Source organism: Rattus rattus, chromosome 17 (assembly GCF_011064425.1).
Source record: "Rattus rattus isolate New Zealand chromosome 17, Rrattus_CSIRO_v1, whole genome shotgun sequence".
In the NCBI taxonomy this organism is placed as follows: Eukaryota; Metazoa; Chordata; class Mammalia; order Rodentia; family Muridae; genus Rattus; species Rattus rattus.
In genome coordinates, this window is record NC_046170.1 from 5,510,330 (window position 1) to 5,571,277 (window position 60,948).

General features: G+C 37.9%; 1 protein-coding gene across 1 annotated transcript; it reads right to left on the minus strand.

The window, feature by feature from the left end:
- Positions 1-41,338: 41,338 nt before the first annotated feature.
- LOC116886592 (activated RNA polymerase II transcriptional coactivator p15-like) lies at positions 41,339-41,761 on the minus strand. The gene has a single exon (XM_032888115.1). It carries the CDS (start codon positions 41,714-41,716, stop codon positions 41,339-41,341), a length of 378 nt encoding a protein of 125 aa, XP_032744006.1. The 5' UTR covers positions 41,717-41,761.
- Between the last annotated feature and the right edge of the window lie 19,187 nt (positions 41,762-60,948).

The following is a 60,948-nucleotide window of genomic DNA, read 5'->3' on the forward strand; positions in this document are numbered from 1 at the left end:
TCGTGTTCTTCTGACTTATTCCTGTGGATATGAGTTGCCATCTGGTGTCATTTTCTTATTTAATACAGCTTTGCTGTCATTTTCCTTTGTGCTGTTATTGTCAAATATGTTACTTTCCTATTTATTATAAGCCTGGCAGAGCAATCGCATACTTACCATAGAATGAAATTGCCTTGTAAATTAGTTACAGAAGGAAAGAGGAAAAATATGAATTTATATTCTTTTGTAATTACATAATTATATTACTGGTAGACTTTTATATTTGTGAGGATTTGCAATACTGTCCAAGGTGCCCATTTTCATTCTCAGGAGCACATTTCAATGTTTCTTATAGATAAGTCTCTTACCATAATCTATGTTACGATTTTATGTGAATGTCTACTTTCTTTTCACTTTTGAAAGATTGTTTTGCTGGATATAAGGTTTATCGTGGACTGGGCATTTTGTTACATGCCTGATATACCCGCTATGAGGAAGTTGAGGCAGGAGGATCATGAGTTTTATTCCAACTTGGGCTCCATATTGAGACCCTTTTTCATCAGAAGCAAAAATAACAATAAAAATAATGGAAAAGTTGGAGTAGAAACAAGAGAAGAAAGGAAGAAGAGGAGAAAGAAGAGGAGGAGAAGAAAATTTTTGTGCAAATATGTTGACTCTCCTCTTCCAATCTCCCTGTAGTTTCCACTGTCTTGATGAGAAGTCAGCTGAGTTTTGCTGAGATCAGGCTGAGTCTTGCACAAAATTATTCCATGCCTTATACAACAGTACATTTCAAGCTGTGTCTCGCCTGAGAGGACTCCATTTTATGAGCAGCATTTGACTCAGCTGTGTGACCCTGCCTCTGAGGCATTATCTCAATTTAGTTAATTGGGGTAAAAAGGAACAGCCCAAATAGCAAGCAGCACCACTGTCATGACTGAATTGAAAGGAGCCATGTGTGTGTTTACATCCATCTTCTGACTGTGGATTCCATGTGACCAGCTGCTTCAAGCTTCTATCTCCTTTCCTTCTGTGCCACAATACATTGAACTGTGAACTAATAACCCTTTTCTCCTCGCATTAATTTTTTCTGGGTATTTTAGCAAAGCAACAGTAAAAGAAAGCAGGACAGTATATTTCATTTAAAATATCATTTTACATTATATATTATAGCTATTCCATTTTATCTTGGTCTTTATGGCTACGGCTTGTTTTCTTTGCCGTGTGTCTTGGATGCACCATGACCATGAGTCTATTTCTATGGGCAGGCTCACCCTCCCATGCTCTTCTCATAAGGCTCAGCCTAGGGCATTTTCCCAGTCACTAAGAGGATGAAAAGTTTTATCAGTATTCTCTATGACTCTCCTTGATTTCTCTTTTAAGCTCTCTGTGTGCTTGAGTCATCAAAAGCTGTTAGACTCTACTAATTGCCAATTGATTGCTTTACTGTTTTCCACAGAATACCCAAGAACATAAATTGCTTCTCAGTCCACGAGGTCAGGCTAATTTGCAGAAATCTCATTTGAGCCCATGTTTGATAGCTGTCCTAAGGAAGGATTCTCTTGCTGCCACTTCCCCTAGCTCTCCTGTAAAGTTCTAGGTGATTTAGATTTGCATGTTGCTTTCTTGTAGCCCCCAACCCTTTCTTCTTTATATTGTGTACTTACCACAACTATCTCAATGGCCCTCTTAGACTTGACTTATTCCACATTTTGTTCCAAATAAAGTCAGTTATTTTGCAGACTTGCACTTACAGCCTACAACCTCTTAAACAAAGCTCTGTGCTACTGGTTAGGAATTGGGGTAAGGGATAGCAACTCACTTCTTGAGGAGTGACACCACAGGCTTTATTAGTATAAAAAGGAAAGGGAAGGTAATCTCTGGAATTTTCGGCTTGCCTGTCCTGACATATGAGCTTTACCTTATAAGCAAGCTGGATTCAAGGCACTTGATGACACTTTATTTTCAGCATGTCCCAACTAAGGTCACACCTAAGGCCACGCTTCCTTCTATGAGGACAGACATGGTTGAATGAGCAAATATGATATAATTGATTTACAAGAGTGAAATTCATCTAAGGAGAGACACTTGTGTCCTTATCATTGACTATGAGACTATAGGAAGACCAGGTGTGCTTAATCGTGCATACTACATACTTTCCATTTAAACCTAAACCACCCTGATATGAAATTGGAGGTCAGTGGGCATCCTTATGTGGTCTTCTACTCAAATTTGGCCACTATAAATATATCTTTTTCTCTAACCTTTAATAGTATTTGTCTATGCAATTGGGATTGTGAAGAGGTGCAGACAAATCTAAGTGGTTAGGGCTAGCAATGTTCAGGTTTTGACACAAAGAATGCCGATGAAAACTAGAGACAGCCTGACTCTTTCTGGGAGAGGCTAAAACAGTCAACTGAGAAGTTCATGGAAGATGGAATCCTGTGTCCCTAATTGCACCTACCAGAGTACAGTCCTTGGTATCATGGGCTGGAATCAGATCTTGAATCAAATGTCACAGATGTTTCATTAAAGAATTCAGTAAATTTTCCTTTCTTAAAACACTGTGGTGCTGGCTTCAAATCCCGGGTACTAAGCATTCTATGTGCTTATGGTTTCATTCAGTTATATACTATGTTTTACTGTGTCTTCTTTCTCTTTTCCTTTTAATTGAAAAAATATAATATATTAGATAATGTTTTTTCCATTACCCAATTTCTCCCAGTTCTTCTCCACTTTCCTGCCTGCCCAAGCATATATTTTCCCCTCTATCTTTTTTATTAATAAATGAAAACAAAAACAAAGAAACCCCACTATACTATTCTCCAAAAAAATTCCCTAAAAAAGGAAATCAAAATAAACCAAAAGTATAGATGAAAAATGCACCCCACAAAAGCAAAATGAGACAAAAGTCTACAAAAATATTGAGTTCCTTTATTTTGTGTTGGTCAACTACCCCTGGACTTGGGCTCTGCCCTGAAATGTGGTTAATATACCCAGTTGGAATCCATTGGAGAACACTGATTTTTCTTTTGCAGTTGGAAGGCAATTGCTTCCTAGTTAGGGGTGAAAGCATGCATCCAGTTCGCCTTCTTAGTCTGGGACCACGTTTGGCTTGAATTAACAGTTTCTGTGAGTTTATATGTGCTTATATGTGTTTATATCAGTTTTCTTTGTCTGAACATGTTATTTCCCTGTAGTCATTCCGTACCTCTGGTACTGAAGTTATTCATTCTTCTGTATAAATCCCTGATCCCTGAGAGTAGGATTTAAGTCATGCCACTTAGGACTGAATACTTCAAAGTCTCTCACTCCCTGTATATTATTCAGTTGTGGGCCTCTGTGTTAATTACCATCTACTACAAGAAGCTTCTCTGATGATGGCTGATTGACAGACTGATAGATGGTTAGAACAGCCTCTGTGTTAATTACCATCTACTACAAGAAGCTTCTCTGATGATGGCTGATTGACAGACTGATAGATGGTTAGAACAGAATGTCGCTAAAAGTCATTGTATTGCTATTTTTCCTTAGACAGATAATAGTAGTAGGTTCTCCCCCAATATCCCTAATCTATCTAGTTTCGCTTCTTGGCCACTTTATCAGTGTCAGGTATGGGACTCATCTCATGAAGTGAGCCTTATATTGAATCATCAAGTGGTTGGTTACTCCTGTAATGTTTGTACCACTGTTGTACAAGTATGTCTTGTAGGCTGTTCACTGGTGTAGGGTTTGTAGCTGTAAGATATTGGTGATTGCTGTTCTCTTCTTGTAGTGTGCAGAATGCCCTCCAGTACCACAAATACTATTCAGTAGAGTGAAGTTTCTAGTTCATGTCATACCAAATTTTCTAAAAGAAATGTTTCTTTACTGACTGTATTGTGTTGGGAAAAAATTCCAAAAATTTACATTTAGTTAAGAACTTTCACCAGTTACAGCTGTTTCCCTATTGAAAATAACTGTGTTGCTTCTTATGCTCCTATTCTAGGGGCATTTTTAAAATCCTTTTTCGGAAAGGGATGTACCCAGTCTGAAAGCAAGTCAGTAATCACTTCTATTTTAAATCAAAGGGCCCTTCATTTATAAAAAGTGAATTCATAAAAAGTCCAATGTTCGGAACAACCTTCTCCAGCTCTTCCTTGCTGATGTCTGTGATTCTGTCCAACATTATTATGGTAGGCAGTCACTGAGCAATGAATTTAGTAACTGGGATGTGCTTGTTGCCTATTTTGAAATTTTCATGCTTTTCTACCTGTACAATTAAAATTGAATAATATAACTTAACCCTAGACTTCGAGGTTTCTAGACTTCTGAGTTCTAATCAAGTGCTTTGTTATTACGACAATAGTACTGACACAGGCCACTCCCAGCCTTCTGGAACTAGTGCCAATGCTAAGAAATAGCTACCATTTCTTTCCTATTAACACATGAGTAATTGGAAACTCAAGGTCACATAGCAAGTAAATAGGAGAGTGGGGAGCTGAGTCCCAGACCCATGGATTTCAATGCCCTTGTGCTTAATCGCCTCATTGTTTCACACTGCTCTAATTGTTAACCAGTGTTAGAAACATTTATTTAATGCAGCATTTTTCAAACTGTACTCCAGGATCCCTGAGGGTCCTCATTACTCTTTCCCAGAGGACTGGGGAAACTATTTTATGTAAAGGATTTCCATAATTTGAGGCCATTATTTGCCTCTTTTCCAATCTGATACCCGCACTGAGGAAATTATGCAGGGTTGTTCTAGAGGCTACAGCACTCTGTTGGGAGTGCTGGACATGCTCATACAGATGCTTCTTGGCATACAACAGGGTGTGTGTTACTGTGTTACTGGACTAAAAGAACATACTAGCTTAGAGCACAAAGTACCACAGAGCCTCAGATGCTTATCCTGAGACTGTCTGCCTACTACAGCTTAGAATTGTGGCTACAAGAGCTTACAGCTTCAGAGCAAACAGATAAATGCCCTGGATGCTATGAACCAGCTAGCCTGCTGTATTTAGCATAAGAGAAACACCAAAAGAGACTCTCTCTCTCTCTCTCTCTCTCTCTCTCTCTCTCTCTCTCTCTCTCTCTCTCTCTTCCTCTCTCTCTCCTTCTCTTTGTCTGTCTTTCATTCTGTCTTTACACATATACACACACACTCACAATAAATAAAAATCAAAATAAATAAGACATTCGATGGGGTTATAGTCTCTTGGGGCCATAGAATAAACAATACATTATTAATTTCCTGCTCCAGCAAGGAGAGCAGTGAGACACAGCCCTGTCAGAAGAACATGAAAATATCTAGTTGGAAATGTGAATTACCATGTACTAAAGGCTTTTATGAAGTGGTAACCTTTGAAATTAACTTGGAAATTAGATCGAAATGCCTGAGACTGACTAGAAGACTGTGACTGAGAAATGGAATCTTGATGTAGTGTTCAGGCCTAATGGAGATGAAGAAATAAATACATGCAAGGATGAGGACAGTACAACAGCCTGCCTGCGTCCAACGTGCAATGGACCAGCTCCTTTCACAGTGAACCAGCTCTTTTCAGCAAATACACTAGCAGAGATGTCGTCTAATCACTGCCTCATATTCTAAACCAAGAAGCACACCCATTCACAAGTATTTTGTACTTAATAGCACATTTAGAGTCGTTCCCTCTGTAGTGTTTCAGATAAGCTAAATACCAGAAAAGACAAATTAAGTATGTCTCTGTAATTAGAGGAAAGCAGCTAAGGAATCTCTCTCTCTCTCTCTCTCTCTCTCTCTCTCTCTCTCTCTCTCTCTCTCTGTTTCTCTCTTCCCTTTTATCCCCCCCACTCTTTCTAGGGAGGAGACAAATCTGTTGGCAGTTGAGAAAAGCCACACAGAAGGATTTTTGATGCCAAGCTGGCAGGAATCCCGGAGTCATGCACATGTCCTTCCAAAAGGGGATTGATTCCCAGCTATGCAACAACACTGTATTAAAGGATACTATCCCCATTAATGCAGACATTTGCATTTAATTCACCATTTTGCTTCATCCCAGGATAGCAATTTTTACTTACTGAAAAAATTTAGGCACTATTCCCCCAAGAAATTAAAAAAGTAGAATCATTCCATTGCCTTTTGAGACTTAAAGTGATATGATTTTATAATTACCACAGACTAGAGTGGAAGCAGCTCACTGATGATGGATGAAAAGCAGCCTAGGTATTTATAATGCATGCATACATGTACAGGAATGCTTTCTATTCTGAAAGAGAAACAAACAATCTAAAGTGAGAATACAAGGAAGTGCATGGACTTGTTATGTTTGCATTGTAACCTAAGGCTAAGAGTAAGGACCAATTATCTCAACAGTAGCATCTCATCACTAAGGGAAATGAAAAAACATTACAGAGGGATTGGACAATTTTTGTTAATATTTGCCAAGGAAAATGCTGGACCAGACAATATGTCTCTGAACTCACATTGAATGTATTTCAACCAAAAACTACTTGTTTACCAGAAAGTTGACCTTAACAGAGTGTCCAACACTAGTATTCATTCAGCTTAGGTCACCTAGTACTAAGTACTAAAGTACTAAGAAATTGAGCCATGTCTTCCATTCAATGACATCCTATGACACAAAGTGCAATATTAAGAGAAATATGTATTGTGTGCACATATATACAATCTATTTTCAGAATAGTCTCTTGCTACTGTAGATGATGATAGAGTGGATTGATTGATTGTTATTTACTCAGAATCTCAGTGTTTAGAATCTCTAAGACACAGATTGAGTTCACAATCTTTTACGTTTCAATTGCACATTATTCGTGGAATTCTCTAATGCCTGATCTTCTGACTGGTAATTTAAGGATTATTTCAATGCTTCAAAAACATTGGTAACACTTCATAATGCAAGAAAAGAGAAGTATGGATTATGTGTTTTGTTTGTTGTGAGGAAGCTCTGAAGGGAAATACTCAATTGAGTCTGAATTCACTTTTTGTTCTTTTATTTTTGAAGTTATAATATGATTCTATCATACCCCAATCCCATGGAGAGAGAGCAGGACTTTTAGAAGTGTGGTCAGTCCTGAGAGCACTGGTGAAACCACCACTTCTGCTCATATTCCTAGCCCAAGAGGAACCCACCTGGAGCCTTTAGGACACAGGAACTAAAGAGCAGTATGACACAGCATCCTTCAGGTTTCTGCCTGCACTCAGAGCTGACCTGGCCCCACAACTCTCTATACCCAGATCCTGTGAGGAGAGAGCTGGACTCTCAGAAGTGCAGACAATCCTGAGAGCACAGGTTAGACCACCAGTTCTGTTCACATTCCTGGTCTGAGAGGAACCTGCATGGAGCCCTGTAAACACAGGAACTTAGGAGCAGTGTGGGACAGGATACTTCTGTTTTCTGCCTGTACCGAGAGTTGACCCTGTGACACTGCTACCTGTACCCAAGTCCTACTGGGAGAAACCTGGTCTCTAGGAGTGCTGACACACAGGCTTACAGGAGAGTCAAGCCACTGTCAGAGATAGTAAGACCAGCCAACACCAGAGATGGCCAGAAGGTGAGAGGCAAGCACAGAAACCTAAGCAATAGAAACCAAGACTACTTGGCAGTATCAGAAGCCAGTTCTCCCTCCAAAGCAAATACTGGGTATCCCAAAACACTGGAAAAGCAAGATTTGGATTCAAAACCACATCTCATGATGATGGTAGAGGACTTTTTTTTTTTTTTCCCGGATCTGGGGACCGAACTCAGGGCCTTGTGCTTGCTAGGCAAGCGCTCTACCACTGAGCTAAATCCCCAACCCCGGTGATAGAGGACTTTAAGAAAGACAAAAATAGCTTCCTTAAAGAAATACAGGACAATACAGGTAAACAAGTAGAAGCACTTAAATAGGAAACACAAAAATCCCTTAAAGAATTACAGGAAAACATAACCAAACAGGTGAGGAAATTAAACAAAATAATCCAGGATTGAAAAACAGAAATAGAAACAATAAAGAAATCACACAGGGAGACAGCTCTGGAGAAAGAAAACCTAGGAAAGAGATCAGGAGTTATAGATGCAAGCATGACTAACAATACAAGAGAAAGAAGAGAGAATCTCAGGGGTAGAAGATATCATAGGAAACATTGACGGAACTGTCAAAGAAACTGTAAAACACAAAAAGCTCTCCAAGCATCCAGGAAATCCAGGAACAATGAGAAGATCAAGCCTAAGGAAAATAGATATAGAAGAAAGCAAGAATTCCCAACATGAAGGGCCAGTAAATATTTTCAACAAAATTATAGAGGAAAACTTCCCTAATGTAAAGGAAATGATGCCCATAAACATACAAGAAGCCTACAGAACTCCAAATAGATTGGACAAGAAAAGAAATTCCTCCAGTTGCATAATAGTCAAAACACCAAATGCACAAAACACAGTAAAAATATTAAAAGCAGTAAGGGAAAAGGTCAAGTAAGGTATAAGGGAAGACCTATCAGAATTACACCAGACTTCTCTCCAGAGACTACGTGAGCCAAAAGATCCAGGGCAGATGTCATACAGACACTAAGAAAAAGACAAATGCAGGCCTAAGCTACTATATCCAGCAAAACTCTCAATTAACATGGATAGAGAAACCAAGGTAGTCCATGACAAAACCAAATTTACACAAAATATTCCTAGAAATCCGGCCCTACAAAGGATAATAGATGGAAAACTCCAACACAAGAAGAGAAACTACACTCTAGAAAAAGCAAGAAAGTAATCTTCTTTTAACAAAACTAAAAGAAGAGAGACATACAAACATAATTCCACCTCAAACAACATCATCATCAACAACAGAAAGCATCAATCATATTTCCTTAGTATCTCTTAACATCAATGGACTCAATTCCCCAATAAAAAGACATAGTCTAACAGACTTGATACGTAAATAGGACCTAGCATTTTGTTGCATACAGGAAACACACCTCAGAGACAAAGACAGACACTACCTCAGGGTAAAAGGCTGGAAAACAATTTTCCAAGCAAATAGTCCCAAGAAACAAACTGGAGTAGCCATTCTAATATCCAATAATATTGATTTTCAACCAAAAAGTTATCAAAAAAGATAAGGAAGGACACTTCATATTCATCAATGGAAAATACACTAAGATGAACTCTCAATCCTAAATATCTAGGCTCCAAATGCAAGGGCATCCACACTCATAAAAGAAAACTTACTAAAGCTCAAAACACACATTGCAACTATCATAATAATAGTGGGAGACTTCAACACTCCTCTCTCAGCAATCAACAGATAGTGAAAACAGAAACAAAACAGAGATACAAAGAAACTAACAGCAGTTATGAACCAAATGGATTTAACAAATATCTGTAAAACATTTCATCCTAAAACAAAATAATATACCTTCTTCTTAGCACCTCAGGGTATCTTCTCCAAAATTGACCACAGAATTGGTCACAAAACAGGCCTCAACAGATACAAGAAGATTGAAATAATCCCGTGCATCCTATCAGACCACCACAGTCTAAGGTTTAAGGCTGGTCTTCAATAACAAGAAAAATGACAGGAAGTGCACATACATATCAAAGCTGAACAATGCTCTACTCAATGAAAATTTGGTCAAGGAAAAAACAAAGAAAGATAGTAATGACTTTATAGGATTTAATGAAAATGAGGGTACAACATACCCAAACTAATGGGACACAATGAAACCAGTGCTAAGAGGAAAACTCATAGCTCTGGGTACCTAAAAAGAAACTGGAGAGAACAAACATCAGTAGCTTGAGAGCACACCAAAAAACTCTAGAACAAAAAGAAACGATACACCCAAGAGGAATAGATGGCAGGAAATAATCAAACTCAGTGCTGAAATCAACCAAGTAGAGACAAAAAGAACTATACAGAGAATCAAAAAACCAGGAGCTGGTTCATTGCGAAAATCAACAAGATATATAAACCCTTAGCCTGACTAACCAGAGGACACAGAGAGATTATCCAAATTAAAAGAATCAGAAATGAAACGAGAGACATAAGAACAGAATCCAAGGGAATTCAAAAAATCATCAGATCTTTCTACAAAAGCCTATACTCAACAAAACTGGAAAACTGGATGAAATGGACAGTTTTCTAAACAGATAAGAGTTTGCAACCCCATAAGAACAACAATACCAACCAACCAGAGCTCCCAGGGACTAAACCACTATCCAAAGAGTACACATGGACAGACCCATGGCCCCAGCTGCATATGTAGCAGAAGATGGCCTTGTTGGGCACTAATGAGAGGAGAAATCCTTGTTCCTGCTATGGCTGGACCCCTCAGGGTAGGGGAATATCAGGGCGGGGAGTCAGGAAAGGGTGGGTGGTTGGGTGAGTGAACACCCTCATTGAAGGAGGAGTGGGAATGGGATAGGGGATTTATGGACAGGACACCAGGAAAGGGGATAACATTTCAAGTGTAAATTTTAAAAAATCCATTAAAAATTATGATTCTATCATTTCTCCCTTCCATTTCCTCCTTGCTCACTTTTAAATTTGTGGTTGTTTTTTATCATTACTTTTTATTACATGCATATGTGTGTATTTATATGCTTATATATTCCTAAATACAGAAATATGATCTACTCACTTTGTGTATTATACTTTGCATGTCTGTTTTCAGGGCTGATCATTTTGTATTGGATAACATTTCAGTGAGATCTTCATGGGGAAGTCTATTCTTCCTAATCTCAGTATCCCTTAGGTGCCTGTAGTTCTTTGTGCAGGGATGAGGCTTTGTGGTCTTTTTCTCAGAGGACTTTTAAGAACATCCATTGGTGTTGATCTTGTTTAGCACATGTCAAGGCAGCCAAGTTGCTGAGACTAAAAGTGTAGTATCTAACATTCCTAGGACACAAAGTCTCACAGCAAACTCCCTGACCATCCGGCTTTTTCAGTCTTTCCACCTTAGTCTGCAATGATTCAGAGCTCAGTGCTCAAGTGTTTGATAAGTATATACATTGGGACTGGGCTCCACAACTATGAATTTTGATTGTCTGTGGTTTTCTGAAATGGTCTCTGTTTGCTTCAGAGAGACATTTCCTTGAGGAATGGTAAGGACAACCCTTATGTGGTTAGAAAGACAACTATTTAGAGTGTTGTTAATGGCTTCTCTAGCTTTGGATAGATTGTTAGGTTTCCACACAGGAAATGATTTCACCCTTTGTTGGGAATATCCGAAGGTTGATTAGAGAGTTGTTGGTTATCACCAAAGCCAAACTTGCATGCCACTACTGAACTCTTAGATTGATTGTTCCACACTGGTCATTGGTGTGGTCCATAGGCCTCATAGCTGGGTAGGATTATTGGTGACTTCCCTTCTTTGACTGATTTCATGGCACCTTTCCAGCTCAGGGACAGAATCCATTTTGAGTTTTAACAGTGAATATATTTTAGGCTGTTATGTGTGCCATTCTGCTTCATACTTGGCAAAATATCTGAAAACTTACCAGTTTCCCTGGTTTAGACTAGGAAGAGGTTCAGACAATGAAAACTGTCATCTAATCCTATATCAATGGTATCACAAAAGATGGTCTATCCTTGAGCCATCAAGACTGGGTAGGTAAGCTTAGACAATATCATCTAGTGAAGTTCTTCTTGGGGTACTACTTTGTAGAGACCCCAGGCAAGGAAGGTCTTAATACATTGAAAGAGAATGACTATCATGCATTTACCCACTCCCTTTTCTTAGGAAGTCCTCTTCTTATAGTATCAAAGTCCTTGCTTTATGGAATTATTTACTCAATTTCATTCCCCAAACCTTGAATCCAAATATTAACCAGGCTCTACATAGCCTCTTAATTCTTCATAGTAAGGATCAAATATCAACAGATTTGATGGTCTTTTGAAGTGTCTAAAAATTAGTTAGCTAATTAGAAATGAGAAAGGTAGTACTTCAATGTGTCCCAAATCACAGAAGGTAGTAAATCATGGATCTGACTTCGGGGCCTGGGGTGATTAATCTCCGGTTTCAACCTGATGGTACTTAGATTTAGCATAACAACATACTTCTAGCATACTTCTGTGCCTATGAGGGTGTTTCCAGAAAGTCTTAAGGAACAGAAACGAACTTCTGTAAATTCTGTGGACTGAGGTCTGAAAATAAAGGAAAAGTTCAAACTGGGCTGGACACTAGTAGTCATCTCCCTGCTTCCTACTCGACGGTCCAATATGAACAATCATCTCATGCTTCTGCTGTCCCACGTTGCCCGTATATGATGGCGTATGCTCAAACTGTATGCCCAAACAAACCTTCGTTCTTTCTTCTCTGTTCCCCTCCCTCCCTCCTTCCTTTATTTCTTCCTTTATTCTTTAAATTGTTTTGCTATATATTTTGTCACAAGAAAAGGAAAAGTAACTAATACGGAACCTCAGCTTACTCTTTACTCTGTGGTGCCAAAGTGAAGAAGCGAGAAATTCTTGTATACATGAATGTGTAATGCCTGGTGTGGTTGATACCTAACACATGTAAGTCATGTGTTACCGTATCTGGGTAGAATGAAGATGTTGGTATTTTCATCCCCACTGTAAGCAGAGCTTTTCTTCAGATAAGAGTTTGTATGCATTAATGACCAAATAATCCATTACTTGCAAATATGACTCACATGTAAAACACACGTCCAACCAGTCAGTGCCAACATGTTTATTTTCCAGTCTCCTCTCTTTCATATTCAGCTTGAGTGATTAAAGCATTAGTGATGACCCCTTTCTATTACCTTTTTATAATGTGCCTGACCTGTATGTAGCACACTGTATAAAGTACCTGCTTATACCATACTGCCATATAATTATCTTATTATTAGATGTATCTTCTAATAATAAGAGAGATAGAGAGCCTTCTAAGAGACCTAGGAACCCTAATTGTCTCTGACTCCATTGAAGAAAAGTTAAGCCCACTCTAATCAGAACACAACATCTCCTGACATTTCCCTGACACACCAGAAAATCACTGCAGGTAAAAGATTTGGATTGCAGAGTTGCTTATCTGGAGATAACATTGTAATTTTTTACATAAAAATACCCTAACCATGATTACTGATGCTATTTGCCCCAAGTGTTCCTCTTGCTCTCTAGTTGTGGGTGGACATGCAAATCTAACCAGGGTTAGATCTGAATTTGCATGATAGAAAATCTTAGATAGGTCCTAGAGTGGTCAGCATGGTTATATAGCGCTTTGTTATAAGTGGGATTGTCACCAAACATTATGTTTATGCTTGCAGAGTTCTGGCATTTTGGTTTGATCCCTTTAATACAAAGTGGGTGTGTCTGGATTTTCTGTTCCACTAATGGAAGTAGCTTAACTAGTAAAGAAGACTTCTCAGAGAGTAGCTGGTCCCTACACCATGCAGAAGTTCATCCTCAGCACTGTCCCATGAAGAAAGCTTTATTTCTCCATCCCTTTCCACTTATTTGGTGAGGATACAGAATAGAGACACACATATAGTGCTTTGCTACTTAATGTCTAAGCACACATTAGAGCCCAGGACTTTATGACTCCCAGTGAGAGCTTACTCATTTGCAAAATCTATTTACACTTCAATAGTATCTGCTTACCTCCTAATGAAGGACCCTGAGACCCAGAGAACTGTAACTCATGGAAGAAGGGAAGGCAGGAATCACAGAACTCCTTTTCTTGACCACAGAAAAACATTGATTCCCATTTTATCTACAGTAACAGTGAAGGATTAGGCTGTTACCTACAGTAGCCTCTTTTAAATTCTGTATGTTGAGATTGTAATCCCAGAACGGACATTTTGAGTATTGTGTTGCTGGGGAATCTAGAACTCTGAAGAGAGGCTGGGACTGCTCAATGCATGAGTCAGATACTCTTAGATCTTTGTAAATGCTATATATCATTAGTCCCCTCTAGCTTTCCCTTAACATCTACCTTGCTTTTCCAGGGGAAAAGACATCTGCTCTTTAAGAGCTAATCCAATGTCACATTTAAGCATTTTTTGTTTAGTAGTTTGAACACAGTTCTTCAAGGCTTTGTTCACCTGTCTGTGCCTCTCACTGGAAAGCAATACTTGAGGGCAAGAGGAGTATTAGACAGCAGGGACTTCCGGCATCTATAATGACTGCAGACGGATGGCTGACTTTGCTATGCTTTGAGCACTCTAAACTCTTTCATTGGGGAGAGAGATAAGAAGGTCACTAGTGAAGCACAGGGTCCCAAGAGTCAGAGAAGCAGTTAGACAGGGTCAGGGTAGGGATGCATAGATGTTATCACTCACAAAGTTTATTTGAAGGACAATCAGACAGCAAGTAAAAGGTGTGATGCTATGTGCTAATAGATATTTGACTATAAACGTTTTCCCTGAATATGAGAGCAGCTTAATGATGAGTCAGCCCAAGGATAGGATACTGGGGAGCATCAAGTCTTTTATGATTTCTGAGAGGCAAAGTATGTCTCAGAGACTCCTCTTTCATGCACAAAATACCTTCTGTGCTGTTCGCTAGGTGACCCTTAAAGTGTCACAGCCAGAGGTGCAAGTTCTAAGGAGGAAAAAAAATGCTTGTCTGAAATTTTCTTTGATTTGCTTAAAGCACGTTATAGGGGTGGTCCAGAATAAGAATGAGGCAGGGGAAAGATGCTAACTAAAATAAGAAATGACTGTAATGCCTTCACCGTTGAACACCATGAGGTATTTAACTAAGTGGCTTAAATGGAAAATATTTTTAGAAATTGAGAAATATGACAGGCATGATCGAGCCGAATTGGGGGAAAAAGTGATTCAGGAAAAAATATCAGAAGTGTCATAAGAAATATTATCAACTCTTTGAATCCTAGCATGGTATCCATTCATATTTAGGGAGTTTTTTTTTTCTTCAAATGTCAGTATATTACATTTAAAGATCCTGTCTAATTTTCTCTCTGTTCTTATATCTAGGTCTCTTTAGGAATTACTGATTTCAAACCACACTCTTTCCCCAACAGGGAAACACTGAATAATTAGGGCTTTAAGAAATCAAGACTCTGAAGTTTTCCATTGTGAGGCACCTGGTGTGCACGTGCCCTGAATGTGTGAGCTGGAGAGAGAAGCTTATATAGGGAGAGCTTTGTGACAGAGGAAAGGACAAATCCTCTTCCTCCAAGCTGTCTTCCTCCCTGTAGAGCAGGGAGATGATTACACAGAGACATCAGTTAGTGCTGGCTGTCTGACTATGTGCAAGGGAACTCTCCGGCAGGGCGTTTTCTTCCTTGTGGATGAGGAAACTAGAGGAAAACAATAAAGTTATAGTTATGCAAACAGGCAGACTGAAAGCAGATGCCTCTGAACATGACAAACTCTGGCAATACAGAGTTTTGCTGAAAATATGCAATTAGGGAGACTCTGATGTGTCCTGGTGGGAGCAGGCATTTGTAAACCATTGTCCTACTTACAGTTAGTGTGAGCGAAGAAGTTACTTCTCTGGACCTTTTCTTTGTTATTAAAAGGAGATAATAATACTTTTACAGAGATGTTTTAAGGATTGGCTATAATCTGTCATGGACTGGTCATAAACACAGGGTGGATAATTGGTAGTGCTGTCAGTGTTAGGGAAGATAATGATGCTTACAGTGAATGAGCAGGAGAGGAATAAGGAAAAGCTGCTATTTTTCCCACTTTCTTTAGAAATCTGTTGTCAACAAAGCTCACTTTCACCCAGAGAGTCCTCAGTGCAGGACTCTGGATGGGCACAAATGATTGTAATCAAGTAAAACTCATCTCGGGGTGAGGGGGAGGTCCACAGAGGTGTGGATAATGTCCTGCAAAGATACCCACCCCCCTCTGCATCCGTATGACTTCTAGTCTAATTTATTAATTTGGCATCTGGAGAAAGGGCTTATCGGTTCTACACATTCACTTGTAACAATGTGAATTCACAATTATTTTCCATCAAATTTCATGAGATAAACATGAGCTAAGAGGTTTGACGGTGGTTGAAGCATTGGGGGAACATAAGAGCATAGCATGATGAATTGCCTGGCGTGTGCTACGCACTCCAGTGGTGAGAGAGGCATAGCAAAGAACTAAGGAGTTATGAAGAGCCCGGAGATGTCTAATTGCACCTATGTGGCATCTTTTGGAGGGAGGCCACACAGGCCCAGTTGGTAGGAAATGAGTGAACATCACTGGGGGTTGGGTATCCGGTTAGCATCAGGTGTTAGGAGTTTGAATAGGGAACAACAATGGTAACACCAGGTACTGAATATGGGCTACTGTCCCCTGGAAGTCTATAAAAGAAAATCAGGAACCACTGAAACATTTCGTTTTAGGAAAACCTGCTGTCTAAAAGTCCAGTTTTGATCTATACTAAAGATCCAAGAATTTCATCGTGCGAGTTATTTGCTTTTACACAGTGTGTTCATTTCCATGCTGATAACACCTTAGATAGATGGACTCAGGCAAGGACTGGCCAACATGGGAATGGACAGAGTGAACTTTCTCAGATGTTTGTCTAAATACAGAACTTCATTACATTTTCTTAGGTAGTAAAATCTCATCAAGCATGCAAGCTATGTTAGAAAAAACCACCACTACAACAATTTTTTCCTTTTCTTAGTTGAATGACTTCCCACTAGGTGTTATGAGCAAATAAGCCAGGTACATCCTTCAAGTGTTTTATACCATTTGTAGGGTTTTATAGTCCTTCAATCCAGCTAAACAAAGAATGTCATTAGATAATCCACCACCACTAAGTTTGGTATCATTGTGGCAATTTGGTATCTAGAAAACCATATTCAGAGACAGGGAACTATGAATAATCTAAATGCCCCTGCTTATTATTCAATAGCACCATCTTTTCTTTTTACCATTTTAAAGCACAGAGTTCTTTTTTTAATTAATTATTTTATTTACACTCCAGCCGTTGCCTCCTCCCAGTCACTTCCATCATTCCTCACCCCATTTCCCCTCCCTATTGCCTCGGAGAGGGTGCTCCCCTTTTCCCCCCAAAAGCCATTGTGGTCCTCAGGAGTAGAGCTAATTTCCACATCTGCATTGCCGCTCAGGAATAAGGAGTTGTTGTTGTGATTTGGATGAGGTGGAAACTTCTAGAATCACGGGAAGCATTTTCTTTTTAAAGGTTGTTTGGATCCACTCTGATGTGTAACTAGAATGCTTTGGGAGTGTATTGCACCCCCAAGCAGGGTTTACCCTGCAAATCACCTGACCTTTTAACTACTTTGGCTATGTGCAGGGACAGAGAACTATGACAAATGCAAATGTCCCTGGTTATTATTCAAAAGCATCATTTTTATCTACAATTTTAAAGCACATAGTTTTTAAAATTAGTTATTTTATTTACTTACATTCCAGCCATTGCCCCTTCCCAGTTCCCACCCCACCCTCACCCCTTCCCCCAGCCACAGTGGTGATTGAACACCAACCCTAGGAAAATGAGGCGGTTCAGAAATGAACTCATTAACCCTCTTGTGCACCTAATAAGAGCCATGAGAACTACAGACTTCAATCTCGAGTTCCCTGTAGAGTAATTCTTGTCAGGCAAACCTGTCATCAGATAACATTAAATGCCTCTGTGAAAAACAATTTTCTTTCCAAGTCGTCTTTCAGGTAGCTGAAAGTAAGAATTAGACCACTTATTTGTCTGATTTCCCTAACCAGAGATAATAAGCCTAGGAGGAAAATAAAATTTGGTAATTATACATATCAAACGTCTAGCATGTTCTCTGGAAAGGTAAATTATATGGTGTTACGCAAACATACAATAGTCAGAATTTCTCGATTACTATGTAATGAATGTGCTAAGTGTAGAGAAGAAAAAATGAAATTGTAATCATAATATGACATTCTCCTGTTTTTAATTGAACTCTTTGAAATAAGCTTATAATCCTCACCTGTCTCCACCCTTATATGTATCATATGACAACTATTACACAATCATATCTACTTCATAGGAAATCTAGGAATCACTGCATTAGATATTATGGCAATGCCATGAATGAACCATTATCAATATTTTAATGATAACAACACTTGACACACGATCACCAGGAACTCATATGTAATTAATATCAGTAACATAAAATAGTGTTTTTATTGTTAAAAGAATTTATTCAATGGCACAATGCAATCCTTGTGTTAATCTGATTTAAAGATGTTTGACTGAAGGCCAGGTGGTAAGTCGGGAATATGTTCCACAAACAGAAATATTGCAGGGTGAAATTAAATCTTAAGCTTATGAATGGTGATACATACAGAAGTAATCTGACTGTCTTAAGCCTTTCAGCAAGTATAAATCAGAGCACATTACATGTTTAGGCTTTGAAATGCAGCTTGGCTTCCAGTTAGGCTATGTGGTTGATTATCCCTTTCCAAAGTGTTCAAAGACATCATCAATCAGATTTGTGAGCCTCAGAATGAGTATTAGAGTCAGCCCATGAGTGGATTACAGTCCAGCCTTGAGAAGAAGAAATGTGCATTTTGATTTATTTTGTCAGGTTCGGGTTTTGAAGACATTGTAGCCTACAGACCTCTCTCTCGTATTTGCACAATGACATCATCACGCAGAAGGAGGCTGATATCCTCATTTTTGGAAAATGTGTACAGCGATAGAGAAAAAGCAAATATGAAGTCTGCAGATCAATATGATCCTGGCTTCTTCTGAGTGTTGACTACATTTGGCAGAAGAAGAAGCTAGTGTTAGCCAAGGAAAATATATTGGCAAGAACACCCAGAGAATTTCAGGATGGATGTCCTTTATAGATTTTTAATGTTTCACCATCATGATCTTGCAAGTAGTCATTTCTTGTGGCTCTGGCTCATTTCAGATTATAATATTTAACTTTAAAATAAAAAATAATGAATGCAGTCTGTTTTTCTTTCCCTTCTTTTTATATCACTCTCAATGTCTTAACACAAACATGTCTTGGGATGATATTATTACCGATCATTTTATGACCTATTGCTTTTAGAGTCAGATCTAAAGCCTGGAAAAATATTTATTTCAGAAGTTTATCAGACATTTGGAAATTCTCAGTATTGACCTTAAAATTAATAGATTGTTGATATTTATTAGATATTATCAAATAATTCTCTCTAAAGAGTAAAAAGATTATTATTGTGAAATACATCTTAAAAGTGTATACAATTTATACTCACTATCATCTCCAGACAGCATTTAAAATATTTTCTTAAGTAGAGAGTTTTCTGGCACTTTATTCAAAAACTTTATGAGATAGCTGTTATTGCTGTTCTAGAAACTGGAAAACTGGAGTAAAGGAACCACAAAAGAACTCATCCAAGCTGGCAAATGCCAGCTATGAGTGTCAACCTCCAAGCCGTACACTTAAATCCTCCAATGTGCAGAAGCCAATTGTCTGTGGGTCTGTTAGAGATATCAGTTTATAGAATGACACTTGGGGTTTCATCAACCACATCCTGGTCTTACCTGAAGCTCTTGGAACCAGCCATACAGTGGCTGCCCTGGGAAGATGGATAAGCATTCGATAGATGAATAAAGGGAAAGAAAGATTTGTACTTATTCTTATGAATTGTTCTACTGGAGTCCTCAATTTGTTGTACATACATATGGTATTCAAATTAGAAATGTTTAAAATTCTTCAAAATTATGTAAAAAAATTTAAAGAATATATTTTCACTTCCCTCTAAGGGCAATTTGTTCTCACTTTTACATCCACATTATATTATATATTAATATATATTATATATTATATCATATTAATGCTAATGCACTAGAGCTGTTAGTATAAACAAAGACAATTGATGTTATAGGCTAGGTTTAGCAGTATCTCATTCATAAGAATATTAAATTATTTTAGGCAAAGTAGCTATGTCAAACCAAATAGAAATAAAGAGAAAGTGGTAATTAGACTATGTTAAAATATAACCTCCAAGGATATTAAATATGTAAGTGCTCATCCATGAAAAATTAGACAGCAAGAGGTTATACCCATGTATTGGCTTATTTTGTAAGATATCAAATTACCTTTCATGAATAATAATGGTACCTCTATAATTTACTGCTATGATATTAAAAATACTTCTTGACTAAAAATTAACTACTTATAGATGCTTCTCCATGACCAAACCTTAAGTAGGGAATAATTAAATGAACATTTTCTGTTGACTTTACCAATCAAATTTTGATTTTCATATTCTAGACTCTACTCATGAAACACTCTAATAAATGCTAATCAAATAAATACTGAAACTTAAATTTTAACTAAATTCAACTTTTCACTTAATGATAATCAGGTTGAGTCACATCATAGATTAAAGTGGGGGTCTTTCATGAGACAGGTGTTTTTGCTAGATGCTAAGGCTATTTGGCAGAATAAGGAAATAGGAATAATTTCATATGCTAGAATATGCAAAATCATACAACTTAATGCCTTTAGGAAACATAAAGCGTAGAGTATAATCCTTGTCTCATTGACATAAAGAGCCCAAGAGAGAAATGAGCTTACTGTAGGACCTAGTGAGTGTCAGAGAGGGAATTAAGAGGAAGGATGGATTATTTATTATAGAGTTTCTGGCAGCGTGACTACAGGTTTCATCTGTTTCCAGATTTTAAACAATCTTTTTCCCCATCTTGCTTTTTTTCAGAAGCTTGTCTACTTTGACATTTCACACTCTTGTAACACTATTTACAGAAAATCCTTGGTAGCTAGAGGAAACTTTGAATACATTTCCAAGTAAAGACTATATGCCAAGCATTGTTTGACCCGGGGGATCAGCCACTGACATGACTGGCACTGTGCCTTCCTTTCCCAATATTTGAGCCTGTTGCAGAAGTAGCATACATCATCAAACCATTCATAGGAAGCAAGGTGTCGGTGCCAGTGTTTACAGAGTGATCTAAGAACTGAGAAGCAAACTGAACTAAAATCACTAGGGTACACTCACAAATATTAAAGAAAATGCTACAGATTTAAAATAATGACTAAAATTGTCATAGGCACTTGTTACAGATAAGAAGTGGCCAGGATAACCAGGGCAATGATAGAGGAGGAAACAGAGGAGCAAGCGGCATTGAACAGCATATAGTATTAAAACTGCTAATTGCTTGGACCCAGAAAAAGAAGCTTTGTCCACAAAAATATAGAGTATCAGATCCTCTTCCTCTGGTGAGCGCTGCGAAGAACCAACTTCAGAATTCCCAGCATTGTTCAAAATTTATCTCTGCATTAATAATTGACAAGGAGGCACAACCTGTCATTTCAAACATCATACATATACAGAATACATAAACGTTTCTCAAAAAGACAGCTCCTTTTGTTGAGGTGGAAGATGTCTCTAAGACTGCAGGCAGCACACTCATAAATTACTCAAGTTTGGTGTCCCAGAATCAAATGCATAGTCTCAGGTCTGCATACCCCAGCAGTTGGGCATTATATTGTGAACCAGAGCATGACTTAACTTTGACTTGACATTATTGGGTTCATTCAGCAAAAATAGTTTGAAAATATTTGGGGGACTGGGGATGGGGGCATCCTCTTGGAGACAGGGGAGGAGGAATGGGATGAGGAATTATCTGAGGATAGAACAGGAAAGGGATAACGACTGGACTATAAAAAAAAGATTAAAAATAACAAAACAAGCCTGTATCTGTGTTGAGTACATATGTCTGTATCACCTAAATGATGCGTTGCCATTTCCTAAATGATAGATGATAAATACTGTACAAGATTGTAAATATTATATTATATTTATACAGTACTTACAATGTGCTCTGCATTGTGCATAATCCAGAGACGATTGACAGTAAAAGGTAGGATAGATTTAATGCAAGTGCTCTGAACTTTCTTACAGGAACTTGAACACATGAGATTTCTGGTACCCACACGAGTCCATAGATAGCAAGGGACAACTGTATCTGTCTTTGTTTTCATCCATACTTTCTGGCCCATAGTTCATAAATCAGTTGTAACTCTAAAGTGACTAGAACATGGGCCCAGCTCTTAACATATGTGACTGTTTTGGGAACAATTCTGGAACCACAAAAACAAGAGAAGTGTCTTGTTGATAAATGTCTGTTTGGGCCAACCACACCCAAATTTGCCTTAATAAGGTGATTTTTGCAAACGTTGAGATTATCATTTCCAGGTTGTCATGAGATGAATGAAGGTTGAGTTGATTCAACAATGTAACCAGTCTTAGCTGTATCATGAAGTCTACAGAACTCAGTTTGGAGAGATTTACAGACACAAAATGTGTTCATGTTTCCTGAGGTACTGCAGACACAAGAACAGTATAAAGAGCTAAAGGAAGAAGCTCCTAGGGATGGAAGCTCCTGTATTTCAAAACTTTCCAGATTACCTCCAATGGTTCTCTTAGGCTAGATATTCATTTATATCTTTTATAACCATCCACTAGGTAAATGTTCAAGCATAAGTGAACCATTTCCCTATCAAATTCTATAAATTCACTTGGTAACTTCATCACACCCTGGTTATAGAGTACCTCAGTTTAAACTCTTTAGTTCATTAATAAATAAAAGTAATTTTCCTTACAGAAGGTTTTCAGCTTTGTGAGGTCCCATTTATCAATCTTTCATCTTAGATCCTGAGCCATTGGAGTTCTGTTTAGGAACACCCCCCCCCCCTACACACACACACCAATGAGTTCCAGACTGTTTCCCACGTTCTCTTCTATTAGATTCAATCTATCTGGTTTTATGTTGAGTTCCTTGATCCACTTGAACTTGAGCTTTGTGCAAAGTGACAAACACAGATCGATTTCCATTTTCTATTTAGCAACTGCCAGTTAGACCAGCACCATTTGTTGAAGATGCTTTCTTTTTTCCATTGTATATTTTTGGCTTCTTTTTCAAAGATCAAGTGTCTGTACATCTGTGGTTTTATTTCTGGGTCTTCAATTCTATTGCACTGATCAACCTGTCTGTTTCTTTACCAATACTGTGCTATTTTTTTCACTGTTGTTCTGTAGTATTGCTTGAGGTCAGGGATGGTGACTCCCCCAGAAGTTCTTTTATTGCTAAGAACTGTTTTCATATTCTGGGTTTCTTGTTTTTCCATAGGAAATTAAGAATTGCTCTTTCCATGTCTTTGAAGAACTGAGTTGGAATTTTGATGGGGATTGAATTGAATCTGTAGACTGCCTTTGGTAGGATGGCCATTTTTACTGTGTTAATTCTACAAATCTATGAGCATGGGAGGTCTCTCCATTTTCTGCAATCTTCTTTGATTTTTTTCTTGAGAGACTTGATTTCCTGTCATACAGATCTTTCACTTGTTTGGTTAGCTACTCTAAGATATTTTACATTATTTGTGACTATTGTGAAGGGTGTTGTTTCCCTAATTTCTTCCTCAGCCCATTTGTCATTTGTATAAAGGAACACTATTGATCTGTTTGTGTTAATTTTATATCAAGCCAGTTTGCTGAAGTTGTTTATTAACTGTAGAAGTTCTCTCGTAGAATTTTTAGTGTTGCTTATATATGTATTATCGTATCATCTGCAAGTAGTGATACCTAGACTTCTTCTTTGCCAATTTGCATTCCCTTGATGTCCTTTTGATGTCTTATTGCTCCAGCTAGCACTTCAAGTACCGTACTGAATAGATATGATGACAGTGGGCATCCTTGTCCCTGATTTTAGTGGAGTTTCTTAAAGCATCTCTTCATTTAATTTAATATCCAATGTCGGTTTGCTGTATATTGCTTTTATTATGTCTAGGTACGGACCTTGAATTCTTGATCTCTCTAGTACTTTCAACATGAAGAGCTGTTATATTTTGTCAAATGCATTTTCAGCATCTAATGAGATGATCATGTGCCTTTTTTCTTTTCTTTTTTTTTTTTTTGGTTCTTTTTTTCAGAGCTGGGGACCGAACCCAGGGCTTTACCTTTCCTAGGTAAGCGCTCTACCACTGAGCTAAATCCCCAACCCCGCCTTTTTTCTTTAAGTTTGTTTATATAGTGGATTACTTTAATGGATTTTCTTATATTGATCCAACCTTGCATCTATGGAATGGAGCTTACCTGATCATGGTGAATGATGTTTTTGATGTGTTCTTGGATTCGCTTTGGGAGAATCTTTAATAACCCTACATCCAATAGAAGGCTAATATCCAAAATATATAAAGAACTAAAGAAGCTAACCTCTAAAAAAAATCAAACAACCAAATCAAAAAAGAGGATATAGAAGTAAACAGAAAATTCACAACAGAGGAATTTCAAATGGCTGAGAAGTATTTAAAGAAATGTTCAAAGTCCATAGTCATCAAGGAGATGTAAATCAAAATGACCCTGAGATTCCATTTTATACCAATCCGAATGGCTAATATGAAAAAGTCAGGTGACAGCACGTGTTGTCAAGAATGTGGAGAAAGAGGAACTCTCCTCCATTGCTGATGGGATTGCTAACTGGCAAACCACCCTGAAAATCAATCTGGAGGGTCCTCAGAAGATGGGAAATAGATCTACCTGAGACCCAGCTATAACAGTCTTGGGCATATACTCAAAATGTGCTCCACCATGCCAGAGGGGCACATGCTCCACTATGTTCATAGCAACCTTATTTGTGATAGCCAGAAGCTAGAGGTAGGAGGTGGGGGTACCCTCTCAAATGTACCAGAGACCTTCAAGGTGAGAGATACTTAGGACTCAGAGGGAGAGACCTTAGATAAAATGTCCAACAGTGTGGAGAGGGAACTTGTAGAGTCCACCTCCAGTAGAAAGACAGGGCATGAAGTGGAGGGATGAGATTGCCATCCCACAGTCGAAAACCAAGAATTGTTCCTATCTAAAAGAACTGCAGGGACAAAAATGGGGAAGAGACTGAGGGAAAAGAGGTCCAGTGACCTGCTCAAATTGGGATCCAGCTCAAGGGGATCTCCAAGGCCTGACACTATTACTGATTGTATGATATGCTTACAGACAGGAGCCTGACACCGCTCCCCTTCAAGAGACCAAACCATCAGCTGAAAGAGTCAGATGTAAATACTTACCCCCCAACTGATGCAACGAAGCTGCGAACCCCTGTGGTTGAATTAGTGAAAAATTGGAAGAAGCTGAGGAGGAGGGCAACCCCATAGGAAGAACAGTCATCTCAACTAATCTAGACCCCTGAGATCTATCAGACACTGAGTCACTAACCAGGCAGCATATGCTAATTAGTCTGAGGCCCCTGACACATATACAGCAGAGGACTTTCTGGTGTGGCCTCAGTGAGAGAAGAGGAACCTAACCCTAGAAAGACTTGAGGGCCCAGAAAGTTTAGAGGTATGGTGGGGTAGATGGGGTGGGGACATCCTTGGGAGGGGTTGAAGAGGGATTGCGGAAGGGAGGATGTATGGGATTTGGGGCATTCAGAGGGTAAATGGAGGGGGATAATGACTGTACTGTAAAAACAGATTTAATAAATTGTAGTAATAATGGTAATAATAATAATTGAAATGCAATAAAAAAGAAACGAAAGTCATAACTTGACGACTATCTGGTATTGAGAATTACGTGGGACTCAGCCTTGCTCATCTGATGTTACCCTCAGAATGATACTGCCACCACTGACTGAAATTACTAAAGAAAATTACTACAAAGCTCTTTCTCCACATCATGGAGTTCCAGAAACTGTCTGTGATGGAGGGCTGATGTAGTGGTATAGAACAGAAGAAAAACAATCTTTTCTCCTGGACTCTGAAAGTCATACTCCAAAGGTCCGTATCTACTGACAGATGTCCTAAGACTTTCTGAGCAACAGTGTTGCAAACACAGGAGCAAATGAGTGTCCCCCATTGTTCTTCTTTCACATTAGCATGCTCCTTCCTTTCTTTCTTCCTAGCAGTTTTCATACTCACAGCATTGTCCTGCTCATCACATTTCCATGTTCAATGTTTTTGGATTCATAGACCTCAAGAAGCTTTCCTGTACAGAATTTTTTATTTGCTATCTCACTCTGATCGTACCCTCCGTGAATTATATCTGTCCTTTGGGGGATTTCTTGTGTTGTGATAGTGTTCATTTCGGAGTGAGTAATGACTATACCTCTAACTATAAGGTTTCAAGGAAAAATAGCAAGGCTCTTTCACTCCATATGTATATTTGTAAGAGTAGGACACGCTTTCTGGAAGAAATAAATGCAGGGTTGCCTACAAGCTTGTATTGATCTATGGTAGTAATTTGAGCTACTAGAATTGACACATAAGATTAAAATTTGACTCAATATCTCTGGAAAAAATGAGAACAATGCATTCCAAGTTACTTTCTTTTCCTTAGAAAATCCACTACCTACATCTTTCTTTGGGGAACTCAATTTTTATCCTTTATGTTCACTAGCACAATATAAATTTGTATATAAATTTATAACTTTCTCAATTGGATCCAGCAAAGAAACCTTGAGAAAACTATCATTGTAAGAAATGAAAAATTAGCCGGATATTAAATGCAGAATCAAGCACAACCTGAATTACATCTTATCGCACCCCATTTTTTCTATCTTGCTAATGTTTCTCCTAAATTTCTCAAATAATGAAAAGATATTACAACCTAAAATAATTCATACAATGATGTTTTAGTTCTTTGTTATTCCTTTGACTTAAATTGGAACCAGTTTAGAAGAAAACTACATTTGTGTTTGTAATAATCTTTGAAAGGTTTAGAAATAAAACCCTGCCTAATTTGTCATTTTTCTATGACTAAAAACTATTAAATAAAATTTTCAAACACTTCCAGTGTTGTCTTAAATGAATAGCCAACTTCATTCTCAAGATTTCCCTGCTATAATACCATACTCAGATAGTCCAGCTTTTGGTCTGAAATTGGGTGCTATATTTAAAATGAGAAATTTCATTTTGTGTTTACACATCACATATACTATACTCCCTGAATCTCTTTTTAATTTGTTTGATCCTGGCAAGAAGATTGACTCTCTAATGCTCCCTGCATCTCCCACAAAGATAAGATATAGACTTGAAAATCATTCTGCAGGAGGGATAGCACAACTTGCCCACCCTCCTTTTCTGGACTAATTAAGGACAAATGTAAATACATTTTCTGATTCAGCCTAAAGATAAAGTTGTGTGACATCTGTTAATTGGTTAATTTTAGCATTTGGGATGGGATAGGAGAATTATGGTATTTTGATACCAATATGACACTATACTAGTGGCAGGTTTTTTTTCCCACACATGTAGGACTTTATCTCTTTTTGTACACACTGATATCATCTTTCAAGTATTCTATAGTTGCTAGGCACTGAGTTTTTGCACACGAAATAAAATTAAATAAATAATTCAAATAAGGAAAATTCACCTAAAGCTTAGGGGAAAGTCCACTGAAGACAAGAGATTAAAATGGAAGGCCCTATTTATAAGCTAACTCAGTAACCATAGGCTACAAAAACTACAGACTGCCCTGACACATTGTATGGGTTCATCTCTACTGAATACTTCTGTGTAGTCACACATAGTAACAGCTCAGGAAATATCCTCGTTAATAGGATAGGGTTCTTGCTTTTATCCTATTCATCCATATTCTCTTAGCCCCTCTCATAAAGAGCTTTGTATTAACACACTTGTGTGTTTTATATTACAGCTATCATCTTTCTTCTTCTCTTTGAAAGCATGCATTAATTTTGTAAAATAATGAGTTTCATTATGATATTTACATTTTACATTTACTAATGTATAATGTCACTCTAACCATTACACTCTCTCGCCACCAATTTATACTGACCCTATACATAGGATCTGTGAACTTTGAAATCTAGATTCTCCCTGTAGGTGATAATATGGGATGTGTTTCTTCTTTAAAATAAAGTGGACTTTTTAAAAACTCAATGAGATGACCTCCAATTTTAATTAATACTTCTGTAAAACGAGTTTTGTTCTTTGCAGTTGAATGTGCAGTGCATTTATAATTTATATATTCTTAATCAATCATCAATTGATGGGTCCTTAGGCTTTTGCTAAAGCATGGCTATTGTAAATAATGCCACAGTGTGTGTGTGGAAGTGCTCCCTGCCTTTCCTCTGACTTTTCCTCTATGTGGATTCAGGAATTTTGTATCGGTTTTATTGCAATGCTCTCAATCATCTCTCAACTTTTTTAATACTCTAATCACCAGCATCCCTATCTTTAAAACCATCTTTCATAGATCCCATTGATATAGGGCTCACTAAGCCAAAACGTGCTAGGCTGTGTATATTTGTCAAGCTAAATCTCACATTGGTTCATTCTTTGTTCTGATAGTATCAGTCATTTACTTCAAATTCTTCATGATTCAAATGCTTAGGTGCAGGATATCTCATCTCTTTCAATATTAGTATAAAATATAATTATCATAACTACCCTGCGAATTTGTTGTAAGAATGAAATAAATGAATTCTCTCATTTGCCCCTTATTTTATAATCCATCAGTCTCTCCTTTGCCTTTCCTAGCACTTGTGGGTGACCCAAGCGCAGAACTATACTGAAAACAAGAGATTCATTTGTGTCAAAGATGTACTTGTCCCCTCTGTTGTGTTGTCTTCTTGTAGAACAACTACTGTTGTCAAGAACTTAGCTGGATATTTTAATAATTCTATCTTTTAAATGTTTCTTACAAAGTGGAGTGGTAATATCTTAAACTATAAATGCCTTCCCATTGTGGAAAGAATGAAGGAAAGGAACAAAAAGACATTTTAAATAATGAAATATTAAATTTAGGCTAGTATGTTAAATACTGCTAAGAAATTAATTTTCTGAAAATATAGCTACAGATGCCAAGCCATCTAGTCAAAACATTCTTTGGAATTATCAACAGTCAATTCTTAAAGTTTATATGAAAAAGAAAAGGAACTCAGAGGATTAAAGCAAGCTTGAAGAAGATATTAAAATTAAAAATGTCAACAATTTGATTTGAACACTTATAATAAGCATTCAAATCAAGATAATGTATTATTGGCAAACAATAAACATGTAGAACTATAGAGTTGAATAGAGAAGCAAGGAAATGGCATATACAAATATAGTTAATTGAATTTTGACTATAAACATAGTCTTTGTATACAGAAAAGCATATTTCCTGACTTTATTTAAATAAATTGTACAACTGGCAAATTGATTTTATAGTTGAAATAATTGGAATTATTGTTCCTTCTGGAATCACCAAATCAAGGACTGAAGGGCAGAAAGAACGTGAATTAAAGTTCCATCTTATAACTGAATGCATATTCAAATTCAATGAAAATATAATGAGAATTGTTTTATAGCAAATAAGAGTTTAAACTGAAAAATTTCACTTTAAAGACCAACCAAAGTAATCTGAAAAGGGAATTTGAAAACATGAAAATATTTTTAAACACATAAGGAGAATAAAGAATGGTTTTAGGGGCAGGAGGCTGAGAGTGCACCTACTTAGGACATATTACTGATTCTTCTGTCCGATTTTTTTTTCAAGTTAGAAACTTCATACAGAGGAGTGAGATGCGGAGATACCAAAGAAGGTCCACAGAATATCAACAAAAAGATTAAAGGGATAGAAAATAGTCCCAGTGAAGAAAGATAAAAGATACGTGGGTTATTTTGTGTAATTTTCAGAACAGAAGTTGAGAGATTGCTTAACAGCCATCTTGGCCATTTATAAAGGAAATGTATTGTGGACATGGAGACCCCTGAAGCTAGTGGGGTTTTGAGTTCATCTAATTCACCGCCCCCCTCTTCTTTTACAGGGTTAGCACCAGTGCCCAGGGAAATAGAAAATAATATACTAAATAGTTTTTGGCTTGTTAAATGATTAAACTTGAATACAGGATTCAGAATGAGTAGAAGTCTTTAAATACAACTAATAGTGTATATAGTTGCAATTTAAGACTCTCTGAAAGTTGAAGAAAATTTAACTTATTAATGCAAAGAATATGAAACCTATTAGAAAAACTTGTCCTGTTGGTGCTTTTCTCATATACCTCTGTTTCTAAAATCCACATCCCATTCTGGCTGACTTACAAATCTACAACTTCCAGTTCTGAACAAAGCTCCTGACTGGGATAAGGAGACTGTCTTAGTTAAGGTTTCTATTGTTGTAAAGAGACACGACGGCCACAGAAACTCTATTAAAGAAAAACATTTATTTGGGACTGGCTCACGGTTTCAAAGATTTAGTCATAATTGTAATGGTGGAAAGCTTGGTGTTGTGCAGGCAGACATGGTTCTGGTGAAGGAGCTAAGAGTTCTACATCTGGATCTGAAAGCACCAGGAAGTGAATGCCATGCTCTGGGATGTCAAGTAAGTGACCCCTGCCTCTAATAAGGCCACATCTATGCCGTCAAAAGCCACAGGTTCTAATTGTGCCACTTTCTATGGACCCAGAGGGTTGTTTTTATTCAAACTGCCACATAGACTAATCAGATTCCACTTATCCTTATCTGGGGTTTATTTGACCTACTGATCCTTGGGTTCCCTTGGCTGTACCAGCGGTTGTTATCTATGTGTGGTTCTCTTGGAAGGAAAATAAACATCTTGTCTCACAATCATAAACATAATGACCTTTTCTATAGTGTAGAATATCAGCATGAAGTCAAGGCTTCTAAAGTAACTGTTCAGTCATGAAGAAAACCTCTCTGATGGCTTATTTGAAAAACCGAAGTAAGTTGGTTGAGCACTGAGAAAGTGCAACATTGACCACATTACACTTAAACTCACTAGGCATTAAAGGTATACATCCACAATTCCCTATAGTGTTGACTATCCTTTATGTCTTTTCTGGTTGTTTACAACTATAAAGACATTTAAAGTAGTTTATCCAAAAGAAATATTTGTTTTGAAAACAAAAATCCATGAGAATTATTTATTTTAAGCAACTTAATTACTACAATAGATAACTAATATTTATAGTAAAATGCTAGGCACTTTGCATGCATTACTGTGTTTGATGCTAAGAACTTACTGAGGTAAGCAGTATTATTTTTCTTTTACAGTAAGAATAGCAGAGATCTATGTCTTTCAATGGTTTCTACACAAGTCCAATCAGGTACAATGTGGCAGTGTTGGAATTTGCCTGGTTGCGTCTGATCAAGTCACAGCTTGAACATCTCTGTGCATATGCATTGATGTAGGTGAGTATGGTATGTGTGGCACCTTCCTGGCTAATTGACAGTCCTTCAGTTGTTCTTTAAGGGACAGAAGAGAGGGAAGAATCAAGCCCAATCAATCTCAGAACCTTTAAGCTCCTTGGGTCCCAGTAAAAACCTCTCATGGAGATAAAATAAGTTTCCAGGCTTACAATGTCTAGGGGGAGTTGGTGAAGATGCCTATCTACATGCTTACATGGCGTCCTCCTCAGCCTGCCCCAAGATTTCTTTAATCCTTGTGTACTGTCAGCTCTTAACAGTAAATGTAGATTACTTATGAGAAGCCTGCGAGTTTTGCATTAAGCACACGAGAGAGAGAGAGAGAGAGAGAGAGAGAGAGAGAGAGAGAGAGAGAGAGAGAGGAGGGGGGGCGAGAGAGAGAGAAACCTGGTCTTCCCATCAGGCCTTGCTAACAGATGGAAACCATGGGAACCCCATTAGAATATACAAAAAAGTGACACTCCAGGAATATCATTATTAGCTAAATAATTCACAGCCAACAGAATGTAAGGAAATCACCTTATATTTTATAATTTCAACCACCTGAAATTTTCATTTATTGGTTTTAGCCAAATTTGGTTTCAGGATTTCATAGGCATAACTAACAAATTCTATCCCAAATAACCATTATCTAGGACTTGATGTAAAAGAGATTCTTTTAAAGAGGAGTACCCTGGCATATTTCTTAATTGCAACACTCAGGAGGCTGAAGCAGGAGGACTGCTGAGAGCTCCAGGGCAGCTGGGGTTTCAGAGTAAGACCTTGTCTCAAACAAAACACTATAAAAGGAAGAGAAAAAAAAAGAAAAATATATAATTCAAATTAATTAAGGGTGTATTTCAATGAGGACCTTATATTTTTTCTTTTCTTTAATTATAGCAAAATCATTGGTGATATTTTTATTGTCCATATTCATTTTGCAACTTAATTTTAGTGGAAAAACTATGAATTTCATAGAAGATGTGATTTTGATTTTGTTTTACACTAAATAATATTCAGTGGGCTTCTTGCTTGGGATCCTAAGCAACTGACTTTGGCAGGGGATTTCTATGGAAACAAGAGGTGAAAACCCAATGCTTTACAGTGTTCTGTGTTGCTCTGTGATGATGTTTGGAAAATAAAAAATATGTTGTGATTGCAATGCAGAATGTACATCTTGGAGTCATGTGTTAAAGCCCAGGTCCCCTATCTCATAATGCTATTTCTGGAGGTTTTGGAAACTTTAATTAATTAAAGGAATAAATTACTAGAGGCTGGTCCTTGGAAATATCTAGTCATTAGCTCACTCCTCGCTCTTAACCCTCCTCCCAACTGGCTGCCCTTATAGAAACTGTTCTGGTCAATCACATCCTCTGTTCCATGAGGTATTGCTATTAAGTGTATCTTTATGATGTTAAAATGATGGTTGATTATGGAGGTGGAACTGCATCATAAGCCAGCAGTTTTATATTTATGGCACATAGTGATACATATATATTATATATATATACATATATATATATAACATATATATGTGTGTGTGTGTGTGTGTGTGTGTGTGTGTAGTTTTCATACACATTACCTCAAATATTTATCATTTCTTTGTGATGAAACCAGGATGATCTAGAATCTTCTTGTTGGACATTATCACAATATTACACAGAAGAACACCAGAACGTATTCTTCTTTGAACTAAAACCCTGTACCTCTTGAGCAATATTTTCTGACCCAAATGCCACCTTTGCACCCCAATCTCTGGTAAGAACCATTCTATTCTGATTCCATAAATTGGACATTTTTAAAATCCATGTGAAAGTGTCACCATCAGGAAACATTAACAATAATGATAATAATGCCTTCCTCTGAAGCTCGTGAGGCATTTGTGTACATGTAATCTTTACGTTTGCGTATGTGTATGTGTATCTTCAATTTGCAGTCATCTACATAAAAAGTACATGTTAAATAGTATTGTTAACACTGGGCAATAGCGATTGCTATTGCTCTTCTGCTGTTGTTACTAGCAGTGGTCATTGTGACTCTCTGGGAGGATAAACACAGAAGTAGTACACAGAAAGCTAGAATAGGAGCATTTGGGCTGCATTGTATGAGAGAGGCTGCTGCCTGCAGAAGAATGGCCAGATACAATTCTAATTTTACTGGTCTAAAAGACCCCGGCCAGGACAACTATGAAATGCTGAGGTACTAAAAGGGTAATGAATTATTTTAAACACACCACACATAGCCATAGCTTGAGAGCAGCTGCAGAACACTCTAGAAGGACCTCCTAAAAGAAGATAGAGCATTTGCAGCATATTCATTTTGTCACAAAACTGAATTCTTCAAAACGTATATGTTCCTCTGTAAGTATGTTTATTGTGGTGTCCGGGAGCCATGGGATTGAGGGAGCCAATGCAGAATACTAGAGGGGTTGAGGTATGTCCAAACCCCAGAAATGTAGCCCTGAGATTATCAGGAGTAGGATCACTCTCCTCCTGCCTGAGGTCTTCATGTCCTGGTGAATATATCCCTGTGTCCCACTGAGAAGGCCATATAGCTCACTATCCAGGTTAAAATTTCTCTCTTCATAGAAGGCCATGTCCACTGGCATCTGCAATTCCTCTTTATAAAAGGGAAGCATCTCCAGTACCCTATCCCTGACCAATGACTTACACTCACCTTCCAAAAATTTAAGTAGCCTTTGTTTCTCCCATTAAGTGAGGTATCTCATGGAAGCTGTATCCTAAGAGTTTATTCTCATTGCAATCATAGCATCCTGAGGTCTCTTCTACTCCAGATAATTCTAGCCTTGATTTCCCTATTAGGATATGATAATAGGCCTATCACACAGAGACGGGGAGGGATGCACAGTCTGACTGGCAGTAATCAAAACATGAAAATATTTGTACACACAAAAATATGAATGGATTAATACAACAAGCATTATTTATGGTTCTTGCTACCACCTGGCCTGTCACAGCTGTCTGTAGAGCTAAGAGAGCAAATGGAGAGTGTCTTTAGTCAAACAAGAAAGTTGACTCTTAGCTATGTACTTGATAGAGTTAGATGCTTTTAAAACTTTAAAGTGATTGAAGTTTTCTCTAAAATCTCATTGGCTTTAAAAATGATTGCTTGTGTAAATTATTTTCTATGAATGAGGGTGGGAAGGGTAAATAGGGATGACTAACACAGGCTTCTTTTCTTACAGATTTCTATCTCAAAGTAAAATTTAAGTTCTTTAGGTCTTCAGGGTTAATGAGTATTTATTTCTCTTTTTCTAATATAAAAATATGATCATTTTAGCACAATTAAAGCTGATGACAATCTCATCTACATAATTACAATGTATAGCTTTAGGAAAATATATTCAAAATAATATGTGTATATGTGTCCATGTGGACGGTATGAATTTTCGTTTCCAGGTGGGAAGTATTAAAAGAAATTGAGATTTTTTTGAAAGAGAGATTTTTTCATTTCCCAATATCTTTCAATTGTCAGTCACATGTCTGTTTATATATAAGATGAGTGACGTTTAGTCTTATGACTCTTCATGTCCTTGTCTGCTGATTGTGTAATTTTTTACCTATTTGACAGGGTTTTGGAATTCATGAGACTGGTTTGAACTAATGAGACATAAGAACAGAATCAGAATATAATGTTTATAACTCCCCTGGACAATTGGTAAAGAGAGGGAAATGGCAGGAATAGTTGACGATGCTTTGTGTGTTAACTCATGTGCATATACAGACATGTTCAGATGTATATACATGTAGGCAGTGAGGAGCATGCATATGTGTGGTTGAATTTGGTCACAGAATCAGTGAATGCTAGTTTTGAATCTCTGAGTCCATTAGTTCATCATTTTTAGCCCACAGCCTTTGATCTCCTGTGGAAAACAAATGCTGAGCTCAGGGCCTGCACCACCACAAGGCCTCAGGGACCAGGACCTATAACTAGCAAGGTTGCTGTTATTGTTGAACCAAGAACCTGAGGAAACTGTATCTCTGCCCTTCTTTCTTCCAATTTCAGTTCTCTAGGACACTGGTTTCCAGGACAACTTCAGAGTGAGGCTAAAGATAAGCAAGCAATTGAGCATCTGCAATGCATGAATCCAAAATTTTAAGAAACGTAGTGTAGAAGAGAAGTTATCGAGCCTTGTGTCAAGTGTAAAATGTAAGCATGAAAACAAGCAGCAGCACTTGATCTGAACTGAAAAGGCCAAAGAGCGATTAAAAGACTTAACCTAGATATTTCAGGTACATAATCTGATCTCTGTGTGGGCTGTGCCAAAACATGTCAGGCAGTTCCCAACTATATGAGGCTTAAATATTTGTGTCTCTCTGAGAAAGTCCTAATCCTTAATTTTTATACATCAGCTAACAAAGTTTTAAATTATCTACAAACATTCATTTTAATGCCATAAACATGGTCAGAAACACAAAGGTTAGCACTAAATGGTAGAGGTTTCATCTAAACCTACAGTTTTCTGATTCAAACATTTTCCTATTTTCATTGTGTTTGAATGTTCAGGACTCTCAAGCTTGTACTCATATATACAGGAGTAGATATGACTATGTATTTAAAGATGTGTGCATACATGGGTGTGTGTGTATGTATGTGTGTGCATGTGTGTGTGTGTGTGTGTGTGTGTGTGTGTGCTTGAATCTCTTCTTTCCTACCTTTTCTGCTGTGTGATCTTGAATTACTAATTTAGCCCCATGGTCTACATCTGTAATACTATGATAAGGGCTCCATATCACAGGCTTTCACAAGGATTAAATTCAATCATGAGTGTCAAGTCCTTTCCACATAATATGTGTCAACAAATGATCCCTTCTAAGCCTTGGTAATGCTAAGTTCCAATATCATATCATGAGTAATTAAACTTTAACCTGAAGTTTCTATCACTGACATTCTGGAAGCATTGGGGTACAAAGGATAAATATATAGCAAAATTATTTATTATATAAGCTTCATTATTTTTATTTGCCCCCTAATAGGGGTTCAAGTTGTGGGCCACTTGAAGATTAGTTTGGTATCCTGACATTGATTACTCAAATGTTATATTTTTATCATTTTGACAAAAATGATTTTTCAGATGTATCTGGTAACTTACCTTTAAAACTTTGACAAATATTTCTTTGAGACAAATCTATTCTATTCACACAAGCCCACAGGAAGAGCTAATCATTTGCTGTCATTTTCCTTAATGAAAAGAAATGAAAATGCAACCCATCAAAGTTACCAGGAAAACGTGATTTTATGCATGAAAGGTTTTCAATTCCTTATGTCCTGAAGGTGATTTTGTAGTGACAACTGTTCTAGAAATATTTGCTTACTTTTCTGCTATGTTTAACTTTTCTAATCAAAATTATTACCTCTTATCACATTAGTATGCATGAAGAACCTGTTGATAAACCATTATAGCTTTCATTCATTTATTTATATAAAATCATCATGTCATTAGACACACATATTTCACATATGGATGTCATTCTGTTGGCACAGCTTTATGCAACAAAATTTTAATATAAAATATTCAACTACTGCATTTTGAATAGCATATTATGCCATACTTCAAGCAATGTTTCATTCATTTCTTTTTACACATATTAACTTCCTTAGTCTATCAGAACACTGAAATAAAATACAATGAACTGGGTAGCTTGCACATAGCAGAAAATAACTTAGCATATTTTTCAAAGCAAGAATTTAAGCTCAAAACTCAGGACAACTCACTATAGGTAGACTTCTTGTTTCCTGATTCAGAGGCAGCAACTTGCTATTGCATCTTCATGTGCTTCCTTTGCAAGGTCACTAACAGCACTCCTACGGCCCCTCCTCCACGAATGACTTATTGTCCAAATCCCCACTCTCTAATGCTATTCCAGTAGGTTTTGGGCGTGTGAAATTAAGAAGAATATAATACTTTGCAGCATTTGCTATGTGTAGCCCTAGAATTTGTACAGATAATAACAGGCAACAATTATTACTTTCATTAAATTTTCAAAGATATATTTTCATTGTGCCTACTGACATAATTAATAAAGGCCAGAACATAATCTACAACCCAAGGGTTTGGGGTATATTATGTTTAATTACATTTCTAAATATGCAGTATAAAACATTCCATCATTCCTCTAATTTTATACACACATGCATATACACACACATGAACATGTAGACACGCATACAAGCACACACATATCCAAACACACACACAAACACACGTATATATGTATACACACACAGGCACATGCACACACACACACACACACACACACACACACACACACACACACACACACCACCTATAACAGTGTCACCAATGAAAAACAAATTAAAAGGAGAAATGTTTATCTATCACACCAAAAAAGTCCTGAGATAAGAACAGACAGATGTCAGGTACCAAAGTTAAATCAGGAACAGATAAACCATTTAAACAACCCCATAACCCCTAAGGAAATAGAAGCAGTCATTAAAGGTCTCCCAACCAAAAAAAAGCCAAGGACCAGATGGGCTGAATTCCATCCGAACTTCATAGAAGACCTAATACCAATACTCTCCAAACTATTCCACAAAATAGAAACAGGAGGAACACTACCCAATTCCTTTTATGAAGCCATAATTACACTTATACCTAAACCACACGAAGACCCAGGAAAGAAAGAGAACTTCAGACCAATTACCCTTACGAATATTGATATCAAAATACTCAAAAAGATTCTTGCTAACTAAATCCAAGAACACATCAAAACTATCGTCCATCATGATTAAGTAGGCTTCATCCCAGGGATGCAGGGATGGTTCAATATACAGAAATCCATCAACGTAATCCACTATATAAACAAACTCAAAGGAAAAAGAAAAAACACATGGTCATCTCATTGGATGCTGAGAAAATTTTGACAAAATTCAACTCCCCTTCATAATAAAAGTCTTGGAAATATCAGGAATTCGAGGCCCATACCTAAACATAGTAAAATCAATATACAGCAAAGCAGTAGGCAACATCAAACTAAATGGAGCGAAACTTGAAGCAATCCCACTAAAATCGGGGACTAGGCAAGGCCACTCACTCTGCTCCTACCTATTCAATATAGCACTTGAAGTCCTAGGCAGAGCAATTAGACAACAAGAAGAGGTAAAAGGCATACAAATTGGAAAGGAAGAAGTCAAAATATCACTATTCACAAATGATATGATAGTATACTTAAATGACCCCAAAAATTCCAACAGAGAACAACTAAGCCTGATAAACAACTTCAGCAAAGTGTCTGGGTATAAAATTAACTCAAAAAAAAATCAGTAGCCTTCCTCTACTCAAAGGATAAACAGGCTGAGAAAGAAATTGGGGAAATGACACCCTTCACAATAGTTACAAATAATATAAAATACCTTGGTATGACTCTAACCAAGCAAGTGAAAGATCTATATGACAAGAACTTCAAGTCTCCAAAGAAAGAAATTAAAGATCTCTGAAGATGGAGAGTTCTCCCATGCTTATGGATTAGCAGGATTAATATTATAAAAAAAATAAGCCATCTTGCCAAAAGCAGCCTACAGATTAAAGGTAATCCCCATCAAAATCCCAAGTCAATTCTTCACACAGTTAGAAAGAGCAATTTGCAAATTGGTTTAGAATAATAAAAACCCAAGATAACAAAAACTATACTAGACAATGAAAGAACTTCTGGGGGAATCACCATCCTTAACAGCAAGCTCTATTTCAGAGCAATAGTGATAAAAACTGTATGGTATTGGTACAGAGACAGGCAGGTAGATCAATGGAATAGAATTGAAGACCCAGAAATGAATCCACACAACTATGGTCACTTGATCTTTGACAAAGGAGCTAAAATCATCCAGTGGAAAAAAGGCAGCATTTTCAACAAATGGTGTTTGTTCAACTGGAGGTCAGCATGTAGAAGAATGCAAATTGATCCATTCTTATTGCCCTGTATGCAGCTCAAGTCCAAGTGGATCTTGGACCTCCACATAAATCTAGATACACTGAAACTAATAGAAAAGAAAGTGGGGAAGAGCCTCAAACACATGGGCATGGGAGAAAATTTCCTGAAGAAAGCACCAATGGGCTTATGTTCTAAGCTCAAGAATCGACAAATGGGACCTCATAAAATTGCAAAGCTTCTGTAAGGCAAAGGATATTGTCATTAGGACAAAGCGACAACCAATAGATTGGGAAAATATCTTTACCAATCCTACATCCGATTGAAGGCTAATATCTAATGTATACAAAGAACTCAAAAAGTAATACTCTAGAGAATCAAATAACCCTTTTTAAAAATGGGGTACAGAGCTAAACAAAGAATTCTCATCTGAGGATTATTGAATGGCTGAGAAGTACCAAAGAAGTGTTCAACATCCTTAGTCATCAGGGAAATGCAAATCAAAACAACCCTAAGATTCTATCTCACACCAGTCAGAATGGCTAAGATAAAAAACTCAGGTGACAGCAAATGCTGGCAAGAATGTGGAGAAAGAGGAACACTCCACCATTTTGGTGGGATTGCAGACTGGTACAACCATTCTGGAAACCAGTATGGCAGTTCCTCAGAAAATTGGACATTGAACTACCTGAGGACCCAGCTGTACCACTCCTGGGCATATACCCAAAATATGCTCCAACATATAACAAGGGCACATGCTCTACTATATTCATAGGAGCCTTATTTATAATAGCCAAAGCTGGAAAGAACCCAGATGTCCTTCAATAGAGGAATGGATACAGAAAATGTGGTACATCTATACAATGGAGTACTACTCAGCTATCAAATCAATGACTTCATGAAATTCATAGGTAAAGGAATGAACTAGAAAATATCATCCTGAGTGAGGTAACCCAATAACAAAAAAAATCACACATGGTATGCACTCACTGACAAGCAGATATTAGCCCAAAAGTTTGGAATAACCAAAATAAAATTCACAAACCACATGAGCTCAAGAAGATGAAATGCTTCTGACTTTCTTAGAAGAGGCAACAAAAATACTCACTGGAGGAAATATGAAGACAAAGTGTGGAGCAGAGACTGAAAGGTCACCCAGAGACTGCCACACATGGGGATGCCTCCCATATACAGCCACCAAACCCAGACAATATTGTGGATGCCAAGAAGTGTGTGGTGACAGGAGCTTGATGTAGCTCTGCCAGACCTTATAAATACAGAGGTGGATGCTCTCAGCCAACCATTGAACTGAAAATAGGGTCCCCAGTAGTGGAGTTAGAGAAAGGACTGAAGTAGCTGAAGGGTTTTACAACCCCATGAGAACACAATATCAAACAACCACACCCCTCTGAGCTCCTAGGTATGAATCCACCATCCCAAGAAAACACAGAAATGGACCAATGGCTCCATCTGCATATGTAGCAGAGAATAGCCTTGTCGGGCATCAGTGGGAGGAGAGGCCCTTTGTCCTGTCAAGACTCAATGTCCCAGTGTAGGGGAATGTCGGGGCAGGAAGGTGGGAGGGAGTAGGTGGGTAAGGGAGCACCCTCATAGAAGCATTGGGTGTGGGTGGGACAGCGGTTTCTTGAGGGGAAACCGGGAAATGGGACAACATTTAAAATGTAAGTTAAAAATGCAATTAAAAATAAATAAATAAATAAATAAATAAATAAATAAATAAATAAATAAATAAAAATTTAAAAAAGAAACAGACAAACAGACAAGAAAGAGCACTGTCTGTTCTACCAGAGGTCTTGAGTTCAAGTGCTAGAAACCACATGGTAGCTCAGAACCATTTCTTCTTCTTCTTCTTCTTCTTCTTCTTCTTCTTCTTCTTCTTCTTCTTCTTCTTCTTTATTCTTCTTCTTCTTCTTCTTCTTCTTCTTCTTCTTCTTCTTCTTCTTCTTCTTCTTCTTCTTCTTCTTCTCCTTCTTCTTTTTTAATGATCTGACTTTATTTTTACACTAGGTAGGGGCATAAAGCAATCCTCTTTAATAAAGTTGACCATTAGCTTCACTTAGAACATTTTAATAATGCACATTAAAAAAAGTATTTGTCTTACAAATTGTTCTGCAATCCAAATATACAACAGCGTGGAAAACAACATTTAGAAAACAAAAGCCGGGCTGGAGAGATGGCTCAGTGGTTAAGAACACCGACTGCTCTTCCAGAGGTCCTGAGTTCAAATCCCAGCAACCACATGGTGGCTCACAACCATCTGTAATTCGTTCTGATGCCCTGTTCTGGTGTCTGAAGACAGCTGCAGTGCACTCATATCAATAAAATAAACAAATCTTTTAAAAAAAGAAAACAAAAGCCAATGTGAAAAGACAGAGTAAAACAGCTATGACAGCTCAGGCTTGATATGACTCAGACTTTATGGCTTTCTTACTGCATCATCTACGTCAGAGATCTGTCCCTTCAGCTGGCTCCATTGTTCCATGTTTAGAGAAATTCCTTTTCTCCCTGGTTTCATTTCACCTTCTGAGTCCATCCAATATTCTCTAATATCAATTAGAATTTTTCCTGTAAAGTCCCGAACACTGACATATCTCATCTTTCCAATCTGGAACATGTTATCATCTCTGCTGCTGCTACTCTGCTCGGAGGACGCCAGCGCTCTAGAACGCTCACCAGGCTTTTGTTTCTTCACAGGTTTCTCTGGAACAACTTGCTTTTTCCTCTTTTTCTCAACTTCGCTGTCAGAATCACTGCCTGAAGAGCTCGAAGAAACAAGTTCCTTTGATTTAGGCATTGCTCCGCTCCAGCCGTCCAACAGCCTCTAGCTCGCTCGCTTGCTCCGGACGCCAGAACCATTTCTTATAGTATCTATCCAATGGCCTCTTTTGGAGTGTCTGAAGACAGTTACAGTGTACTCGTATCCGTAAAACAAATTTACAAAAAAAAGAATACGGATTGCCTGCTTAATTAGAGGTTGGTTGTCATGAAGAGTCTACCTTTTCGACCATGCCATGCTCTAGAATGACTGTGTTCTTTGGGCTGCTCCCACACATAGGCCATTGATGACGAGTGGGCAAGAAGGAACAGTTTGCTTCACAGGAAGCACAGCTAATCCTTAGAAAATTAGGGACCGAAATGACTGCTAACAACATGGCCATGATTTGGGTCACACTAAAAGCTTAAAGGCAATCATCAGTGAGATGCTCTACTCTTTCTGTTGGCACATTTTAAAGTGATATAACGCAATTCCAAAACTAATAAAACAATATAACAATCCAAAATTTTTATTGTTATTTATTCATGCCGCAAATCAGATGCAGTGGACAACAGAGACCATCTGAATATATTTTAGGATCTTTTCCTTTGTGTTATTGGTATTTCACTTCAGCATTGTGGATATCTGAGCCTTGAGTCAACCCAAATATTTTCATAGCATCAGATGATGCAGAATAGTTTCCGTCCTTCCTTCCTTTCTTTCTTTTTTTATTTTTGTTTGTTTGTTTGTTTGCTTGAAAAGGATGCTAAAAAGCAAGGAAAGTTCTACTTATTGTCCTTGTTCAATATCTCTTAGAGCTGTAATTGGTATTTTCTTAAAGGGAGAACTTTTAGGGGTACACAAATACTAAGACAGAATATTGTATGTGCTGCTTGTTCATTAACACAGGTATTTTAATTAGTTATGCCCATCAATTTGCTGGCATCTTCCATTGTTCCTATCCTACCTAATGCATTGGAAATAAATATATTCACCAATGTGAACTACATGATTTCTAATCTACTAATAGACTTATCTGTTTTGGAATTTCATGTATTAAATTTACTTATATAGTGTAAAAACACAAGAAGCAAGCTTGAATTTGGGTTGAAGTAAATCTAGATTATAGGAATCAATTGTGAATTGTCACAGTTTTCAGTTCTTTGTTCTACTTATGATTTCATCATCATCATCCTGAAAAGTGAGTTAAAGAACAGAATGCCTATTTCTGTACTGCACATAAAAATGCTGATGCCTGAAGATGATAAATAGGATGCTCAAGAATTAAAATATGGTTGGGTGTAGTTGCGTATGCCTTTCATCCCAGCATTCAGGGGATCTCTGTAGAGTCTGGGCCAGCTTGGTCTACATACCAAGTTCCAAGACAGCCTAGGATACATAGTGATGCCCTGTCTAAAAACAAACAAACAAACAAACAAACAAACAAACAAAAAACTAAATAAATAAGGCAAAAAATATAAAAACTAAAAGAGTAGGAATATTGGAAATGTGGAGAGATTGTGCCTTTAATGAATACTTTTTTTATTTATGTCTGTTGTGTGTCTTTGTGTATATGTCCATGTATTCAATGCAGAATGGCTGTCAGTGAACTACACACGCCCTAAAGCACATCGCCGAACAGTGATCATTGATCTCCTGGGAAAGGCATGGAATTATTACGAAGCTTGGGATAAATAAAAATAATTTTCTTTTACTTTTAACAACTGAATTCCAGGAAGTAGAGGATTACGACTTTTCTAAATGATGAAATTGGTAAGTATGGTTAAAACCAGGATCTCAAAATCCCCAGTCTAGGATTATCCCCAGGTAAATGAAATCTTTCTCGGGATTAAACCCAGTCTTACATAACTGTTGTCTACTTAGACTCAAGACAAAATCATAACTCTGTTTTGAAATGATGCTTTGTTTGGTTGGTTGAAAAGTATTGTTTTTTTCTTTTTAAATAGGGTTCCACTGTGTAGTCTAAAAGAAACAAGAAGCACTCATGTCACTTATTCTACTATGTCAGTTATATGTAGCTTCCATTCTTCTGCTTTAGATCCTTAAAATGGAGGTAAATCTAGACCTACATATGTCTACATAAAGAATGCAAAAATAATATGTGATACAAGTGTGAAACCAAATACTATCTCTAGTGTTGTCCAGCACTGTGAGGTGACTATAGGTCATGTTATCATAGTATCTGTTTCATGAATAGTCAAAAGAAAGAGCTCAGAGACTGTATACAAATGATAGTGACCAATGTTAGCTTTCCTTTCTTGACCAATGTATTCTGTGTATACGTTGAGACATTAGCCTGGACTCCACTGTATGTTTTATATTATTTCCACATAAAATCAAAATTAAATTGAACTCAGCATATAAAACGGCAGAATAAATAATGCTGATAGCTTTATTTCAATATTCCCCAATCTGGTCTATGGCCAATTGAAATTACATAAAATAGTTTTAGCTCATAGGTAAAACTGTGGTCAAGCCATTGTATTGCATCTCAGCTCTTCTTAATGTCTTAATGCCACCTTAGTTAGATTTAGTGGTTACTTGTCCTCAGTCATTTGTGTGGTGTTGAGCTTTTGCCTGTAGATCTCAATCATGAATATAGGAAGACATAGCAAAGCAAAGGGCAACTCTTCCTGCTCCCTGTGACTTCGGGACATCCAAGAAGTTCATTGTTCATGCTGATGATCAGTTCCTTTTGGACTGGATCCAGTTCCTGACATATGAATTGATGATGGTTTGTCATAAATAAACTGTGTTCCAAGTCATGCCAACACTTCAGTAGACATCTCAAATAGCGGTGTCTGAGTTGAGACTCTCAGCACAGAGGTTCAAGGTTCTTCTATCAGCTTAGCACTCTCCTTGAATATTCTCATTCACCCTTAAAAGTGGTAGCTTCCCCACATAGTTCCTGTGCCTTTATTTCTTATAATGTGTTGTGACATCTGTGAGTGCTCTTTCTACTTCTATTAATGAGTGCAGGATTTCATTGTTTGTTTTTGTGGACAGGTTCTCCTTATGTATCCAAGGCTGGCCTTGAGTTTCTGGTCCTCCTGCATTGGTTTTATAAGTGCGAAAATTATAGTAATGTAGCACCATGACTAGTTGATTTTTGAATATTTTTTCTTAGCTAAATTTCAGCCTTGTCTCTCGTTTTATCTCTAAATCTTTGAGAGCAGAGTTATTATTTCAATCAGAATTTATGCTTAATTTGTTTATGATTTAACCCTGTTATAAGTATATCTAGGTTCAAAGAAAGTCTTAACTATTTAGTAAGCAAACTAATGAAACTACTTAACAGTAAGTCTTAGGTTTCTAAATCATGTACTTTCAAAGAGAGGGACACAAAAGTACTAATTATTTATACATTTAATTTATACTCATAAGAATCATGAAAAGCTATTGTTTTCTCCATTTAGCATATGAAATAAAAATGAAGATGAAAATTAGGTAAATTTCCCAAGGTAGATTATATAGAGATAGAACTAACTGTGACCAGACTGTGATGTCTATCTATAGTGTTTAAAATAGTAGCAAAACATTGGACATGAGAGGCATGTTCTACTGCAGTAGAGTAATGGTTAAAGTGTAATTTTTCCAGACTAGTGGAGTGGTGATGAAAATAAGATTCTAGATATTAATGGCCTTAAAATAGAGCCATGATATGATGTAATATGATATGACGGAACACTTTATACAGATATGTTGATTTCATGATCCTGGTTTGTAAAACACAATTATATATATATATATATATATATATATATATATATATATATACATGTGCATAGAATTATATTTATATTGTTAAAAAAAATAACAAGCAAGCCTTTACAGCACACTCTGGAGACTGATACCTTGAAGTAGAAAGGAAGAACAGACTTTCATTAACATGTATAATTCTAACCAGTAAGTTTGTGAGTAATACTTTTTCTTCCAGTAATTTTGTAGTGAATTTGGAAGCTCGTTGTGTTCATACAATCATGTCAGTCATCTGCTTTCCATAATTCTTCTGCAATATGATCCTTAGCAAATGCTTCCACCAGAAGAAGCAGTCTAGGTTTAAAAAGTTATTCTTAGAGAGTTCTGCTGTGAGAAGGTTGAAAAGCTTCCATGGTCCTAGCACCCAGAACCCTCCCCATCTTCTCAAAACATTTAGAATGGCATGTGATCTCTCTCTCTTTCCACCCTTTCTATGCCAATTGGTCTCTTGGAGTCTATTGATAATCTGAATGGGTGGTTAACACACCCTCTAGATATTGATTGTAATTGCTCTATGGAATGTATGGATCACTAATCTCCTTAAAAAAAGACACTTCCTATTGCCATCTTCTCCATGACGCTATCATCTAAATTCATAGAAATGACAGATTCTAGATAGGAAATAGAGAGGAAAAGGGACAGTATTACTTTATAATTACCTTTATTTGGTCAATTTCTACAAGAGAGAGTCTCCCTGGGGTGAGATAGAAGTCAGGTTATGACACCAATATTGGACAGATGAGGTTATATATTTAGATAATTTTATGTGCTCCTGTCCTGTGCACAAGGATACCGGGAACAATATAGGCTCATATGATGTTATAGGCAGAAAGTGCAATATGATCAGGAGGGAAGTTCAGCAGCTGGTTTATATCAAAAGGATGAGATAAACTCTAGTTCTCATAAGAAGGACATGTTTGGCCTCATTGATAATTCCATGGGCTGACTAAGAACTTAAACCCCAAGACTACACTTAGTCCTTTAAAAATGGCATCATTTGCCTCAGAGATCTTAAGCATTAGAGCAGAGCAGGGAGGAAAATCTATAGTTAGGCCATACAAGGCCCTTTCAATTTCACCAGAGAGCAAGACAGTACATGATATTGACCCTTAATTATAGGCCATATACAACACATGGTCAAGGATGAACCTAGTCTGACTCTTAAAGGGGTTTTCGGGGGCGTTACACTGTCTTAACTCCTATTCTATTTCTGTGAACAGAAACCATGACCAAGTCAACTTTGCAAATACATAAAATAGCCAAGGAAAATAAAATTAAAAAATGCATGGATAGGAAATAAATCTATAAACTCAAAAAAAAAAAGAAAGGAAAAAGAAAAGAAAAGAAAAAAGAAACATTTAATTGAGAGGCTTGCTCATAGTTTCAGAACAGTATTTCTTTATCCTCATGATGGGGACCTGGTGGCATGGAGGCATGCTGCTGGAACAGAAACTAATAGTTTATATGCTGATCCCCAGGGATCAGGAGAGAAGGACTGAAACTTGACTTGGTGTGGGCTATTGAAACTTCAAAGCCCACTCCCACAGTGACATCCCTCCTCAACAAGGTCACACCTCCTAATCTTTCCCAAACAGTTCCATTAAGGAGGGACCAAGCATTCAAACATATAAGCCTATGGGGATTGATTTCATCAAAGTACCACACGCTTCCATTGCTGAATTCTGTTCCTTTTCTAAAAAAACAAAGGAGCTTATTTGTTCCCTCTGAGTCAGTGTTGACTTCCTAAAGTCATTTCAATATGTGGTAGCAAAAAGTCCCATTTCCTTACCTCCATGCATTTCTCTTGACTCCACACTACATAATTAATGTCTGTTCTTGAGTTAGGACTTGGGCATTTTAAACTATGACATTCGTTATAAAAGGAAAAAGAACAACCATTTTATGCCATCTAACATTTTAATAACTGGGTTTAAGTGATTGTACTGCGACACCCGTAAGAACATAAACATGGGCATTACAATTAATCTACAGCTGGACCGAGAAACAAACAACTGCACAGGGAACTGATGTGCAAATGTGCAAAGAGGCACATTGTAATAAAAGGACCAGACAGGAACATGTGGATTTAACTACCCAGGCACTGGCGGAAAAGCCTACTGACAGTGATAAACAAACACATCATAAAAGTTGGTTACTAATGAAAACAACCAAGTTAGAGGGACATAAATCAAGCGAATGACCAGCGAAGCACTTTTGAAGGACATTACGTAGAGATCTGTTAAGAGAAATGGATGTTTAGTCACTCTTGGGTGGCAATACTTGCTTTGAGGTAGAAAGAGTCATTTTCTACCACCTTGCAGCTATGGTGATGACCTCTGACTAGCTAAATCTCCCTAGCATTCTATTAACTGCTTCAAGAACAAGAGTAATGTTACCTTTCTCATAGCTTTGCTGGGAAAAGTGTCTACATGAAAATACCTAGCAGACTCTCTGAGTATATAATTGGTAATACAGCACATTAGTGCCTTCCTCCCGTCTTCACTGTTAAAAAGTACTCTGGGAGATTATCATCCCAGATAATTCTTAATCAATTATTCATAGTAATCATCTACTAGCCAAATTAAAATATCCATAGCCATCGCCAGGTAAAGTCATGAAAATGTAATTCAAATGGCTCCAACTTTGTGGATTCCAAATGAGCATCCTTCAGTAATGGCGCCCGTAAAACCATCTGTTGAACTACTCCAAATTTCTAAGTTCACGTTGAGAAATTCTTCACTTGTGTTTTCATCCCAAATACCCATGTTTCCCAATTGTCTCTTCCATATGCCAAGGATACTAAAAAAAAATGAGTTCAATTTATACTACTGTTTTTGTGATCAGAAGTACCAGAGTCATACATCGTTCTTGTGTCAGACAACCAGTGTGGAGTGCTAGAGAAAGGTACAGAATGGCTTATGTAGGGATACCACAGATTCTACAGAAAATGGCCATGATCCTGTGGAGGCTATAATAGGATCCCTGCCTGACCCTTGCAAGGAGTGTGCTCCCAGCAAAAATTATTCCCTAACTACCTCCAGGAACAGACTTGATTTGTTTATTAAGAACAGCTGTTTTGATTTCAATATCCTTCAGGAATACAAGACAAAAAACATGACTGAATTTATTTTTATTTTTTAAATTTCATATGCATGGAACCTCTCTCAAAATTGAGACAATGCCCTGTACAAATTGAGGCTGAAATGAGACTCTGAGGACTGCACAGGTAAAATGAAAGTTGACAGTAACGCGTGTGATGGCTGACCTGACACTTGTGTATATTATGTCTAACTAAGGACTATGCCCAATAAAGACCCCATGGTAGTGGCAATCCTTCCTCTGGTCCACATAAGAGTCGTTATGAATGATAAACTAGAGTGTGCAAAAACCAGCAATTGCAGCTTTCTCTTCCCCCACTCCGGATGCTTCCAGTCTGAACCTGCTTATTTATAGACTCCTCCTCGCTATGTGTGCACAGCTCACACGACCCACACAAACTTTTTTGTGTTCATGTGTCTGTTTTTTCTCTAGTATGTGAATTTTCTTCATTCTTTCATCATCATGAGGAAGGTTTCCAGGACCAAGACATGAAAGGTAAACAGTCTACTATTGAGTCACACTCCAGCCAATTATTATTATAATAATGATGATAATAATAATATACTGAAAATTTTTTAAAAATTATTAATTTATTAACTTTACATATTAGTGCCCTCTCTTCCCAGTATACTCTCACATAAATCCTTCCCCCATTCCTTCATCCCCTTCTCCTTCTAGAAGGGGGAGCCCCCATTTGGGTATCCTCTTTTTTATCTCGCACATGACTGAATGGCTAGGCACATCCTCTCCCACTGAGGACAGAGAAGGCAGAGGACAGTTAGGGAAACAGGATCCATAGGCAGCCCCTACTCCAGTTGTTTGAGGACCCACATGAAGGTTATGTCCACAGCATAGCAGAGTATTATTAAAAGTGTCTGGGATTGATTCTTGTCCATGGGATGGATCTCAATTTGGGTCACTCATTTCTTGGCCATGTCTTCTGTTTCTGTCCTGTCTTTGTCCCTGCATATTTTGTAGGCAGTACACATTCTGGGGAAAAGGTAATGCAAGTGGGTTGCTCTGTTTATCCCACCATTGGAGTCCTGCCTGGCTACAGGGAGTGGCCACTTCAGTATCTGTATCCCCCACTGTTGGACTCTCAGCTAGACCTGGTGCCTTCTTCCATCCCAGGTCTCAGGAATGTCCTAGAGACCCACCCACCCGCCCACCTCTGACTCCCTTTCTCTCTCCCTGCTCTCTTTACACCTGATCCACATGGCCTCATTCTCCTCCCCATCCCCTTTCCCACACAGTTCCCTTCCTCCACTCACCTCTGATACCTATTTTATTTCCCCATCCTGAGAAATATTCCACCATCTTTCCTCGGGCACAGACTTCTCTGGGTCTGTATATTATTGTGAGGTTATATTGTAATTTATGGCTTATAAGTATCTACTCACAAGTCACTATGAACCATGAATGTCCTTTTAGGGCTGGGTTGTCTCACTCAGGACGATATTTTCTAATTCCATCCATTTGCCTGTAGAATTCATCATATCCTGTTTTTAATAGCTGATTGATATTCTGTTGTATAATTGAACCACATTTTCTTTATTCATTCTTTAGTTGAAAGACATTTAGGTTGTTTCCAGTTTCTGGCTATTATGAATAAACATGTTATAAACATAGTTGAACAAGTGCCCTTCTGGGATGGGTTTATGCTCAGGAGTGGAATAGTTGGGTCTTGAGGTAGAACTGTTTCCAATTTTCTGAGAAAACACCAAGTTGATTTCTGGAGTGGTTGAACAAGTTTGTACCCCAGCTAGCAATGCAGAAATGTCCACCTTGCTCTACATCTTCACCAGCATGTGCTGTCCATGGAGTTTTTTGTATTAGCCATCCTGTGGTGGGTGTAACATGGATTCTCAGAGTCATTTTGATTGGTATCTCCCTGATGACTAAGTTTGTTGAACATCTTTTAAGTGCTTCTTGGCCATTAGAGATTCCTCTGTTGAGAATACTCTGGTTAATTCTGTACCCCATTTTTAATTGGGTTATTTTGGTTATTGGTGTCTAACTTCTTCAGTTCTTTATATATTTTGGATATAGCCCTATGTCATATGTAGGATTGGTGGAGATCCTTTTCCAATCTGTAGGCTGTCATGTTTCTCCTACTGATGGTGTCCTTTGACTTACAGAAACTTTTCAGTTTAAGGTCCCATTCATTAATTGTAGATCATAGCGCCTGAGCCATTATTGTTCTGTTCAGGAACTTGCCTCTTGTACCAATCAATCCAAGGTTATTGCCCACTTCCTCTTCAATTAGACTTAGTATATTTGGCTTTACATTGAGGTCTTTGTTCTGCTTGGACTGGAGATTTGTTCATGGTGATAGATATGTATCTCTTTGTATTCCTCTACATTCAGACATGCAGTTAGAGCAGCACCATTTATTGAAGATATTTTCCATTTTTCCATTGTATTGATTTGGCTTACTTGTCAAAAATAGAGTATCTGTGGGTGTGTAGGTTTATCTCTGGGTTTTTCATTGAATTCCATTGATTAATTTGTTTGTTTCTAAATAAATACCAGGATGTTTTCACTACTGTATTACAATATACCTTGGCATCATGGATAGTTATACCCCCAGAAGTTCTTTTCTTGTTCAAGATTCTTTTAGCTCTTTTGGATGTTTTGTTTTGCCATTTGAAGTTGAGGATTATCTCTTCAAGATCTGTAAAGAATTGTGTTAGAATTTTGGTGGGAATTGCATTGAATCTGTAGGTTGCATTTGGTAAGATGGCCATTCTTAGTATGTTAATCCTACCAATCCATGAACATTGGAGATCTTTCCATCTTTAATTTCTTTCTTTGATGAGTTGAAATTTTGTCCTACAGGTCTTTTACTTGCTTGGTTAGAGTTCTACCAAGATGTTTTATATTATTTGTGGCTATTGTTAATGGTATTGCTTCTCTAATTGCTTTCTTAGCCTATTTATCATTTGTACAAAGGAAAACTACTGATCAGTTTGTGTTCATTTTATATACAGCTACGTTACTGAAGGTGTTTCTTAGCCACAGGAGTTCTCGGGTAGAATTTTTGGGGTCACTTATGTACAGATTCCTATCACCTGGGAATAATGATTAACACTTCCTCCATTTATTTGTATCCATTGTCCTCCTTTTATTGTCCTATTACTCTAATTAGAACTTCAATTACTATTCTGAAGAGAAAGGGAGAGAGTAGACAGCCTTGTCTTGTCCCTGATTTTAGTGGAATTTAAGTTTTTCTCAATTTAATTTATGTTGGCTCTTGGCTTACTGTATTCTGCTCTTTATTAAGCTTAGGTATGTGCCTTAGACCCTGCTCTCTCCGGGACTTTTAAAATGATGATGGTTGGATTTTGTCAGAGTCGTTTTCAGTGTGTAATGAGATAATCATGTGAATTTTTTCATTTCAGTTTGTATGGTGGATTAAAATGACAGATTTTTTTTCATATGTCGAACCATCCCTGAATCCACTGGATGAAGCCTACTTGATCATGGTGGAGGATGTCTTTGATATGTTCTTGGATTTAGTTTTTAGTATTTCATTGAGCATTTTTGCATCAATATTTGTAAAGGAAATTGGTCTGACTGAAATTGCCTTTCTTTTTTAAGTCTTTGTGTGGTTTAGGTATCAGGGAAAATGTGGTCTCTTAAAATGTGTTTGGCAATGTTCTTTTTGTTACTGTTTTGTGAACTAGTTTAAGGAATATGGGTATTAGCTATTCTTTGAAAGTCTAGTAGAATTCTGCCCTGGGCTTTTTTGGAGGGAAGGGGATTTTAATGACTGCTTCTATTTCCTTAGGGGTTTTAGAAGTATTTAGATAGTTTACCAGATCTTGATTGAATTTTGGTAATTGGTACCTTCCTAGAAAAACATACATTTCATTTAGATTTTCTCATTTTGTGGAGTACATGCCTTTGAAGTAAGATCTAATGATGACTTGAATTTCTTCAGCATCTATTGTAATATCTATAGTTCATTTCTGATTTTGTTAATTTGGTACTGTCTCACTGCCTTTTAGTTTGGCTCAGGCTTTGACTATCTTGTTGATTTTCTCAAATTACCAGCTCTGGGTTTTGTTGTTTCTTTGTAATTTTCTCATTGTTTCTATTTGATTGATTTCATGCCTGAGATTGACTATTATTTTTTGCTGTCTATTCATGTTAAGTGTGTTTGCTTCTTTTTTCCCCTACAGCTTTCAGGTATACTTTTAATTCATTAGTATTAGAACTCTTCAATTTCTTTATGAAGGCACTTAGTGTTATGAATGTTCCACTTAGCACTGCTTTTATAGAGTCTCATAAGTCTTGGTACATTGTGGCTTCATCTTTTCACTGAATTCTAGAAAGTCATAATTTCTCTGATTTTTCCCTGACCCAGTGACCACTGAGTAGAGTTGCTCAGTTTCCAGGAGTATATAGGTTTTCTGTTGTTTTTGTTATTGTTGGAGTCAAGATGTAATCCATGGTGGTCCGATAAGATGCAAACAGTTATTTCAATCTTCTTGTATTTTTGAGGCTTGCTTTGTAATTTATTATATGATCAGTTTCAGAGTATGTTTCTTGAGGTGCTTAGAAGAAGGTATATTTTTTCGTTTTGGGTGAAATACTCTATAGACATCTATTAGGTGCATTAAAATCATAACTTCCATTTCTTTATTTCTATGTTTAGTGTCTGGTTTGAAAATGGTGAAAGTAGGGTGGTGAAATCTCCCACTATTAATGTATGGAGTCTGATGTGTGATTTAAGTTTCAGGACTGTTCCTTTAATGAATGTGGGTGCCCTTGAATTTGGAGCACAGATGTTCAGAATTGAGATATTGTTGATTTTTTTTTGATGAATATATAGCAGTCTTCCCTGTCTCGTTTGATTACTCTTTGTAGAAAGTCTGTTTTTTAGATATTAGAATGGCTACTCCAGCTTGTTTCTTGGGTTCCTTTGCTTGGCAATCCTTTTCTATCCCTTTACTCTGAGGTCATGTCTATCTATGTTGATGAGATATGCTTCTTGTATACAACAGAATGATAGATTCTGTTTATGTATGTATCTGCTAGCCTGTGTCTTTTCATTGGGTCATAGAGTCCATTGATGCTGAGAGTTGAAAGATATTAATGACCAATGATCATTAATTCCTGTTATTTTGATGTTGGTAGTGATGGGGCAAGTGTGTCTGTGTGTGCTTCCATTCTATTGTTTCTAACGATGTAAAATTGTTTATTTCGTGTGTGTGTGTGTGTGTGTGTGTGTGTGTGTGTGTGTGTGTGTGCGTTCAACCTTATCGAGTTAGAGTTTTCTCTTCTTTTCTCATTCTATTATCCTCTGTAGGGCTGGATTAATGGAAAAATAATGTTTAAATGTGCTTTTGTCAAGGGATATCTTGCTTTCTCATCTATGGTGTCTTAGTTAAGGTTTTATTGTTATGAACAGACACCATGATCAATGCAAGTTTTATAAAGGACAACATTTAATTGGGGCTGGCTTACAGGTTCAGAGGTTCAGTCCATTGTCATCAAGGCAGCAACATGGCAGCATCCAGGCAGGCATGGTGCAATGGAGCTGAGTTCTACATCTTCACCAGGAGGAATCCAAGGACAGATTGAATATCCCTAGGCAGCTAGGAGTAAGGTCTCCAAGGCCACCCCCACAGTGAAACATTTCCTCCAACAAGGCCACACCTTCTAATAGTTCTACTCCCTAGCATATGCAAACCATCACATATGGTAATTGAACGTTTTGCTGGGTATAGTAGTCTGAGCTGACATCTGTGGTCTCTTATGGTCTGCAAACATCTGTTCGGGCTCTTCTAGCTCTTAAAATCTCTTTTGAGAAGTCAAGTGTATTTCTGATAGGTCTGCTTGGCCTTTTTTCCTTGCAGCTTTTAATATTCTTTTCATGTTCTGTACTTTTAGTGTTTTGATTATTATGTTGCTGTGGGATTTTTCTATTCTGATCTAATCTGCTTGTTTTTACATAAGCTTCTTATACATTTATAGACATCTCTTTCTTTAGGTTAGGGAAATCTTCTGTGTCTTTAGGTTAGGGAACTCTTCTGTGATTTTGCTGAAGGTGTTTGCTGGGCCTTTGAGCTGGGAATATTCTCCTATTACTATGATTTTTAGGTTTGATAATTTAATAGTGTCTCAAACTTCCTGGGTGTTTTGTGTCATGAAGTTTTTAGATTTTGCATTTTCTTTGACTAATGTTTAGTTTTTTTCTCTCATATCTTCCATGCCTGAGATTCTCTCTTATAACTCTTGTATTCTGTTGGTGAGCCTTGTGTCTGTAGTTCCTCTTCTCTTTCCTAGGTTTTCCATATTCAGCATTGATTCTGTTTGTGTTTTCTTTATTGCTTCTTTTTTTTTATTTTTAGGTCCTGGATAGTTTTATTCATATCCTTTTGATTTTTATTTTCCTGCATTTCTTTATATTTATTTGTTTCCATTCTTAATGCTTCTACCTGTTTGAATGTATTTCCTGGTATTTCTTTAAGGGATTTATTCTGTCTTTAAGGGCATCTATTATCTTTATAAGATTAGATTTAAGATCATCTTTTTGTGCTTCTGTTTTAGTCCCCTGAAGGGGGATACTCAGGGCTTACCGTAGCGGAATATTACAGCTCTGGTGCTACCATATTTCCCTGGCTCGTTTTGATTATGTCCTTTAGAGGTATGGTTTTCTCTAGTATTGACTGGATGACCCTGATGACAACAGGCCTTTCAGGAAGATAGGAGGAGCCATGCATCAGACAATGCTATTGGTGGGGCAATTTTCCAAGCTGGTAGTTCTTGGGACTTGCTCCACAGGAAAGCAAGATGCTCTTGAGGCACTGCAGACCTCCTCAGGCTGAAAATGCGAGCTCAGAGCCAGACTGTGGTGGTAAGGGGACAGCATGTAACTCACCTCTGTGAGCTATGCTCCGGCGAGATCAGAAAGGGCCTGATATTCTTTTTATATAGAATCTCAAATAAAAACTTTCAAAAGCATCTTGAGGCCAGGAAACCAAGTCAAGGGCTTGTAACCTACTTCAACAGAGTACTTGTTTGAATTTCCTTCTCTCCAAGGTCAATCAAACATCTTTAGGTTTGTGAGGATGTCAGAAAAAGATATCCCTCACTAACTGCAAGGACAGGATCTCTATATAGTCATAGACAAGGAATCAAAATGTTTTGTCCAAGAAAATATTTAGTGATTCAGTTTTGGACCATATCTAATGTAACACTGCACCAAAAGTCACTACACCTCTTCATTCTTGTGTAGCTAAGGGCTGGATGATCCTGATGACAACAGGACTTTTCAGAAAGGCCATTACTAAAGGGTGTGGAACATAAGAGCCAGACACAGTGTATAACTTAGGAAACAGTGCCTTCTGGACACCACAGGGGAGCTGCACAAAGAAACTCACAGTGATTGTAACTGCATACACAAAACCTATGCAAGATCAAGCCAGATCAAATAAGGAATAAAGAAATTGGGCGCTAAATTCTGCTCCTGGCTGTGTATCTATTGGCAATTGTTAGCTGGTGAGAGAGAGAGGGTCAGCTTTCTCTAAGACTCTAACCCCTGGCAAGTCAGCTGCATTTCTGTGGAAGACCATGCATCTAAGAGTATTTGGGCAGTACATATCACTTTTGATGAGAGGGGGGAAAGATACAAAGTTGGGCGAATGAGGAGGAGATGGATCTGGGGAGAGATGGGTGAGGACTGGGTGACTATGATCAAAACACGTTTTGCAAAAGTCTCAAAGAATTAGAACTTTTATTGGACATTTTATTTATTTACATTTCAAATTTTATCATCTTTCCCTTCTTCCCTTGGCAAACCCCCTATACCATCCCCGTTCTTGTACCTGTAAATCAAACATAAAAAGAAACTATCATTTTCCTGTAACCCAGAAAAACATGTTAGATTGACTCACAACATCCCCACATATAACTAACATATGTTTGCTCCAAACCTTGCAAGATTCCTACTCCCCATGTGCTCACTGCAGTCAAAGACTGACCTTCAGATGCAAGCATTGTTATCATAGTTTTAGAAAAAGAATGAAAAGAAGAAAAATATGAAAAGAACCAGCCAGACATCTATGCGGTAGTTTGGATGTGGATTGTCATTCAAAGGCTCATATGTTAAGATTTTGGTCTTTAAGAGGTACAACTTAATGAGAGGTAGTAGGGCTGTGCCTGTCTTCATGGTGAAATTAACAGTCTTCTCATAAAATGGACTAAGTCCTCAGCAGTGGATTATAATTCACTGGTATAAAAGAATTATTCTGCTCTTGCCAACTCCTCTACTACACTACATATGCAATTATGCTGACATGTGCGCATGCACACACACACACAAGCACACACACACACACACACACACACACACACACACACACACACACACACACACACACGCCTAAGTGCATATGCTCCCAGCTTGTGGTGGTACTTTTCCTGTTAAAATATACACTTTTCCCAGCTGCAGGTGTCCAGTTGATCTTGGATCCAAAATAAATCTTCTATAAATAATCTCCAAGGTTCATTTGGAACAACATATACCAGTCTGAGGCATTACCTGATTAGAAAATTATTAGAATTTTTAAACATCCCACTTTGTTGTGGAAGCAAAACAAGCAATAAAACAGACGTGCATAACGCACAGACTCAGAAACACACACTCACAGACACACATGCAGAGAAAGACAGAGGCAGAGACAGAAAGACAGACAAACACACACACACACACACACATGCACACACAGGGAGAGAGAGGCAAAGATAGAAAGGCAGACAGGCAGACAGATAGACAGAGACAGAGACAGAAGGACAGAGAGGGATAGGGAGAGGAAGAGAAGGAGAGAGAGAGATGCAGACACACACATACACACACACAGAGAGAGAGCGAGAGAGAGAGAGAGAGAGAGAGAGAGAGAGAGAGAGAGAGAGAGAAACAGAGACAGCTCCGAGCTTTGCAATCTGAAATGATGACATCAATAGCTATCTTCCCTTTCTTTCCTTCTTTTCTACTTTTCGCAGAGTCATTGGGGACTATAGGATTCAAATCACCTTTTTATGTGCTCGAGAGACTGTTGCTTCTCTGACTTCTTGCCGAGTGCTCTCCTGACTCACTTTATTCTAGGCATCCTTGCTTTTTAACTTTTCCTAAGACACTTTTGTCATCCATAGATTAGTTTTGCGTGTGCTGGAAATTTTTCATAACAAATCTATGAGATGCTCAGACTGATCTATTATGCTGATTTCTCTCAGCGTATGCAGACAGTAGATCACTGCACTTTGCTGTTAACAATTCGGACAGACAGCAGAGTAACACAGGAGAAGTGCTATGGATGCAGACTGTATAAAATAAAATTGAGGCCAGCAATGGTTGTGTGAAATACTATAACTCGTGCACACCAATGCCCAAGGACCCTTCTAGCCTTCAGCACAAATAAATTCTGAGTCCCACAGGAGATGTTAAATTTATAATCATGGTTTACAAATATCTTTAGCCTATAGCAAATTACTGCAACTATTTTCTGCTGTTTCTCCAAGGCATGGCGTGATGAGTACTTAAACACACTCATACCTATACATTAGTGGAAAAGAATTCGTACACACGCCCTTTATCCCCAGTCTACGGTCAGTACCAGCATGCAAGCTTAGGGACCTAACATTTTACAACGTCAAACCCTGACCCTCCAAATGATTTGATAAATCTGGCAGATGCAAACCAAATGAATGGGTATTATTCTGTCATAATTGGCTCAATAGATTGACTTTCCGGTAAGCAGAGAGCTTTCCAGGGCAGGGCATATGTTGAGAAACAAATTGAACTTCCAACAGGAAGTAACTCAGTAGTACTGCCAACCCAGCACAAAGCCGTCTAAACGCTGTTCTCAGAGATGATGGCCCCAATGGCAAATTGTGTATAAGTGCACATCAGGGAGGAGGTGCAGGCTCCCCACTTAGTCGCACCATTTCTCTGAAGTCATTGAAAATGTCCTGAAAAAGGACAGGCAGGGCAACTTCCCAAATATCAAGTCCCACTTCGTTTCGCAATTACATATGCATAAATGTCACACAGCCTATGGAACAGGAGCCTCTGGGTTTTAATTGGGTGTTTGTCTAGTCCCTATTCCCCGCTGCTCTTCTCATATCTCTCAACTGCACTTTGGCCTATTTATAGGACAGACATTCCCAGGTGTCCCTGGGCTTCGCTTTCTTTCCCCACAGCTGGTTGGCAATTATATAAATATGTGAGCCATCTCCTTGGCATACACTTATTTCCACAGAAACTTCTGAAGTGATTCCTTGATGGAACGTACTGGCATCCAAAATAAATTTTCCTTTACTCGGGCATGGTAAACGTAAAACTTCAAGGAAAACAAAAACTGACTGCAAAAAGAAAAATCAATAGATTCTTATATATTATTTTTATTAGAGGCCTTGTCAGTGCAAAATAACAACTTTCTTTTTCTCTGGAGATGAACACACTATTTTATGGGTAGAACAAAATGGCCTTTATTTTCACCTTTCGGGGGCCGGAGGGCACACGCCTGTACACAGCATAGGAGAAATGCACTCGGGTTCCCTCTGTCCAGGTAGCTGAGTCTCCCTGGCTGTCAGGTAGTCATTGCCTCTCTGCCTTCAGCTCAATGCCAGAAGACCAGTAGGAAGTATGTTCACTTTGTGATGGATACTGCCCTTCCCCTCAGTGTACTATGAAATACCTCCGATGACTGAATATGTGTTAAGGAATTACTCTCATCTTGCTAAGCACTTCATATACATATACCTCACATTTTCTGATAGATTCATAATGACTCCTCCAAATAGGATATGTATACATAAATTATATACGTGTGTGTGTGTGTGTGTGTGTGTGTGTGTGTGTGTGATCAGCAGGATTAGAGTTTATATCTGTCTTTTCATTGCTTATTACTAACACATTGACTGACATCTAATCAGAGCAGACGTACAATGATATATTTTTATTGGACAGATGAACAATTTAATCTATTTTGAGAGGCTCTACCAGAGCCTGACCAATACAGATGTGGATGCTCGCAGCCGACCATCAGACTGAGCAGGGGGACCCCACTGGAAGAGTTAGTGGAAGGACTGAAGGAGCTGAAGGGGATTAAAACCCCAAAGGAGGAACAACAACATCAACCAACCAGATTTCCCAGAGTTCCCAAGGACTAAAGCTCCAAGCAAAGAGTACGCGTGGAGGGATCCACGGCTCCAGCTGCATATGTAGACTTATCTGATATCAGTGGGAGGGGAGGCTCTTGGTCCTGTGGAAGATTGATGCCCCAGCATAGAGGAATGCTAGGGCAGTGAGGCAGGAGTGGGTGGGTGGGTGGATGTGGAGCACCCTCATAGAAGCAGGGGGAGCGGGAGAGAATAGGGGATTTATGGAGGGGAAACAGGAGGGGGACAACATTTGAAATGTAAATAAATAAATAACCAATTATAAAAAACAGAAAAGAGCAATTGTGTGTGTGTGTGTGTGTGCGCGCGCGCGCGTGCGTGCGCGCACGCGCAGTGCGTGTGTTTGTCTTAATTGTATATTAAATTTGAACCCATAAGGAATGGCTTCTTAGGAGAATCCATTATCAAAGGTCCCCTCACAGTTGAAATTAGGACTGCAGAGAGCTCGCTCATTCCATCTACTACTTGAGCACCCATACAGAAGGGTCGTGTCTGAATCAGGAGATATGATTTCATCAGACAGTAAAGCTGCTGGCACTTTGGGTCTGATTTTAGCACGCTCCATAAATAGGGAATAAATACTTGCTCTTTCTATATGAATTAATTTCGGAGGTTGTTATAGCAGGTTGTACACATTAAGACACCTGCAAAAATACGCATTTTACTTTTAAAGGGGATGACAAACTCTGATCCTGGGTTTGAACTCAGTCTTTAGTGAAAGCAGGGATACATGACTTTTGTCACTTGTCAACCCCAACCTTCATGTTGTCTTGGGTTAGCCGATAAGGTCTCAGAGAAATTCCATTTCTTATATTTCCATAAGCCTCCCTTTTAAGCTATAAGTTCTATTATCCTAAAAGGAAAATCATTCTACTCTTCACTCAAGATCAGTGATGTTCTTGGCTGGAATGTGTTGGGAAAGAGGGGAAGGATGCTGAGAGGGAACAGAATGTGAGGCAAATAAGGAGACGATGGGGGAAAGCAAGAGAGAAGAGAAAAATAAGAAGGAATTTAAAAAAAGGGAAAGCATCCTTTTTTGAAGATTCATCTATCTCCTGAGAAATCTCCAAGTCTCGCATCTGTACACGGTCGACTGGTGTAGATTGTTGTGAGTCTATTAGCAGTGATTTGCAGCAGACCAATTTAGAGGTCACTTAGGCATGAAAACACCGAACAAGAAATTGTACACCTAATGAAACAAT

Bases quoted from the DNA above. Each gene is read 5' to 3' on its own strand.
- LOC116886592 (XM_032888115.1), bottom strand. From the start codon at position 41,716: ATGCCTAAATCAAAGGAACTTGTTTCTTCGAGCTCTTCAGGCAGTGAT.